Source organism: Lactuca saligna, chromosome 4, assembly GCF_052625555.1.
Source record: "Lactuca saligna cultivar CGN05327 chromosome 4, ASM5262555v1, whole genome shotgun sequence".
Classification (NCBI taxonomy): domain Eukaryota; kingdom Viridiplantae; phylum Streptophyta; class Magnoliopsida; order Asterales; family Asteraceae; genus Lactuca; species Lactuca saligna.
In genome coordinates, this window is record NC_136420.1 from 150,497,274 (window position 1) to 150,569,362 (window position 72,089).

At 37.9% G+C, this 72,089-nt stretch overlaps 1 protein-coding gene across 1 annotated transcript; it reads left to right on the forward strand.

Annotated features, from left to right (window-relative positions):
* The first annotated feature begins 24,515 nt into the window (after nt 1-24,515).
* On the forward strand, nt 24,516-26,478 carry LOC145042937 (uncharacterized). Its single transcript, XM_078991460.1, has 2 exons — nt 24,516-24,567; nt 24,717-26,478. The coding sequence occupies exons 1-2, from the start codon at nt 24,516-24,518 to the stop codon at nt 26,369-26,371; spliced, it is 1,707 nt and encodes a 568-aa protein (XP_078847586.1). The 3' UTR covers nt 26,372-26,478.
* Nucleotides 26,479-72,089: the final 45,611 nt, after the last annotated feature.

Below are 72,089 nucleotides of genomic sequence, written 5' to 3' on the forward strand. Positions count from 1 at the left end.
TCTGGGGAACTCACTAAGCTTCGTGTTTACATGTTTCTTTATGGTTTCAGGTATCATCGATCCGGAAAGGAAAGGCTCAGCTTGATTGCAGTGCACACACCTATGATTTGTGCAATGAATGGTTTTGGGACGATCTCTAATAATTATTTTACTTAATGATGATTTGGTATGTTTGAAATAAATTGTATCAATGTTCTAGCCATATTAAAAATGAAAATTTTACCCTTGATTTTTGGGTCGTTAGATTGTATGAGATCAAATAGTTCACATTTAGGTTTAGTTAGCAAAGTTAGATCTTCATAACATATAATGGCAAACCAACTATGAACAATTCATATCGTTTTTGTGATAGATAACTCACATTGTTATTTTTTATGGATATTTGAGGTTGTGTACTTCATAACTTGTATCCTATGTTAAAAGGATATTTGAGGTTGTGTACTTCATAACTTGTATCCTATGTTAGCAAAATTTTACCCTTGAATTAGGCACGCATCTTGATTACGCAACATTCCAACTCTGACGTGAACATCAAAGTCATTTTTAATATTACAATTTGATTTGATTTTTTCTTTTATCCACTTTTTTTACAAATATAAATTGATTGTTTCTAGTAACATAAACACTAAAAAAACTTGCATCGGGTTTAGTGAAGCCAGTTTTTACACCTTTGAAGGTTGTGGAGGAATAAGATGGATTTTGGTTCAATCCACATTACCCTTGGAGTTGATAAACGCAAAATTTGTAGACTCCTGATTCACAAAGGAAACATTGACATTTAGTGTCTTTATACAAAATTTATAATTTATATGTTTGAATTTTGATATTAGCCTATGTCATATTGTGTGTTTTGTTAGTACAGCAAAAATTATGATCACATTTGATGTTGAGATGTCTCAACTAGAAGCACTCGTTGTATGTGGCTTTAAAAGATATTTATAATTATCCATATAACCATATTAGGTGTTCATGTAATTCAAGATTTCATGATAACTTCCGTGGATCATTGAGTTGACAAAACTGTAGACTAATTTATGTGATGGTAGATGGAGCATAACAATGATGGATAATTCAATATATATATATATATATATATATATATATATATATATATATATATATATATATATTAAATGTGTATTTTTTTTGCTTTTGTTGCAACCAATGTTCATTGTTAAGTTGGCTATCCCCTTTCCTTTTCCTTTTTTAAGGAGCTTTTGAAGGGCAAATGGATCATAAAGATGAACAATGTGAAAAAAAAAAAAAAAAAAAAAAAAAAAAAAAAAAAAAAAAAAAAATTGAATACAATTTGTATAGCTGTCCATTTGTTTGTAGAGAGATTTGGTGCCACTGTGCCGGTCACCTAAAGTTACATATTTTTTGTTTCCAAATTCTATAAGAAGTTAAGGAGTCTTAATGTTAATATTTTAGTAAGTTCCAAAAGAAATTCAAAAATAATTTGTTTAATAGATCAAACATTTTTTTTTGAAGGATCTAAATTTTATTAAAACTAGGAGATGAATTTTTTTTGTTGTCGAAATTAAAAATTCTTTTAAAGGATTTTTTCTTCTATATGTCTTATATTATGAATTTTTTAGAAAGAAAATCTAAAAAATAAGGTGGTTTACATATCGCAATTTATTAGACAAGATTGTAAGATTTTTTAAAAAATAATATTGTGATTGTTATGCTAAAAAGTGTGATTATTTTGAAAATTTATGATCCAATTTTTTATGATTCGTAATTTGTTACGATCAAAATATTATGATTTCAATATTTACGATCCAAAACTTGATAAAACAAAAGTTTATTTTTGGTTGAAAAATTATAGCATCCAAGTTATTTATGATGCAAAATGATATAATTCAAAATATTATGATGAAAATAAAATGATTCAAAATATTATGATCTAAAATATTATGATGCAAAATGTTATGATCTAAATTAATATGATTCAAAAAAAATTATGAAACAAATTCTTTATAGAAAAAAAATTACGAACAAACCCGGCACGACAAAGATTTGGTCCAACTCTATTCACAATTTTGACAATTTTACACTTAATGAACGAGTGGATGAGATTTTGTTCTTGCGGTCATCACTATTATATATATATATATATATATATATATATATATATATATATATATATATATATATATATATATATATATATATATATATATATACTACCTTATAAAAAAATCTTATTATTTCTATAAATAGAATCAATATAATAATAATATTTTTTTAAGACGTTCAACTCTTAAAGCTTAAAGTACAACCAACTATTAATATAATAATATTATAATATATATCTTACAAATGATAATGCTAGGGACAAGTATTAAAAACACATTTAAATTAATATTTCCTTATTTTTAGAGATTGAATTAGTATGTTCATCAATTTTGACCAAACTTGTACTCCTAAAATATCTCTTCTTTGTTATCTGGTGCATTCGAAATCTGAAACACTTGTTTTCGACAAATCGTTTGAAATTTAAAAGCTCATTCAAATTGGAGTTCCCTAATTTTTTTGCATAAAATATAGTTAACTGGAGACTAATTCAAATCTTCATCTCCTTTTCCTCCAATGAATCCACCAGCACAATTATTTTGGTTTTGGTATTGCACTTTTTATTTTTGTGAAACCAATCGATAATGGTGCAAGTATTCTTAGAAAATAACATGTCTCCGAATGGAACTAATTGCTTGAAAGAAAATATTCGTCGCCGCTGCTTTGCGCGGGCAAACAACTAGTGTGTGTGTGTGTGTGTGTATATATATATATATATATATATATATATATTGTAACACTGTAAAATTTAAAACAAATTTTTCGCACTTTAAACACACTTTTCCAAACACATTTATTGACAAAACCCCATTGTATCATACTTTGTTTCACAAATATTTCCCAAAATCAAAATACATAAAAACCCATGCGTGTGTATGAATCATGTTGGCACCTTTTTGCGGTCATCACTGGTACCTGAAACACATAACACACAACACTGTAAGCATAAAGCTTAATGAGTTCCCCAAAATACCATACATACACATACTAGCCACTCGAGACCATAGCTCTATCGGCCCGTGGGCCCTAACTCTATGGACCCTCTAGTCCTAAATCTGTGAACCTTCCGGTTCTAAATCTGATATACTCTGATATACACATGACATAAACCACATAGAAATAATACAATACAACACATCACATAATAGCATACGATAACTCTGTCATATAACTCTAATTAGCATTCAAGGTAAAGTATAGTGAGAAGACTCACCTCAAATGTCCCGATAAATCACTGACTCGATAGAAATAAGATCTAGCCTTTGCCTAAACACATAAAATAATACTATGATAAATATAACTCTCAGAATTAGACTCAACCCTCTCTAGGCACCCTCAGAAGGGAAAAAGACCATTTTACCCCTCCATTGGCTCAAACGCCCTCATTGGTAACCAAACCCTAAAAGTCAACCAAAGTCAACGGTCAAACCTTGACCCGACTCGTCGAGTGCAGTTGGGCAACTCGGCGAGTCCACATGTGTCCACTAACTCTTTAGTCTCGTTTAACACGTTGAGTCCCTCCCTTTACTCAACGAGTCCCCAGGTATGAATCGCGGGGCCACCCCGACTCAACTCGCCGAGTCTCAAGAGCAACTCGGCGAGTACATGCCATGCACAAACTCCATTGACCACCCGAGGTCAGATCTATTCCTCTAATCCATAGATCTGGCCTTCCAAAGCATAATAATCACGTAAAGTCCAGACCTTGATGCTGATATATCATCTAGATGGTCTCATTTGATGATTTAACCCCAAAAATGACATTCTAAGCTCATAACTCCCAAGATAACTCATAAAGCTCCAAGGGTTAAGGTCTTTGGACCTCTTTGAGTCCATATCCAAAGCATAAACTCGAGAAAGGACCAATTGCTCCACATAACCATCCTCAAAAGAGGTTAGAAAACCCTAACTCTAAGAATCAATACCAAAACTGAAGAAGGTTCGAATAAATACCTCAAGTTGAAGTCTCTGGACTCTGAAACCACTAGAATCACACCTCCTTCAGTCTCCTCTTGCTCTTTATCACCTTCTTCTTGCTAAACCAAAGATAGAAAGATCAATTATAGCTTCTCCTTCCTCCCAAACGATTTAGCTCACTTAGGGTTCTCTCAAGGGACTGGTAGCCGCAATGGGGGACTATGAGTGCCCTTAAATAGGCTCCAACCCCGGGGGATTAGGGTTTCCTTAAACAGCATGGACTCGCCGATTCCAGTCGCGAACCCGGATAATAATCTGCGACCCTACTCGGCGAGTTTAAGCATCAACTCGCCGAGTTCCTTCACAAATTCCAAAAATAAAAATATTAGAATAATATACCTGGGAATCTGGATGTTACAATTCTCCCCCACTAGAATCAGACTTCGTCCTTGAAGTCTCATTCTGCAAACAACTCTGGATGCTGCTCACGCATCTCACGCTCCGGCTCCCAAGTTAGCTCTAACCCTTTCTTATGTTGCCACTGCACCTGCACCAGAGGCACTTCCTTCTTCTTCAGAACCTTGACCTTCCGATCTCTAATTGGCACCAGTCTCTCGACATAGTTCATGCCCACATCCACCTGAATATCCCCTAACGGTACCACTGCTGACTCGTCGGCTATACACTTTCTCAACTACGACACGTGAAAAGTGTCGTGAATCTGACCCAACTCCGCGGGTAGCTCCAAACGGTAGGCTACCCTGCCTACTCTCACGATCACCCTGAAAGATACAATATATCGAGGCCCCAACTTTCCCCTCTTCCTGAATCAGATCACTCCTTTCCAAGGAGAGACCTTCAAGAGCACAAAGTCACCGACCTGAAACTCGAGCTCAGACCAACGCCTGTCCGCATAACTCTTCGGACGATTCTAAGCGGTCAACAACCTATGTCTAACCTGTTGTATCTGCTCAGTCGTCTGAAGCACAATCTCCGTACTACCCATCACACGTTGCCTTACCTCTCCCCAGCAAATGGGGGTCCGACACCTCCTCCCATACAACAGCTCCAAGGGTGGCATACTAATGCTCGAATGATGGTTGTTGTTGTAGGAAAACTCTACCAAAGGCAAATATGTGTCCCAACTCCCATCGAAATCCAACACACACACTCGGAGCATGTCCTCGAGCGTCTGGATCGTCCGCTCACTCTTCCTGTCAGCCTGTGGGTGGTATGCAGCACTAAAGTGCAGCCTCGTACCCAACTCTTCATGAAATTTCTACCAGAATCTGGAAGTGAAATGCACATCTCGGTCTGAGACAATCGAGATCGGCATTCCATGCTGCGATACCACCTCCCTCACATACATTTCTGCTAATTTCTTTGTGGAAGAGCTCTTATTGATAGCAAGGAAATGAGCGCTCTTCGTCAACCGGTCTACAATCACCTAAATTGCATCGACGCCCCTCGCAGTCGTTGGCAATTTGGTGATAAAGTCCATAGTGATCTGTTCCCACATCTACTCAGGAACCTCTAACAGCTGCAACTTACCATGCGGTCTCTGGTGTTCTGTCATAACCCGACGACAGGTTAGGCACCTCTCAACGAACCACGCAACATCCCTCTTCATACAGGGCCACCAATACTCCCTCTTTAGGTCCAAATACATCTTAGTGGCCCCGGGGTGGATCGAAAATTTCTATCGATATGATTCTTCCATCAAAATGGTACGCGTCCCGCCCACAAACGGTACCCAAATCTGACCCTGAAATGTCATAAGTCCCCAACTATCGGTAACGAACTCCGATACCTGCCCGATAACTTGTTCACTCTTTTGGTTTTTAGGTCTCATAGCCTCAGCCTGGGCCCCTCGAATGGTGTCGAACACCGGAGTCATCACTGTCAATCTCATACAAACGTCTCGCATCGGGACGATCTCCGTCCTATGGCTCAGGGCATTGGCTACCACATTATCCTTACCCGGGTGGTACAGGATCTCACAATCATAATCCTTTACCACATCCAACCATTTCCTCTACCGCATGTTCAAGCTGGGCTGATCCATCAAGTACTTCAGGCTCTTGTGATCCGTGTATATGGTACACCGGACCCCATACAGATAGTGACGCCAGATATTGAGGGCGAACACCACTGCCCCAACTCTAAATCGTGGGTGGGATACCTTGCCTCATGAGGCTTCAGCTGCCTCGATGCATATGCTCCCAACCCTGATATCGACGCATCACAATATACCACGAAGTCCTCCATTCCCTCCGGAAGGGCTAACATCGGGGCTTCGCATAACCTGTGACGAAGTGTCTCAAAGGAGGCCTGCTGCTCTAGGCCCCATGAGAAAGCAACGCCCTTCCGGGTCAACTTGGTGAGTGGCACGACGATCTTGGAGAAATCCCTGATAAATCTCTGATAATAGCCTACCAATCCTAGGAAACTCCTGATCTCTGTATGTGACCTCAGCACCTCCCAACTCATCACCACCTCAATCTTGGCTGGATTGACCAATATCCCTTTCTGGTTAACGAGATGCCCTAGGAACTGGACCTCTCGTAACCAAAAATCACACTTGGAGAATTTGGCGTAAACCCTCTCCGATCTCAAAACTACGAGGATCTCTCTCAGATGTTCCTCATGCTGCTCTCTGGATCTCGAATACACCAATATGTCTTCAATGAACACAATCACCGAGCGATCCAACATCAGCCTACATACTCTGTTCATGAGGTCCATGAACACCGTCGGCGCATTGGTGATCCCGAAAGGCATCACCACGAACTCGTAATGCACGTAAAGATTCTTGAACGTTGTCTTCTGGATGTCCGCATCTCGTACCCTCACCTGATGATATCCCGACCTCAAATCGATCTTGGAGAACCAAGATGCTCCCTGCAACTGATCGAACAAATCATCGATCCTCAGCAACGGGTAACGATTCTTGACCTTCAGCTTTTTCAATTCCCTGTAATTAATGCACATTCGATGTGAGCCATCCTTCTTCTTAACAAAAAGGATAGGCGCTCCAGATGGTGAACTGCTCGGCTGAATAAACCCCTTCCCCAGCAGCTCCTGAAGCTACGAGGATAACTCTTGCATCTCTGGAGGCGCAAGGAGATAAGGTGCCTTGGCGATAGGTGCAGCTCCCGGAACAAAATCGATGCTGAACTCAACCCGCCTCTCGGGAGGCACATCTGGTAACTCTTTTGGAAATACGTCCGGGAACTCACGAACTATCGGAACCTTATCAACTGAACTCGGTCTCTCTGAACCAACCCTCGTATTCATCACATATGCTATAAATCCCTTACAGCCCTGCTGTAGACTCTGCCTCGCTCTAGCAGCTGAACAAAATGCCGACCCAGAACGCGTACCCTCGCCGTATACGGTAAGAACTCCCCCACTAGGGTCTCGTATGGTTACCAGCTGTCTCTCGCAGTCGATAACCGCTCCAAACTTGCTCAACCAGTCCATGCCCATGATGACACGAACATCTCCCATCGCAATAGGAACTAGATCAATCGGGAACTTGATGCCGAAAATCTCGTCAACTACGGAAACTCTCAGAGGTCGACTCATCACCTCTGGACTAATACTGATGTGCTGTCTAAAAGCCAAATATACAAAAGACTGACTCGCACCCGAGTCAAATAACACCAAGGCATGTATAGAATTCACAAGAAAAGTACCCACGCATATCATAATATAAGCACAATAACTCAACATAAACGTAAATATATGAAAGAATACATACCAGCCACGACATCAGGCGCTGCACGGACCTCCTCCGCAGTCAACTGGAAGGCTCTCCCTCGCGCCTTCGGTACCTCGGCCTTCACTGGTCGGCTCTCAGTAGCTCTGATATCAGTAGGGGCAGATCCCTGAGGTGCTCCCTGGGTAGTCCCTCGTAATTGTGGACACTCTGCCTTGCGGTGTCCAGTCTGGTTGCAGTGAAAGCATACTGCAAACCCCTTGGGGCAATCCTTGGCTATATGCCCCTCCTTGCAACATTTGTAGCAAGACCCCGCTCTGCACACCCCGTCGTGGCTCTTGACACAAGTGCGGCCCTTTTGACTCCCAGATCGTGAATCAGCGGGCTTCACCCGCTTGGCCGCCGAATGAGACTGTGCCGGTCACCGATTCCTCGCCTGAGACTCAGCCTCCTCCCTAGCCTGGGTCTCAAGCTCTATCTCCCTGTTCCGAGCATTTTCATGAAACTCAGCAAATGTTCGATACGTCGAGTTCGCCACGAACTCCCATATATCCCTCCTCAAAATGCTCAGGTAGCGGCTCATACGTTCCTACTCGGAGGACACGTGCTCTGGGCAAAACATCGCCCTCTCATGGAACTTCCTCGTAATCACCGTAACAGAATCAGTACAGTACCCTGCATGAGGGTCAAAAACTCCTTCGCCAAATGCTCCTTTTCCACCTGGGGAACTGATGTGTGTAAAACTCACTTAGTTTTAATCCTACTTTAATTATCAAATAACACACAAAAGGCAGTGAACCTATCAATTGTGGTATAGCTAAATAAGCAGGGTATCGAACACAGGGAACGGCAAATTAAATTAAAAACTAATTCTATCTAATTTACTTTAGCAAATAAGGGTTTTTCTCTAGTTTTACAAGACTAGAAACTTACCAACTAAAACTAATGCAAGACTAGAAAAGAACAAATTAACTAGATTCAATAATGGGAAAGAAACTTCTGTTTAGTTCAACTCGGTTAACTTTATGGTTGCTTTTAAGGTAATAGTGCAATGGATTAATTCTTTCGTTGGTTACCGATTCAAGTGATTAAGTTGTGTTCACTACCCTAATCCTTAGCAAATAAACTAATTCAAACAGTGGCCAATTGCTTAATTTAATTATATTTACTAGATTAATTATTCGGGTTAAGTTAGACTTGCAATAGCTAATTAATTCGTTATTCTTAATTAACCTCTTGTTCGATAGTCATCTTACAAGCTTGCACATGAATTTACTCAATTTCCTTATTAATCCTAGTTTCATATTCATTAATTCTAGACATATGATATAGTGGTCACATATCATATGAGGTTGATAATCAATAGATGTTCATGCTAATCAATTATCTTCCTATTAACAGAAAATTAATTATCATTCATACACAAGGTTCTTTAGCAAGCTAAAATAACAATTAATCACCAATTTAGAATTAATCCTACCAATCAATCAAACCATATTGTCAACTTTGTATCCCCAAACAGAAGTATAAAGAAATTAGTTCATAACTAAGGTAAATATCAGCAAACAAATAAGTTCAAGTTGCTTAATCATATTGACAAAACAAAAGAATTAAGTAGAATGATGAAATTACGCCTTAATTACTCCCGGAATTGGATTCTAGCTTCTTTGGTCGACTTCTAGGGTTCTTCTGACTTCTTATTCGCAGCTAAGCACTTCTGAAACTTCCCAGAATTCCCCCTTCTCGCATTATAGAGTTATCTTTATATATGCGTTCCGACTCGTCGAGTCATATGGTGACTCGTCGAGTCCCTCTCACATTAATCGTAACCTGATAACTATCTTGACTTCCGAATGCTCATCCTTCTGAATCCGCGACCGGACTCGTCGAGTCAAGAGGCAACTCGACGAGTAGAAGCCTTTTATGGATGTTTTCTTTCTTCTTTCCACTCTTGAGCTCCTAACCGCTTCTCTTGCTTCCTTTCGCTTCCGAGCTTCATCTTTGGACTGAAAAACATAATTTAACACTTTTAAGTACCTTTTGTCCATAATATGCAACAATTTAGCTAATATATGAATAAATACTACACTTAATACACACTAAATATGCACATATCAAAATACCCCACACTTGTCATTTGCTTGCCCTCAAGCAAAACTGAATTTTAACACATTAGAATCACATATAATAACTCCAATCCAACCCAGCCATTATGCCAAGACCGCAACGCATGCATTTGTGTCTAAAATTCCTAAAAACCCCCCATACTTCAAATACTCACAATCCTCATAAACATTCGCCCACTCACCCCGAACTATGCTCATTTTATGCAACCCTCCGAATCCATCCTCAGAAAACCTCTTTACCCTCAAGGTATTTTTAATTGAGCAACCCAAGCATACATAATCTAGAATTACAACTTTTCGATACCACTATGGAGCTCTTTGGAATTCTTCAATTGCTTGATAATTTGATCTTGGATATCTTTGAATTCACCACCTTTGTTGTTTGATTTTTGGTATCTTCAACTTTTTGGATTTCTTCAGAATTTTCGATCTTCATATTTGATATTTAACTTTGATGCTCCAAAAATTCTTCAAACTTTTCTTGTAATTCTCTCTTCTTTTTTTTTTACATGTATACCTCACTTTTTTTCACTCAAATCCCTACATGCTTAAGCAGGGGCGCTCAATCTCAACCTTTATCGGCTAATGATAAAAATCTTCCTGGATACATTTCAGGTTTAGGCTGCTAAACATATTACATCCCTCAGGCTGAGCAAGGTCGTGTTTTTGTCTCATGATTTCACTGAAATAAGGAAGCCACAAATGCACTAGAACGTATATAGGCTCAACTAAACATTTGGGTTGTCATGCAATTATTAACATAATTCTAACATGGAATCCTAATTTTTACCAAAATTTTCTAAATTAGATCCTAAATAATCCTTTTGGTACGCAAAATTTTTTAAAATTGACTATTATGTAACCAACCCCCTACCCCACACTTATGTGATGCAATGCCCTCATTGCATATTATGCATAAAAACATAAAAATAAAGAGGGAATTGGAACAAACTCCCCTGGGATAGCAGTGGATAGGTTGATCATTCTCATTTAAGCTCCATCTTCAATAAACTTCATACATGGGAACAATCTCATCCATGTCTCGTGTGGGCCGCTCTAATATGCGAAAATCGGCGTAAGATCTTCAAGAATGGATATGGAAGTAGAAGGATGCAAGTGGTATACGTATTAGCATCAAATCAGCAGTCATTCGGCTCAAAAAATGATGGACTCGTCGAGTCTGATGATGGACTCGCCGAGTAGCAGCGCGCATTCTCAAAATATCTGGAAATACAAAGCGACTCGTCGAGTCAGCTTAGTGCACTCGACGAGTTGGCACCTGAATGAAAAAACTAGGTATGTGGCAACTGTTTTAGTCTCTCACAACTTCTTTAACCCTTCCTCACAGGCGGACTCAATCGCTCATACCCCTAAGACCGGACTTGACACTTTGACATTAAAAACTCGCTTCCTTGACTTGCTCTCATACGTAAAAACATCCATGCTTTACCTCATCCTAAGCAATCAAAATGCAATCCTGAAAATAACTAAAGCAAACAACTATTAAACAAAATAATATCTCAAAGCATACACACTAAAAACAAAACAAAATAAAAAAAATTGAAATTGTTTGAACACAAAAACACAAAAATCAATCCTCTTCCTCCTCATCATCGTCGTTGGCTCCACTTCCCCCAGCTCCGCTTTGGCGTGCACTAATCCTCTCGTCCCACGATGGAATGTATGGATAATTCCCACCATCACTATGTGGAATATTGAAGTGGTCAAAAAGTCGTATGTGGGATTGATTGCTAAAATTTAGCCCCCTCGCCATTTGGTCTTGCATCCGCCTCATCTCTATATTGTACCAATCCATTGGTACGTCTTCAGTCTCTACCGGAATCACTGGCGGTTCATCCTCCACATCCCTTTCCCTTCGCGATCTCACCCTCCTTCCCGGTGCTTCGGGACCTACAACTAGGTCATCATTTGGGATGGCATAATGGCCACCACCATAGTCTTCAATGATTCGTGCTCTGCGGAAAAGAATGGGATTAAATGGGGTGTCGGGATCAATGTCATGAGGTTCCAGGCACCACGGTTCATCAACCCGAATGAATTAGCCAATCGAGTGACAAACATGCCTCCATTGATACGCGATGTTTTGCGATCTTTGACCGCACCCGCTGAGAGGTATGAAGCAATGCACCACGGGATGTTGCAAAAGACGCCGGGCATGATAATGCTCCAAAGGTAGAACACATCAAGGTTGGAAACCTTGTCATCGTCCTTCCTTTGGTTGATGGTGGAGGAAATAAGGCGGTGAATGAGGCGGTGGGTCGGGGATCAGATGCTCCCTTCCTGCGCAGACTTCGGGATATAAACTTTATTCCCTATAGTGTTCCACTAACCCGTGCTAGTAACCCCATCGGGAAACACCATGTGAGTGGTTGCCAAAAAGGCCCGAAAGAGGTTCGTTGAAACCAAAGGTTGATCATAAATCCCTAGCCGGCAAGCAAGATCCACCACCGAGCATTGATGATACTCGCCCCCAAGACAAAATGTGAAACTTGCCGGATGATATAAATCCACTCCACCGGTAAAAGATACCGTGGAGAAAAACTCCAAGCAAAGCTCCAAATATACCGGCTCTTGTATGCGGAAGACCCGGCTCCACCCATCACATATCATTGACTCGCCGTCATGTTGAAACTCCTTTAAAAGGTATGGAGCTAATTCTTCTTCATATCGCACATTTTGCAACCATTCCCAATCAATTCTGTTCGGGACATAGACCTCCTTCTTTTTAATATCGGCAAGCTTCTTCTTCCACTTCCGCATTGTTGAAGCGGATTCGATTTGCGGGAAATTTAACCATGGAAATTCCCCTTGGCTACCACTTGAAGATTGTCCTCTTCTAAACATGATTCCTGCAAAACATATAAACCATACCCAGAAAACACAGAATGTAAACAAAACGAACTGTTTCTGCAACTCGACTGGACTCGTCGAGTCCATGCCCGACTCAGCGAGTCGCGCGACCTGTACGAGTCAGTCGACGGGTCTCACAAAATTGAACCATGTAACCTTTAAATTCTTGCAAGGGTTTTGTTCAGGGACTTCCTACTAAGTAATAAGGCCACAATAAACGTTCAAAACAACAATATTCATGACAAAATCGAAAACCTAGAATTTAATCACTTTTTTCAAAAACGGGTTTTTTTCATGAAATTGCAAGTGTAGATGACCTTATAATCACATTCTATCTAGAAATCAAGAAGAAAGTTGTTACCTTTTGAGTTTAATTCTTGAAAATTTGGAAGAAAGGTTGAAGAACACTTGAATGCTTGGAGAGAGTTTGTAAAGAAAAGCACCCGGCGAGTGTGGTGTGGAAACTGAACTTTTAGGGTTAAAACCCTATTAGATGTAAAAGTAATTTCGAAAATGTTTATTTTTTTCTGTAAATAAGCTCGACTCGTCGAGTCAGGGTCAGACTTGGCGAGTCCAATCGCGCAGTTAAAATTTTTTCTGAATCAGTATATACTCGTCGAGTCAGGGTCAGACTCGGCGAGTCGCTTGTAAAACATTTCTAATTTTTAAAATTTTGTTATTTATTCAAAATATTTTCACCCCACTCTTAAGCTAGGCGCTCCCTTAAGCAGACAAGTCCGATGATTTGGAAGATTAAAATTGAAACACAAAACAAAAATAAAAATAAAGAGTAAAAGAAAGCAAACTCTAACGACGGGTTGCCTCCCGCCAAGCGCTTCTTTTTGAGGAGTCATTAGCTAGACTCCTTCCCATTTACGTTTTGTCATCTTCAAGCATCGGGAATGTACGCGTCACTTTTTGTGGTTTATACTTAGTCTTGTAGGCGTGAATCTTCTTCTTGTAAGCCCTTTTTAATTCGTCTCTTCTCTTTTTCGCTGTATCATCCTCAGTTGTTTGGGCCTCTCTTTTCCTCTTCTTCTTTTTCAACCCATGTTTTTTCACCAATTTTTGAACCTCCTTTTCTTTAAATTTGATAACTTCATACTTCATAGCGGTCCGCGCTCTAGGTTTAGTTGTGAATTGGTGATCAGCTTCTGCTCTGCTTCTATTTATGTCCTCATCCTCTTTTGTGCTCGACTTTTCTCCAATTGGCATCGTATCAAGGCATGCCACATCGGCGTGTTGGGCCTCCATTCCTTTTACTTCTTCTTGCTTGACCTCTGGATTAGCTTTAAACATCACCGACTCATCACCCACTCTTAATGTCAAAGTGGACTCACATATGTCTATTAGGGCACCTGCGGTGTTTAAGAATGTTCTTCCCAAAACAATTGGTATTTCGGGGTCTTCTTTCATCTCCACCACCACGAAGTCTACTGGAAAAATGAACTTGTCCACCTTGATAAGGAGATTTTCACAAATGCCTTGTGGGTGAATTATCGTTTTATTTGCCAAATGGATTCTCATATTTACCGGCTTTAGTGCTGGTAAATTCAGCTTCTTAAAGAATGAATAGGGCATCAAATTAATGCTTGCCCCTGAATCAGCCAATGCTTGTGTAGAAACTTCATTACCAAATTGGCACGGAATTACTATGTTACCCGGATCACCCTTCTTCTCAGGCAGCTCACTCATCAATATCTCCGCGACTTCAGCAAGATCTTTCCTAGCAGCAAACAGGCCCTTAAGCAAGTTAAAGTATTTAGGAGTTTGGAGCATTGTGTCCACGAATGGCATATTGACTTGTAAAGCCTTGACATGCTCCATGAAGATTCTATAGGCTTGAACTTTTTCTGAAGGAATGGCTCTGGATGGGTATGGCAAAGGAGGATTGTATGGCTTCAGAAAACTGGCTTTTTCTTCATTCCCGACTGGACTCGTCGAGTCCATTTTGGTGACTCGGCGAGTCGGATCGAGTTCTTCTTGTTCTGGTTTTTCTTCTTTTTCTGCCTTCCCCTTGGAAACTCTTGGTGTTTCTGCCAATTCTTCTTCACCGCTGGAGGTTATTACGCTCACGTTCTCGTTTCTTGGATTGGGTTGGGTGTCGCTCGGAAGTTGGCCCGGTCTTCTTTCGTTTACTTGATGTGCAAGTTGGCCCAACTGTTTCTCTATGTTGAGAATAGAAGCTTGCTGATTCCTCAACATGTTTCTGGTTTCTTGCATTGCCACATCATGATCATTATGTCTTTTCTCGGACGCGGCTATGAATTTTGTAAGTATTTCTTCTAAATTCGTCTTCTTGTCCGTCACCGGTTCTTCCTTTTGATAATACCCCCTCTCCCTCTGTTTATATTTTTCTTCCTTAGCCTTTCTGTACTCTTCGTATGGGAGCCATTCCTTCTTCGGTTTCCTCCAGTCTTCATCGTATCTATCGCCGCTGGAGTAAAATACTTGAGCCTTTTTATTACCATTCTCGTCTCGATCACATTCCTTGGTAAGATGGGGACCGCCACAATTTTCACATCCAACTCTAATAGCATGGATCGTTTGATCCATTTTTGTCATTCTTCAGTCTAAGCTATCGAGTTTCGCTATCACCGCCGCCATACCATCGTTTACCGAATTTACTGCTCCGCGACTCACTTCATTCCTCGGGTTGTGATATTCTCTAGAGTGCCTGGAGAATTCTTCAATTAACTCTTTTATTTCCGGAGGTGGCTTTCGGGTGAGTGGGCCTTGTGAATCGAGTAGTTGCCTCGTGGTGATATTCACTCCATCATAAAAGATAGAGACCTCTTGTTGGCTATTGAGATCGTGGTGGGGGCAATTTCGAAGTAGGCTATTGTATCTTTCCCAAGCTTCATAAAGGGATTCACCGGGTTGTTGCTCGAAGTTGGCGATGGCTTTCTTTAGCTTGGCTATCTTGGAAGGTGGGCAGAAGTGATCTATGAACTCTTCTTTCATTTTGGCCCATGTGGTAACTGATCCGGGAGGGAGTGACTTCAACCAATCCTTTGCAGCTCCTTTAAACGTGACAGGAAGCATGCGTAGCAGCTGGACCTCGCGGGGCACATTAGGTACATTGAAGTAATCCGCCACGTCATTTACTTCATCTAAGTGCTTATAGGCGTCTTCATGATCTCTCCCGTGAAATGGTATCTCCTTGAGTTGAGCGAGAATATGGCCCTTTAGTTCAAACGTAACGGTAACGGGGATTGCGGGTTGCACAAGTCCCGGGCCGGTGTCATCACGCATCCTTTTCTTCCATTCCCCCATGGGGATTTCGTCAATATTAGCCATAGCGGTGGCTAAGTCGTCTTCAAACTCGGATGTGTGCTCGCTTTCTTCTTCGGTCTCGTAATCGGTGTCTTTTGGGATTAGATCTTCGGTTGTCAACGATGCACTGGATGCTCCTGCTTTGCTGCTCCTTTTCTTGCTAAAAACGGATTTGAGGTTTCTGAGTGGTGAGTTCTTTGAAGAAGTGGTTTCTCCAACGGTTTTGCCCTTGTTTCTTCTTAATGCGGTTTCCGGATCTTCAAGAGGGGGAACTAGAGGCGTAGCAGATCCTCGGGTCATGAACCAACTGCAACTAAAACAAAACAAGACGCGTAAAAAAGAACAAAAATTAAATCTGATTCAGTGTCAGACTCGCCGAGTCGGGGCGAATGCACTCGGCGAGTTCACGTTAAAATCAGTGTTTTTTTTTTTTTTTTTTTTTTTTTTTACTAAAACTTAAACAAAAAAAATGAAACAGAAATTAACTTTGTGTAAGATGAATCTTACACAAAGGATCGATTGAATTAGAATTTTAATGCTAATTTTAGAACCGTTCCCCGGCAACGGCGCCAAAAACTTGATGTGTGTAAAACTCACTTAGTTTTAATCCTACTTTAATTATCAAATAACACACAAAAGGCAGTGAACCTATCAATTGTGGTATAGCTAAATAAGCAGGGTATCGAACACAGGGAACGGCAAATTAAATTAAAAACTAATTCTATCTAATTTACTTTAGCAAATAAGGGTTTTTCTCTAGTTTTACAAGACTAGAAACTTACCAACTAAAACTAATGCAAGACTAGAAAAGAACAAATTAACTAGATTCAATAATGGGAAAGAAACTTCTGTTTAGTTCAACTCGGTTAACTTTATGGTTGCTTTTAAGGTAATAGTGCAATGGATTAATTCTTTCGTTGGTTACCGATTCAAGTGATTAAGTTGTGTTCACTACCCTAATCCTTAGCAAATAAACTAATTCAAACAGTGGCCAATTGCTTAATTTAATTATATTTACTAGATTAATTATTCGGGTTAAGTTAGACTTGCAATAGCTAATTAATTCGTTATTCTTAATTAACCTCTTGTTCGATAGTCATCTTACAAGCTTGCACATGAATTTACTCAATTTCCTTATTAATCCTAGTTTCATATTCATTAATTCTAGACATATGATATAGTGGTCACATATCATATGAGGTTGATAATCAATAGATGTTCATGCTAATCAATTATCTTCCTATTAACAGAAAATTAATTATCATTCATACACAAGGTTCTTTAGCAAGCTAAAATAACAATTAATCACCAATTTAGAATTAATCCTACCAATCAATCAAACCATATTGTCAACTTTGTATCCCCAAACAGAAGTATAAAGAAATTAGTTCATAACTAAGGTAAATATCAGCAAACAAATAAGTTCAAGTTGCTTAATCATATTGACAAAACAAAAGAATTAAGTAGAATGATGAAATTATGCCTTAATTACTCCCGGAATTGGATTCTAGCTTCTTTGGTCGACTTCTAGGGTTCTTCTGACTTCTTATTCGCAGCTAAGCACTTCTGAAACTTCCCAGAATTCCCCCTTCTCGCATTATAGAGTTATCTTTATATATGCATTCCGACTCGTCGAGTCATATGGTGACTCGTCGAGTCCCTCTCACATTAATCGTAACCTGATAACTATCTTGACTTCCGAATGCTCATCCTTCTGAATCCGCGACCGGACTCGTCGAGTCAAGAGGCAACTCGACGAGTAGAAGCCTTTTATGGATGTTTTCTTTCTTCTTTCCACTCTTGAGCTCCTAACCGCTTCTCTTGCTTCCTTTCGCTTCCGAGCTTCATCTTTGGACTGAAAAACATAATTTAACACTTTTAAGTACCTTTTGTCCATAATATGCAACAATTTAGCTAATATATGAATAAATACTACACTTAATACACACTAAATATGCACATATCAGGAACGTACTTATCTCAGAACATAGCAGTGAACCTCTCCCAAGTCACTGCAGTAAACTCAGCAGGCGAATAATGCATCGTCACAAACTTCCACCAATACTTCGCTCCCAAGCGAAGTTGGTTCAGCGCGAACCGGACCCTCAAATGCATATTTCTGATATCCACCTCATCACCGCAATCGGATCCTGGGTCCCATCAAACTCCGATGGTTTTGTGTTGTTGAACTCCCATAACAGCAACGCATCACCACCCTGCGGTCTAGCCGCAGCTACAGCTGCAGTGGCCGCAACAACAGCTGCCTCAGAAAGAGTAGTGTATCTCGCATCGAATGTCTCGATCAGGGTGGTCTTAATAGACCCAAACATCTCTGGAATCTCGTCGTGGATGGCAGCAGCCACCTCATCATGAATCATTTGGCGGAGCTCCTCATCGCTCACACCCCCTCCACTGGTCCCTGGTCTGTGACGTGTCCCTACCATGACGCCTCTCCGAAATACAACACAAGATATCAGTAATTTGCTCGGACGTACACACACTCGATATCCCAACCCTACTTGATCTCTGGTACCCTAAGGATTCTTTCTTGGGTTGCGAACTGACCCAGTGCCTTCGATAGTACGGGCCCAATACTACCAACCACACCGACTCAGCATTCACACCAAGTCCTCCTCCCAGAGCCCCAAATCCCAAGTACGCTATTCTCTCTAATCATGTGCCACTCACTAGCAAATCTCTCATAAGCTCCTTGCTGCTGTTTTAACACTCTCAAGCATTCCTAATAACAAAATCCCTGGACTAAGGCATCATATATCAGGCCACTCTAGTCCTAATAAGAATACCTAGTCTTACTCTAGCATGCATAATATAATTCATCATATAGCATAGCATAACATTTCTTTTACAACTTATTGTAAGGGTATTTTGGGAAATCAGCGTTCGGGCGCTGGTTGATCGTACACACGGCTCTGCTCTGTTTGTTTCAAAACTCTTTTTACACCTTTTAAAAAAAATTACTTTATTATCAACTTCTTCCCTCAAATCCTCAATTTGAGTTCAGATACGCCCGAAGATGCATACGAATCCCTCAAACCAAGCCTTTGATACCAAATTGTAACACCGTAAAATTTAAAACAAAATTTTCTCATTTTAAACACACTTTTCCAAACACATTTATTGACAAAACCCCATTTTATCATACTTTGTTTCACAAATATTTCCCAAGACCAAAATACATAAAAACCCATGCGTGTGCACGAATCATGCTGACGCCTTCCTGCGATCATCACTGGTACCTGAAACACATAACACTGTAAGCATAAAGCTTAATGAGTTCCCCAAAATACCATACATACACATACTAGCCACTCGAGGCCATAACTCTGTGGGCCCGTGGGCCCTAACTCTATGGACCCTCTGGTCCTAAATTGGTGAACCTTCCGGTTCTAACTCTGATATACTATGATATACACTTGCCATAAACCACATAGAAATAATGCAGTACAACACATCACATAATAGCATACGATAACTCTATCAAATACCTCTAATTGCCACTCAATGTAAAGTATAATGAGAAGACTCACCTCAGATGTCCCGGTAAATCATTGACTCGGTAGAAATACGATCTAGCCTTCGCCTAAACACATAAAGTGATACTCTCATAAATATAACTCTCAGAACTAGACTCAACCCTCTCTAGGCACCCTCAGAAGGGAAAAGACCATTTTACCCCTCCTTTGGCTCAAAGGTCCTCATTGGTGACCAGAACCTAAAAGTCAACCAAAGTCAACGGTCAAACCTTGACCCGACTCGTCGAGTGCACTTGGGAAACTCGGCGAGTCCACATGTGTCCACTAACCGTTTAACACGTCGAGTCCCTCCCTTTACTCGACGAGTCCCCAGGTATGAATTGCGGGGCCACCCCGACTCAACTCGCCGAGTCTCAAGAACAACTCGGCGAGTACATGCCATGCACAAACTCTATTGACCTCATGAGGTCAGATCTGTTCCTCTAATGCATAAATCTGGCCTTCCCAAACATAATAATCACGTAAAGTCCAGATCTTGATGCTCATATATCATCTAGATGGTCTCATTTGATGATTTAGCTCCAAAAATGACATTCTAAGCTCATAACTCCCAAGATAACTCATAAAGCTCCAATGGTTAAGGTCTCTGGACCTCTTTGAGTCCAGATCCAAAGCATAAACTCGAGAAGGGACCAATTGCTCCACATAACCATCCTCAAAAGAGGTTAGAAAACCCTAACTCTAAGAATCAATACAAAAACTGAAGAAGGTCCGAATAAATACCTCAAGTTGAAGTCGCTGGACTCTGAAACCACTAGAATCACACCTCCTTCAGTCTCCTCTTGCTCTTGATCACCTTCTTCTTGCTAAACCAAAGTTAGAAAGATTAATTATAGCTTCTCTTCCTCCCAAACGATTGAGCTCACTTAGGGTTCTCTCAAGGGACTGGTAGACCCAATGGGGGACTATGAGTGCCCTTAAATAGGCTCCAACCCCGGGGGATTAGGGTTTTATTAAACAGCATGGACTCGCCGAGTCTAGTCGCGAACCCGGATGATAATCCGCGACCCTACTCGGCGAGTCTAAGCATCAACTCGCCGAGTTCCTTCACAAATTCCAAAAATAAAAATATTAGAATGATATACTTGGGAATGCGGATGTTATATATATATATATATATATATATATATATATATATATATATATATATATATATAATCGGAGAACTCATTTTAAAGAGAGGACTCGTGAGGACACCTTAAAAAAAATGAAAAAAAAAATCTAAAAAAAAAACAAATCATAAAATCGAACATAGATCTATATACGGAAGAAAAAAAATTGGAAAAAAAAAGTTTGTATGATTAAAATTGAATTATAAATCACAATGATGTAAAATTAAAAATTGAAATTGAATAATGGATAATTTTAATGATGCAAAAAAAAATTTCCTATTTTTTTCACCCGAATAGAGATCTATGCTCGATTTTTATGATTTGTAATTTTTTTAGATTTTTTTTTTTTTAAAGTGTCCTCACTAATCTTCATTTTAAAGTGAGTTATCACGGGAATCAGACCCTATATATAAAGATAGGTAAAACTGTAAAATTGGTCCCTGAGGTATTTGAAAAACTATGGATATGGTCCAAAAAGTTTCCAACTTGCATGAATGGTCCAAAATCAAGGTTTTCCTTTGGTTTTGGTCATAAAATAGTTGAAAGGACTATTTTGCCCTTATTATTTAATTTTTACATTTTATTTATTTCTTTTATATTTTAATAATTTAAAAAAAAAAATCACTTACCCCACACCCTTCATCCGCACCTTTCCCTTATTTCTCCCTCTATCTCTTTGATTTTCTTTATCTATCTTTTACTATTTCTTCTTTTCTCTAATGAGTTCGTTCAAGCTATCCTGAAGCAGAGCTCTAGGTCCGACACTCCGACACTGAAGAGGGTGGGATGAAGTTTGGTTTGATTCTTTGATGAGGTCGTTCAAGTGCTTCCCATGTTTGCTCTTTCTCGTCGTGTGTCTATTGAACCTAGATGGCCAATCAAGTGGATTTATGAACCATAACGTTTGAACCTCATAACATTCATCAAATTCTTCATTTGAGTTCGATTCTTGTGGAAATTTGCTTCAATTCTTATATAGATTTACAAATCTTGAAAATCTGATTTAGTGTGTATGTGTGTGTTTTGAGTTGCAGGTGTGTATGTGTGTGTGTTTTGAGTTGAAGACACTCCGTTTTTGATTTGTATAAGTTGAACAGAAAGCAAGGCAAGACTGAGGTTGAGTGGAGAAGCAAATTGCTTTCTATGCAGGTTGAGAAATGACGGACCACTTCGTTGTTGTAATTCAAACAAAGAATTGTGAGCGACATGGCTGGGGTTTGTAGAGAGCTTGAAAACGCAAAAGAGGGATTTTTGCAGTAAAATCCTTGAGGTTTATGTGTTTAATAGAAGTAAGGAGATTAGAGCAGATGAGTTTCTTTAAGAAGAAAGCAAGACCAGCTACAGGTAATAGAAAACATGAACAGAAGACCATTTCCATTCTATCAATTAACGTGACTTTTCTAGGTTAAACACAAAAAAATAAAACAAGAACCTCAAAATTTGGTGTGTTCCTTGATGGAAATCACAGAAGACAAAGAAAATGGAGACAAGGGGTGAGATGAAGGTTTATTTGGATATTGGTGTGGATGAACACGATTTTGAAGATGGAACATATATGTATTTTTTTTTGACAAAACTGCAAATTTGGTCCTTGTGGTTTGCATAAATCTTTGGATGGGGTCCAAAAAATTTTCAGCTTGCACAGAAGGTCCAAAATCAAGGTTTTTCTAGGGTTTTAGTCCAAAAAAACTTGAAAAGATGATTATACCCTTTTATTTATTTATTTTTAGTTTTTTTTACAATTATTATAATACCATTTGAACTTAAAAATAAAAAGAAAAAGAAAAGAAATGTATTATCCCCACGGTACACAATCTCTCTCTCTCTCTCTCTCTCTCTCTCTCTCTCTCTCACTCTCTTTGAATCCTTCTCTCTGTTGTCTCTTTCTTTTTCCATCTTCTTCCTCATTTATGGAATTCGGAAAAAAACCTAAATTTTTGCTACTTGGCTACAAGATTATACAGACTGGTTTGTTAGAATCTCGATTAACGACATGAATGAAATCATCGTAATTTGTAAGAAATCTGAATGTTGATCTTCAATGCCCTTGCTGCTACAAGAAGGTCAAGAAAGTCCTCTGTAAATTCCCTCGTGAGTTAATTCCACCTTACATCTCCTTAAGTATAAACAACATCTTGTTTGATTACTTCTTATATTTTTATGTCTCATAAGATTTTCTATGCCAAAGATGATGTTTATAATCTTGTTTGATTACAAGTTGGGTTATCTTTACTATAAAGATGAGAACTGACTTTTTTTCCCTTGTTTTGGGATGGTAGAAATAAGATATCAACTGTTTGATCAGGACAAAAATAAGGTTAGGATCACAGCCGTATGCTACGATGCTGAGAAGATCAGATATAAGCTCTGCTGCAAAGGTGGGAAGGCAATCCAAAGCATTGAGATCGTTGAGAACAAACCGGAAACACCGAAAAAACTAAAGCCCGTTGATAAACCGAAACCCCCAGAACCTGAGAAGCCTACGGTGATTGAGAAAAAACCAGAACCCAAGCCCCCTCCAGTTGTAGTTCTGGTGTCGGCGCCGACACCGGTTGGAAAGCCTAAATTGGATCCTCCCAAACCGGATCGCCCAAAAGCCGATCCACCAAAACCCGATCCACCAAAACAGGATCCACCGAGAAAAACAAGATCCAGTTCCAGCTTCGATGCCACCTGTTGTTGTCCCCACAGTCGGAGCTGGTGAAGATGCCCGAGTCGATGTATGGATACCCGCAGCCCTTCTGTTAACCGTAGTTTCCTCTTTTAGTGTGTTGTCAGGAGTGCTATGAAGGTCGCGGCTGTTCTAGCAAGAACGGTGGCGTCTCCTCATGGTTGACCGGTGATGGTTATGGTGGTACTTTATTTTTCTGAAATATGAAAGAGGAATATGTTTAATATAGCAGTCTAATAGGGGAGAGAGAGAGAGATAGAGATAGATAGAGAGAGAGAGAGAGAGTACGGATGGGTGGGGATAATACATTTCTTTTCTTTTTATTGTTAAGTTAAAATGAAATTATAATAATTGTAAAAAATTTAAAATAAAAAAATAAAAAAGGTATAATCATCTATTCAAGTTATTTGGACTAAAAACTCAGAAAAACTTTGATTTTGGACCTTCTGTGCATGCTGGAAACTTTTTCGACCTCATCCAAAGATTTTTGCAAACCACAAGGACCAAATTTGCAATTTTGTCATTTTTTTTTGTAAATCTAGGTTTTATTGATTTCTTGAAAATCCAGATCAATTTTATTTTGTAAATCTATAGTTGGGTGAAGCAAACAACTGGAGGTTGGGGAGTTCATTGGAGAAGATGAAATGGTTGGTGTTCCGAGAGAGAGAGAGAGAGAGAGAGAGAGAGAGAGAGAGAGAGAGAGAGAGAGAGAGAGAGAGAGAGAGAGAGAGAGTGTTATGGTGTAGGCCTTTTTTATTAATATTTACAAAATAGAAAATGTAAAAATAAAAAAATTAAAAAAATAAATTTAAAGGGCAAAACAGTCAATTCAAGTGCTCCATAGAACAAAACTACAAAAGTTTCTTAATTTAAGGACCAAAACAAAAGAAAAACCTTGATTTTGAACCATCCATACAAGTTGAAAAGATCGTATCCAAAGTTTTTTCAATACTACAGGGACCAATTTTGCAGTTTTATCATAAAGATAAAACAAAAAACAAAAAGATAAAAGTACGGGTAATTTGGTTTAATTTTTTTAAATCAAAAGGATGAATCTAACCAAGCTTTCAAAATTTAGATTTAAAGTTCGATCTAACCAAAGGGTAAGGACCAAAACTGTAACTTACTCGAATCGAAGTTATAAATATCCAGGATTGTGGCTAGGCTAAAATTGTAACCCTAGCTAGGATGATAAAAGTTACAGGTTGCGGCTGTGGTTGCTGTGATTTCTCAGGATCAGGTAGTTCTTCAAGTTGTTGAATCACAAGATTTAAGCTTTGCAGTTCAAAAAAATAAAATAAAATTATAGTAATTAATATTCGTTTGATAATTAATCAAGCGATAGGATGTTGGTTTTTTAATTAGATCGATTATGTGTTGGTATGATAGGTATGAATCTGAAAGGGAAGAGAAGGAGAGTACTAGAAGATGTTCTGGAGTTGATGCACCATGTACAGTCCCGGTTATCGGTAGAGGAAGCTGCCCGCACCAGTGTCTTGTCCAAGTCGTGGTTACACGCTTGGTGCACCATCCCTAACCTCAGGTTTCATCTTCCCAAAGAAGAAGAAGAAGAAAAAATAAAAGAAAGAAAGCACATGACATTGTTGGACGTGGAGCGCACCCTGAAAATTTACCTCGATAACAACATCCCAATCGAAAGCTTCGAGCTGTCGATTTCGATTGAGAACCAGGAGTCGGCTTCTCTCGCTGAAAAATTGATCCGTATGGTGGCCACTAAAACTACTAGTGTTAAAGAGCTTTCCCTCACAATCCGCCCTTATGGCGCCTCGCTGCACTTACCATATGAGATACTCTCCGGCCGAAACCTAACTAAGATTCGAGTTTCAGTTCCTATTGATGGGATCCATTCGGTTTCCATGAAGACTTGTCATTATCATCATCCCCCCAAATGTGTATCCTTACGAGAACTACACTTAGTGGGTATGCACATAAGCGAGGATGTCCTCCATGACATATTGCTGTCTTGTAGTTTGCTTGAGAAGATAAAGCTTTTATATTGTTCCAAGGGCCTCAACAGCATCAAAGTTAAAAACCTTGTCTGTCTTGAGGAATTACAAATAGTTACAATGGATACAGGGTCTACCGGTTTTGAAATCAGTCATGTCCCAAATCTCCATGTCATGGGCTGCAACGTGCATATGAATGGAATGTCTAGACGATTTGGACCATTGATGAATGAGCATTCAATATCATTAGGAAGCAGCGTCACAGAGTTAAGTTTAGGCGGGGGTATGATCAGGGACAACGCATCTCTGGACATGATCATCAAATTGGGATTACCTTTTCTTGAAAATTTGACCCTTGATATGGACTGTTGGATGTTGGGAAGCTTTCATTTCACATGTAGTGATTCCATCAAGAGATTTTCGTTACTGTCGTGCCCATGCACGCTTGTAGACGTGGTACATGTTACTGCTCCAAAATTACTTTTCTTCTCCTTCTATGGTCAGACAATGCCTACTCTCTTGTTTCCAGACTCTACTCTGGAGCAAATCGAATTTTGTCTGGGACTCAACGTTGATCGTGTCGATGCTTCTTTTTTCCTTAAGATGAGGGAAGCACTCATGTTATCACGCGAGTGTAGCAGACTTCATATAAAAACCATCAACCATGACCTGCCATTACCATTGGAGATTGACATCGATGATCTAAGAAGAAGGCTACCATTTCCTCCGGCTACCAACTTGCAAAAACTTTCGTTTAAAACTACCGGCGATGAATGTCTGTGGGAGTGCTCCCCGTTTTTCCAAGCGTTTTTTGAGATTTGTCGCCCTCAACAAGTAACTGCATGGCCCGACACCATGTTGAAAGATAAGAATCACTTTTGCAAGCTCATGCTCCAGGTATTAATGGAGAAGAAAAACAATAGTAACACATATTGGCCTCGTTACCTTAAAGATGTTCAAATAGAACGACCTGATCATAATCCAAAATGGGAAACTCTATCTCATTCCCACACAAGCTTTCTACAAGGACCGAATCCTGAGCATCTGCCCTTCAAATTCATACTAAACTGGTGTTGACGCTCTTATCATCTTATTATCATATATTATATTATATAGCTCATGTTTTACTAGTTAACTATTTAAAGTTTTAACGATTTAAGACCATTATTAAGCTTTTTGCTTCTGCCCCATTTATATATTTATTGGGGTTTTCTAATAATCCCATTTATATATTTATTGGGGTTTTCTAATAATCCCTTATTTATTTAAAAAAAATTGTTTTAACTTTTATTTCTAAGTGTGGCCAAGAATAATTAACACTCAACTTTATCTATTAACAAAAAAAAGTTATAAAGTAATACTATGTCGTTTACATATCAAAAAACCCCACACGATCACTCCTTTCTCATTTGTGTAGACCCAATTCGAACTCATTTTCTTTCATCCCTTTCTTTCTCATTTGTGTAGACCCCAATTCGAACTCATTTTCTTTCATCCTGCCCAATTTTAAACATACATAGGGCCAAAAATGAATGGGCTTTCGTAGCACAAACAATTGAAGACACAAATATCTCATCAAATTAGATGTTTGATTTGTCAACGCTGGTTCTTGAACCATGGTCATAACGAAAAACGGGCTAGATGAAATCAAACGGCCATTTATTCATGATCCTCCGCTTAGTCATTTGAATTATTAGAAGAACCAACTGTCGGAATTGATTTATTTTGTAGAAATTAGTGTAAGTGATGTTGTGAAATATGACTATGATGTTTTGGGTTGAAAATAAAAGGGTTAATAATTGAATTAGAAAGTCCGGGGTCGAATTTGTAATTTTTCAAAAATCATTTTGGGAAGAGAAATGTGGTCTGGGGTAGGACTGGTCAGAAAATCAAACATCAGGGGACGAAACTTGCCTTTTCCGGAAACTGCTGTCTGTTTTCTCTTCACCGTCGCAGGAAGACGCATTGTCTTCTTCCTCTTTTTAGACCTGCAACTCATGATCTTTTTGAAAGAAATTTGATTCTAAACCCTTGCTAGACTCATACTTGTCCGTTAAAAGCCAACATCTCTCCTCTCTAGCTCTAAATATCGATAGAAACAGTAGAGAGAAGAGGAGACCCTGTTTAGGGTTTTCACATTAAAGTGCACTTTAGCTCCATATCTCCAATGCCATACTAAACTAAAATGAAACTATGATGTTGTAATTGCTAGATTTCAAATACGTTAATTTATAATGATCTAAAATGAATGTGAGATGATGTAAATGGTAGATTTTTAAAGTACGGTGCTCTAAATGACATAAAATCAAAGTAGGGTGTTGTAATTGGAGAAGGATCGGTGAACCATAAAAATGAGCTGTTTTAAGTATCCAAAAAAAAAAAAAAAAATCAAAGTTAAATAAATAAATCCTCTTTTCATATCATTGAATCCAAAATTCCACAATCAAAATAAAAGGATGACGATGGTTCTGTTATTACTGCAATCAAACACACTAATTAAACCAAAACTTTTATGTAATTCTTTTAAGAATAGAATGATACCCTCGTTTTTTCATTCCAATCAAGAGTCGATTCTCTCTCTCTTGCTATGCACAACAATCTATTATCCTGTTAATACAACTATACAAACAAAGAATAAGAAAATGTGTCTTACAAGATATATTAATGAAAAAAATGTTTTTTTAGAAGACACTAGATGAAAAAATGTCTCTTAGAATATAATTTTTAGAAACAAAGAAAAATCCAAAGACCATCTTGTTTTTCATTCTAATCAAAAGTACATTACTTTACTTTGTAGTTTATCCGGTTGATTTTCTTTCCATTTCCCAAGTAAGACATCATTCTTTTCAAATATTTTTTAAACATTTTTGTACATAAATCAATTTATTCAAATAGTACATAAAAACTACATGTTTTTAACTGTTACGTTGCATAACAGTCGTAGCTTTTTCAAAATTGGGATATGAAAGCGTGATCCTTTCTGCATAATTATGACCATGTGGTAAGCGTGCACTCATCCGGGCAATGAGATAATAAGAAAATGATTTGAATTATCCACGAATTAACATCTTCAAAATTTAACCAAAAAAGTATAACTATTCAAAATAAACCATACATTTTAAGGTTCATATACAAAGTGAAGTAGTTTGATGAGATAAAGAAATAAGAACACCATTGTATTTTCTTAATTCGGTAATCCATTTTTTATGAAAATTGGATAAAAAAAAAAAAGATGCATCCATTTTTCTTTAGAAATAATTGACAAATAATTGATGATTAAGTACCTTTTTTTTTTCTTATGGTTTGAATGATGTTTTCTTTTCAATTGTGTGACAGGGCATCAAATTTCAACTGAATTGTAATTAAATGAATATGTAATCACAAAAATAAATAAATAAATAAAAGTCAATGACAACAATTTGCTAACTCTATAAACTCGGCATCTTTTTTCTATGATTTATGATTACAACTAACTAAATTGTGAGTTCTTTGAATTAATAATTATAAAAACCTAAAGTTTGTAAACAAAAACCATATATATATATATATATATATATATATATATATATATATATATATATATATATATATATATATATATATATATATATATATATATATATATATATATATATATATATATATATATATATATATATATATATATATATATATATATCATAACACTTGGCAAGTTGTGATATATAGACAAACCAAATAAAATGGAGGTAGCACGATTCTCATATCTTATACAACTTTTCTTTGTTAATAGTGATGATGGTACTCAAGTAAAAAATTAATTTTACAAAATAATATAGTATTAATGATTTTAATTTGGTTTTAAATACATCATGTGAAGTAAATAAGGGATAACTTGATTCAAGCTTGTAGGCAAGCCACCGATTAAGAAAAAAGAAATAAAAATGGCTGATCTCAACAGACAGTCTCCGGATATTCAATTAAAATAAAAGAAACAATTAGTAATACCGTGAGGCAAAATGTTATTCACTTCTCAACACATTATCTTCTTCAATCATAACAAAATAACTTCCTAGATGATGTAGCAAACTGTTATTCCCTTCTATATCCAATCCTATTGTCTAATATCATCAAATATTTCATCAAACACGTTATATGCATTTAAATAAAACTTACCATCTTCTCAAAAAACTACTAACCCATTTAAAACATATATGCAAAACAATCAACATGATTTTGGAGGAGATTTCTTTTACACAAATTCACAAGTTAAAAACAGATTTGGTTTTAAAATACCAAAAACGATGATATCAGTTTGGATCATAGCCGTAAGGAAAGCTAGAAAGAAGAGTGGATGGGGATGCATAGAACAATAAAAAGAATTGATTGTATCAGATTACGTTATAAGTCTGTGTAACTACTTGTTGAAAACATACCTTCAGTAAGTATTTTTTTGAAGATAATGACGCTAGAAATCGTTTGCCATTAATCTCAAAACTTTGCAAGAAAAACATTCAAAAAGAAATTTCAATTGAAGCATCAGGTTTCTATAAAAGTACCAAACCAAGAAGGAGAAAAAGAGAAGGGCATAGAGGAATTAAAGCAAAGCACGCAAACCACGAATGCTCCAAGAATTTTATCATTTTATGGAAGCAGTGTCCCATTGTTATGCTCTAAGGACACAAAACACGAATTAAAGGATTTGTGAAGTTATGGTTTTCTAGAGAAAATTAGAGATAAGGAAGAGACACTACAAGGAAAAAGGTCATTACCGGCGACAAAAGTCGTCGGTAAAAGTCCAAAATGTTGTCGGTAATACTAATAGCGGCGACGCGTCGCCGCACTGAGTCGCCGCTACTGCTTCATCGCTATTGATCACTTTGTCGCCACTAATGATTCGTGTCGCCGCTAATAACTATGTCGCCGGTAACGAGTCTTGTCGCCGGTAATAGTGTTGCCGGTAATAACAGTTTTCATTTTTTTAATTTTTTTTAAATTAATGATTTTGGTTGCCGGTAATAATGTCGTCGGTAATTTCATAACAATATTCAATTAAATATCAAAAATAATAGTGTCGATATTAATTACGAAACAAACATCCGATTAAATATAAAAAATAATAGTGTCAACGCTAATTACAAAACAAACATCCGATTACAATTAAATATCAAAAGTCATAATATCCGATTAAATATAAAAAGTAATAATGTCGCCCGGTAATTACAAAAAACAACCAATGTTTTACAAAATACCAAGATAGCAATTATAGCGTGACAACATATGCAAATAAAACGCATCCTTACATACCATCATCTTTGTTCCCATCGTTTCCTTGATTATTTTGGGATTAAAAACGAATAAAGTTCATTCCTACATGCTGGGTCGCTGAGCATGGCACAAAAATTTTCTAACTACATAATTAATAACAACATATATAAACTTATAAGTTAGATTGTCAAACATAAACAAAAACTATCAAAATACATTGCTATTTTTAAACAAAGATAGAAAATCAAAGTACATTGCTATTTTTTGCACTTGGGATAAAAACCCAATTACCAAACTGTTTAACAAATAATCACCACAAAACCAAAATTACCAAATCAACATGCATTTTACGATGCTAAAGTAGATTGCTATTTTTAAACAAAGATAGAACACCAAAGTACATTGCTATTTCTTGCACTTGGGATAAAAACCCGATTACCAAACCTTTTAGCAAATAATCACCACAAAACCAAAATTACTAAATCAACATGCATTTTACAATGCTAAAGTAGATTGTTATTTTTAAACAAAGATAGAAAACCAAAGTACATTGCTATTTCTTGCACTTGGGAGAAAAACCAAAGTAGATTGTTTTACCTGTGATGGTTGTGATGATTGTTGTGATAGTTGTGAAGGCTATGGAATCAGCAGGAGAGCAGAAGGTTTATGGCTAATGTCTCTAATATGGCCACGTCGCTCTCCTAATACTTTCTCGAAGGCAGCTCTTTCTTGAGCGGGTATTAAATCACTTTCACCTTGAGTTTGTTCTAACAGCTCTTCAACTAACCGATTCTGTAACTCCCAAAAAGTGAGTAACAATTAAGTATAAATAAACATTTAACTATATGATAAAATTATAATTATATACTTACATATTGTTGTTCCGCCTCAGTATTAAAAAGTACACAATTCTTATCAGTATGAGTTTTGCGAAACGTTTCCACTCTCTTAAGGTTCTATTTAACTTTAAAAATTAGATTATATTTTAAATAAATAATTACATATATCGTACGGTACCTTCTTATAGCAAGTACTTGTAAGGTCAAACCTTGAAATATGATTATGTTTAAAACAGACTCAGCGTCAGCACATGTCTCAGCATCAGCACCAGCGTGTAACTGCTCAGTTTGTATTAGTTTAGTTTATTCAGTGCATTGTAACAAATCATGTATTTATTCTGTTTCCTTAGTTATCTTGATTTATTAGCTAGTGTATCCCTGAATTGTAGGGATTGTCTAGAATAACAGTATATATTATCTTGTATAGGTTTGTGAATCGCTACGCCTTTCATAAACCCTAATCGTCGCTTTGTGCACACGATAATCTCTTTGTGAGATTATCTTTCTTAGTGAAAGTTTTTCTTCGTGAATTTCTCTTGTTCCTATTTATTGTCTTTGTTTGATATATCGATTGATCTAAAGGCCTCTTCAATTGGTATCAGAGCAGGTTTCTTTTATAAAACAAATGGCTTCATCTTCTTCTTCATCAAACTCATCAAATCATCCTTCTGCTAAAATCCCTCCTTTCGATGAAACGAACTTTGCTATGTGGAAAATAAAGGCTCTATATGCCTTAGAGTCTGTTGATGAAGACATGCTGGACATCGTTGAAAAAGGTCCTTATGTTCCGATGTATCAGCCTCTTAAAAATAATGTTCCTGATGGTACTATGAAGAAAACTCCCAAAGAAAACTGGACGGCAGATGACAAGAGAAAACATGGTCTAGATGTTCGTGCTCGTGCCGCAATCAGCTACTCTCTGCCATACAACATCTTTGGGCTGGTTCAAAATTGCATCTCAGCAAAAGAGATGATGGATACTCTGACTGTATCTTTTGAAGGAACTGAAGAAGTCAAGGCTACTCAAATAAATGATCTTAATCGAAGGTATGAACATTTTTTTTGCTAAGAAAGGTGAAACCTTGACTCAAACTTTTAACAGATTCAATACTCTTGTTAATGATCTTCGGAGACTAGATCAGTTGAAGCATAGAACTGTTCTAGTGCAAAAGTTTTTGGATTCTCTGGGTGCAGGTTGGGAGAATCATGCTGATGTGCTGAAAAACAGTGAGAAGATCAACTCTATGGACTTACAAAGTCTCTATGGAAATCTTCGATACTATGAAGAATCCAAGCTTCAAAGAAAGGAACTGATGAAAGATTCTCAGCGTGAATCCTCTGTAGCCTTGTTCTCCAAAAAAAGCTGGTGTTAGATTCAGATACTAAAAGTGATTCAGATACTGATTCATCTAAAACTGACACTGATGATCTTGAAAAGGTTGTGGCAAGTTCAACCTTGATTGTGAAGACCTTTGAAAAATCAGGTCGAAACTTCTCAAAGTTTCAAAAGAAGATGGGTGGAAAGTTCTCAAAAGGGTCAGGAGCTGATAAAAGGCATGGTGCTGATAAGAAAGAGAAGGCTCAGTGCTTTAACTATGGGAGCACTGATCATTTTGCAAAGGATTGTAAACAAAAGAAACAAGGCTCAGATGAATACTGGAAGCAGAAGTACAACAAGCTGATTGAGAAGCTGAAAGCTGAAAACTTGGAACATAAAGTGCTTGTAGCTGAAGAAGAAAAATGGAAAACTGATGAAGAGTCATCAGATGATGAAGTCAAGTGTCTAATGGTCAAAATGGAGGACCCGACTATTTCTGATAAAGACAAAAGTACTTTTGACATTGATATGTCTGATGCTGAAAATTCCAGGAAGCACAACATTGACTCTTCTTCAATGTACCAGGTTAAAAACTTTGTTTCCTATTCAATGAATGAAAAAATCAAAATGTTTGAGTATTTGGGTGTCATTAATTCTAAGAAGAATCAAACCATAAGAAATTTGCAAAATCAAATTGATCTTCTTGAAACTGATATATCCATGAAAAATAGTATTATTGAGTCCACTCAGGAAAATCTTAGAATTACTAGTTTGTCAAATTCATCTTTGTCTGCTGAAATTGATGATGTTAAAAATCTTTTGATCAAAGAACAAACTGTGCTTCACACTTGGGCAAAATCTCATAAGAATGCTAATTATATTATTTCAGCTCAAATTCCACATTCTTGTGAGAAAATTCTTGGGGGTAATTTTGCAGAAGCTGAAAAAGTTTTTAAATCACAAGAAAAGGAATCTAAGGTCTATTCCATGAATATGATGAAAAACAATTTCAAAAATAAGTTTGTCAGTAACTCTTTTATTAATCAAAGTTTAACTGATGAATATTGCATTACTAATTCTGATGGTATCACTGAGTGTAATGTTGAAATTACCGGAATTGATCCTACCTCTTATCCTGCACATCTTGTTAGACCAATCCCTCTAACTGAGAATATTATTGCTTTTCCTATCTCAAATGGAGTGTTTCATGCTGTTCATGAACAACTCAAGCACTTCCCTGATTGCAATCCATCTGTGAATGAGTGAAAATCAGATACTGATAGTTTATCACCTAACACTGATCAAACTCCTCCTAATACTGAATTCAGTCGTGACTCAATGATAATCAAAATGACTCAAAGCTCTCTTGGTGAATCTTACATGTCAAAATGTGTTAAATCAAAAAATTTGCTCACCAAGAAGAACTTTGGTACTAGAGTTTGTTACAGATGTGGTAATTCCTCTCACAAGATCAGTGAATGTTCTTTTGATAAATCATCCTCAAGTGCTGAAAATATTAAAGTTAGAAATGAAAAATGGACTCTTAAGTTAAACTCTTTAAACTGTCTTCCTAAGGAGTGTTATAATCTATTATCAAATAACTTTGTGAATGACCCATCTTTGAATGGGTCAGTGTGTTGTAACTAGTTTCTCAGTACTGCAGGGTCAGGAGCATCTTTGGTATTTAGATAGTGGTTGCTCAAGGCATATGATGGGATCAAAGTCTCTCTTGGAAGATTATGTTAAGAAAACTGGTCCTGCAGTTACTTATGGAGACAATGGAAAGGGGTTCACTAAGGGATATGGAAACATCAAATGCAATAACGTGGTTTTTCAAAACGTTTCATATGTAAAGGGTCTCAAACACAACGTCATTTCTATCAGTCAGTTGTGTGATGCTGACTATGAAGTTCACTTTACAAAGAAGGAAGGAAGAGTTGTAAACACTGACAAGAACATCGTACTCTCAGCAAGTAGAAAAGATGATATATATGTTCTTGACATGTTCTCAAGTGACAAGGCACTGATGCAATGTTTCCTTACAAAGTCTCAGACGAATCTTAGCTGGATTTGGCACAAAAGGTTTTCTCATCTGAACTTCAAGAATTTATCCAAGATATCCAATCAAGACCTAGTTAGAGGGCTCCCAAAATTCAGCGTTGTGAAAGACAAGATGTGCTCAGCTTGTGAACAAGGAAAGCAAACCAAGTCCTCTTTCAAACCCAAGTCATGTTCCAGTATATCAGTCCCTCTTTATCTACTCCACATGAACCTGTTTGGACCTATTCATGTTCGTTCACTAGGTGGAAATAAGTATACTCTGGTGGTCATTGATGAGTTCACTCGATTTACTTGGGTAGTTTTCTTGAAGAAGAAAAGTCATGCTACACAGGAAATTATCTCACTGATTCGTAAAAATGAGACACTGACAGGTCTTAAAGTTAAGAAACTAAGAAGTGATCATGGTACTGAGTTCCGAAACTCAACTCTTGAAGAATTTTGTGACAATAAAGGAATTGGACAAAAATTCTCAGCTCCTCGTACTCCTCAGCAAAATGGTGTTGCTGAACGAAGGAATACAACACTGATTGAGGCAGGAAGAACCTTGATGATCCATGCTGGTCTTCCTATGTCGTTTTGGGCTGAAGCTGTCAATACAGCGTGTTTTACTCAGAATCGATCTCTATTTCACAGGATTGACAAGAAGACTCCATATGAAATGCTGAAAGATCGAAAACCAGATGTATCCTTTTTTCATGTGTTCGAATGCATTTGTTATATTCTAAATCAGCGTGACCCAAGATCCAAGTTTGAACCTAAGGCTGATAAAGGTATTTTTGTTGGGTACTCATCTATTTCAAAGGCTTTTCGTGTTTTTCATGTGAATAGGCAATGTGTTGAAGAATCCATTCATGTGAAGTTTGATGAGGAATCATACACTGATGAAAAAGTCACTCATTCTCCTTCTATCTTTCAAGAGCTTCTCTCTTGTCCATTCGATGAAGCACCTTCTGCTGAAGATAAGACTGATTCCTCTGATCCTATCATTCCAGTTCCATGTTCCTTGAATCAAGATATTGCAGCCACATCAGCAGATAATTCATTAAGTGCTAATGAAACCCTTGAAGCTAAAGATTCTCCTGAAACTGATAATGTGTCAGTGTCTATCTCTCCGGAATCAGCATCAATCATTGAACATCGAGATCATCCTGTTGATCGAATTATAGGGAATATTCATGATGGTGTCCGAACCAGATCTAGTGCACTTAATAACTTTTGCATGTATGTTAACTTTGTGTCAATGATCTTACTTGATAAAGTACACACAGCTCTTCAAGATGCTGATTGGATCAAAGCCATGCAAGAAGAACTGAATGAGTTTGAAAGGCACAAAGTTTGACTCTTGTCCCAAGACCATCCAGGAAAACTATCACTGGAACTCGCTGGGTCTATCGTAACAAGGTTGATAAAGATGGAATCATCACTCGCAACAAGGCAAGGCTTGTAGCTCAAGGGTTTACTCAAATTGAATCCATCGACTACGGGGAAACTTTTGCTCCAGTTGCTCGCATTGAAGCTATCAGACTGTTTCTCGCATACGCATCCTACATGAACTTCATTGTCTATCAGATGGATGTGAAAACATCATTCCTTCATGGTGTGTTAGAAGAAGAAGTATTCCTAAATTAGCCCCCAGGCTTTGTGGACAAAGATCATCCTGATTACGTGTACCGGTTAGACAAAGCTGTTTATGGACTGAAACAAGCTCCCAGGGCTTGGTATGAGACGCTGACATCGTATCTGCTTGAAAATGGATACAGACGAGGAGCAATCAACAATACTCTCTTCATCAAAAACAAAGGCTCAGACATGGTTCTTGTTCAAATTTATGTCGATGACATCATTTTTGGCTCTCCAAATGAGACACTGAGCAAGGAATTTGCAGAGATCATGTCTTAAAGGTTCGAAATGAGCATGATGGGGAAGATGAACTTTTTCTTAGGTCTTGAAGTTCAGCAACAAAAGACAGGTATTTCCATTTGTCAAAGTAAATATATATCTGACCTGCTTGTTAAGTATTCTCTCAGTGACTGCAAACCAGCCTCTACTCCAGTGTCTAAGACTGATAAGATACACGCTGATCCAACTGGAACTGATGTCAATCACTCTCTGTATCGAGGAATGATTGGATCCCTCTTATATCTCACAGCAAGTCGTCCTGATATTATGTTTGGAACCATTCTCTATGCTCGATTCCAAGCTAATCCAAAAGAATCTCACCTCATGGCTGTCAAACGTATTTTTCGATACTTGAAGGGAACTCAAAACCTTGCTCTGTGGTATCCTCGTGACTCGGCATTTGAACTTTATGGATACACTGACTCAGATTATGCTGGATGCAATTTAGACAAAAAGAGTACATCTGGTGGATGTCACTTCCTTGGCAATCGTCTCATCAGCTGGTCTAGCAAGAAACAAACATCAGTAGCCATGTCAATTGCAGAAGCTGAGTATGTTGCCGCTGGGAGATGTTGTGCTCAGCTCTTATGGATTCAAAATCAGCTTCTCGACTATGGGTTCAAGTTCTCAAAGACTCCCATATATTGTGACAACACCAGTGCCATTCAGATCACACAAAATCCTGTTCAGCACTCAAAGACAAAGCATATTGAAATCAGACATCACTTCATCAGAGATAATGTTGAAAAAGGAAAAGTTGTTCTTGAACATGTCAAGACTTCGGAGCAACTTGCTGATATCTTCACAAAGGCACTGGATTCTCAATCAACTGCTTACATTATCGGAGAACTGGGAATGATTTCCTTGTAATTAATTTTGATGTTTAATTGTGCTAATGTTTGATATTGTCTTATAAGCTGATGTACATTGTGCTGATGATGACATACTGATGATATTTGCTACTGAGCACTTTGGTTTGATTTCTTATCTTTATCTCTTCTTCAAGTCTTCTAAACAAAAGTTGAATGATTCACTGTATTAAACAAAAGTTAAACGATACACTGATAACGACTTGAAACTATTTGCCGATGGTTAGATTAAAACACCAAGATTTATCACATGCAACTACCCCTTCTCACCAATCTTACACTGATTCTGTGATTCAGTGTGTCAAAACACACACTGATGAGAATCTAAAATCTTTGCCGATGGTTAGATCAAAACACCAAGATCTATCACACGCAACTACCCCTTCTTACCAATCTTACACTGATTCTGTGATTCAGTGTGCCAAAACACACGCTGATGAGAGTCTAAAAATCTTTGCCGATGGTTAGACCAAAACACCAAGGTTTATCACACGCAACAATCCATTCTTTACCCTCCTCTTATTCAGTGTCTAATGATTCAGTAAGATAAACCACTCACTGATGAAGTCACAACAATCTGTGCCGATGGTTAGATAATGTAACTAGTATCTATCACACGCACCAATCTCCTTGCTAGCCCCGATTAAGCAAGTTGTACCTTGAATTGACGAAGAAATATTCTCAGCACGTAACTTTTGTGACACTGAGCTCAGTGCTTCCGCAAACACTGATTGACGTTTCACCTTCAGTCAACGACTCTTTTATCCAACGGCTATTTTCTACTCTGACAGGTTGTTACGATGCGCCGTTATTCTTAATGAAGATAATCATCACCTTTTTAATGAAGATACTTATTACCTTTTTAAAAACCCCCTTTTCATTCCATATTTAAACCTCTTTCTCCCTTGGTTTAATTTTTCCTTCCAAAACCTTGAACTTTTCTCAAAAACCCTAGAATTCTCAAATACTCTCCAATGGCGGCATCTCTGTTCACATACTCCTCAACCTCTCGAAGAGTCGTTCCTGCCCCAAACTCTCCTCCACTTCCAATTCACATCAAGGCAACCAATGTCATCTTCAACCCTGGCATTCCAGAGGTTCATCGAGGTCTTGGACTCGATGATTTCATCAATTTCTTGGCTTCTTGCCGCCTTCGATATGCAATCAGTGATGTACCGTCCGAGTTCTTCCCTAAACAAGTATGTGAGTTTTACTATACTGCAACAGTTAATGAAGGAAACAATGCCATCACCGGAACCAATGGTCATGGCAAACACTCTGTCTTCATCACCGCAGAACTACTCAGTGCTGCTTTAAGGTTACCAATTTTCGAACCCTTTTCTGAACCTCCAACTATTGAAAGATGTAAACGAATATTTGATCAACTGGGCTATGATCATTCAAAGGCTGGTACTCGATCAGCTCTTATTTTGCGTCAGTGCATGACCCCAGGCTGGAAGTTTTTCACTGGTGCTTTATGCAAGTGTGTGGGTCACAAGTCTCGCAGTGGTGATCAATTGAGCAATTATGAGCAACAAGTCGTCTACTCCCTTCTTCTCAACAAAAGATTAGATTATGGGGCACTATTCTTTGATCAGCTTGTTCAGCTTCTACGTGCAAATGTGCGTGCTGATCATGTTCCCTTTCCACGCTGGATTGCCCTGGTGTTCGACAAATTCTTCGCTGCTGACTACTTTTCTCACTCTGGGAATCCAATCCAATGCCCTCGAATGTTCGTTCGTATGTATCAGGATGATCCTTTGGATACTGACATTGGAATCTCCGATAGGATGAGAGAATGGATTGCCAATCCATACACTATGCCTTCTCTCACCGCTGACACTGATGAAGGAGGTGCTGATGGTAATCGTATGGATCGTGCTGATCAAGAGGTGGAACATCATGATGGCGGCCATTTCTCCCCTCAACTTTCTCATCACCTCATCTCGGCCACTGGCAAAGCCTCCTCAGCACCACAGGATTCCATGCCTCTGGGGGGGGGGGGGGGCAACCATCACAGGGGGAGCATCAATCTCAGGGGGAGCATCTATCACTAGCAGCTCACCACTTCTCTCCAAGGATGCAACCTAGCTCTCCAGTTTCCCCAGGTACCTCAATGGTTCAAATTCCCGCTTCAGCATTTTCTGAATTGATGTCACTAACTCGGGACATGAGTCAGCGTCTACTTCGTATTGAGGCTGATGTTCAACAAATCAAGGAGGTTCTCTTACTTACTCCTCCCTCTAGTCCCAAATCTAATGATGCTCAAAAAAGGGGAGATACTGATGATGATGCTGATGCTGATGGTGAACCAAATGCTCATGCTAATGGTGAACCAAATGAGAAAGACAAAGAACCTGCTGACAACACTATCTTTCAGCATGAATCACCCAACCCCATTCCTGAATCTGATTCTACGGGGCATAATAGTCCAGCGGCTACTGAAAAATTGTTTGAAGACAGTGAGCATGATGAAGAGCATGATGAACCTGATGATGAATGTCAAATTCTTGACATGAACTTCATTGATCCTCTCATTCTAGTTCAGCAAGAAAGCTTAGATGACCTTGAAGAATCTCATCCGATATTAGCCGATCCTATTGCTGATCCCATCATTCCAGTCCAAGGAGAGGATTCGGACATTGCTAGTGAAGAATCTCATCCGCTGTCTCGAAAGCGGAAGGTAGCAGATACTGACTTGGATCATTCTCAAACTGATACTTCTTCAACTGTGAAGAAACCCAAGTCCATTGTCAGTATTTCAAACCTTTCCACTGAATGGAACATGTCCCCTGATCAAGTCAAGAAAATTCTTGATGAAGCCAATCGAGCTCAGCTTCTAAAGAGCATTGCTCAAGCTGATGAATCTCTTATTCAGCACAAACTTCAGGCCAAGGGATCTTTTGAAGCTCAGATGTAGAAGTTCCTGGAATTTCAGTCCAAGGCTCAGTCTTCTCAACCTCCTCCTAGCTCTAGCAAGCCTAAGACTAACAGTGTTCTTGACCGGATTGATCGAAAGAGATTTGAAGATGTTTTTAATCGGAGAATGTGTGGAGATAAGATCATCAAAGTCAAAGCTTCTAAACCTCGAAACGAGAAAATCCTTACGTTGCTGATCACTCGTCAAGGTCCTCAGCACTTATATACTAAAGTTGTCAAGAGGGATGAGCTGATTAGATATGGGTATTCGGAATGGATGGAACTGCTCGATCTTGCATCCAAGCAAATCTCAGCTCACTCTTCAGAACTGACTTGTGCTCTTCATCTGCTGATCAAGAAAGTTCAGCATTTAGATCTTGTTCCTAAAGAACGACCTCAACATCAAGGCCAAAGGTCGTCAGTTCCTAGATCTCGAAGAACCAAGTTTCATGTTGATGGTGAAGATGTATTGGTTCTAGACTTTGGTGCTGGTGTAATTAACAATTCACTTCCTCTAGGTGTTGATCCAGTTCAGTATCAATTCATCTCAGCTCCTGAACACGGGATGTTCTATCTAGAAAAAAACAGGAGGATGTGCTTTCAACGAACTACTGAGATCCCAAAGGCTCCAACCACTCACCTTGTTGGCTTAAGGCAAATGTTCATGAGTCATCAAGATCTATCCGGAGAATTTCACATTCTTATTGCCATGGAGCTGTTGAACAGAAGACAGGAATTGCTGGACAGTCCTTACTGGCCAGTTAAAATTGAAGCTGAAGCTGAGTATGAAGAATTTCTTTCCAGAGGTGTCTTTATTTAGTTTGTTTTGAACATCATCATATTGGGGGAGATTGTAAGGTCAAACCTTGAAATATGATTATGTTTAAAACAGACTCAGCATCAGCACATGTCTCAGCACCAGCACCAGCGTGTAACTGCTCAGTTTATATTAGTTTAGTTTATTCAGTGCATTGTAACAAATCATGTATTTATTTTGTTTCCTTAGTTATCTTGATTTATTAGCTAGCATATCCCTGAATTGTAGGGATTGTCTAGAGTAACAGTATATATTATCTTGTACAGGTTTGTGAATCGCTACGCCTTTCACAAACCCTAATCGTCGCTTTGTGCACACGATAATCTCTTTGTGAGATTATCTTTCTTAGTGAAAGTTTTTCTTCGTGAATTTCTCTTGTTCTTATTTATTGTCTTTGTTTGGTATATCGATTGATATAAAGGCCTCTTCAGTACTGCTATACGAGCTCGAACCCCCATGATTCACATTTGTTTGCATTTCACAGAATTTTTTGTTCCTTTCTGAAGCAATTATGTGTTCGTCCGTTTGGAAATACTCAATTGTCTTCACCCAGTTATCAACTAGCATACCCTCCAGAGGATTGGCTAATGCTCTCGGGATATCGTCATACCCTCCAACTAACATAAAAATATTCTTTTGCGTCAGTTTTACGTTCTCGATAACCTTTTAACAAAGTTGTTTGAAAACCCTCTATCAACAGATTAGCTTGTACATCCTGGTGCATCTGATCCAAATCAAACTTTGTCTACAAAAAAAAAAGTTAACCAAGTAAAAAACAATTATAGTTAACCATATAAAATATATTTAAATAAATAATTACCGCTAAATGTTGTAATACGGTGTCCCGTGTTGAAGGGGAAACTCTTTTCCAAGTCCATTTGTCAAAAGGGACCATCTGCCACACTGTTTTTCCAACTTCTCCGGAAAAAATGTCTTTCAGCTCTCCTACGGGATCAAATGTGATATCACTATCATATTGCATGCTAATTGGTTTCCCCTGGTTCCGTAAGATTGCTTTTTCAAGTTTTATATTTTTCGCTTTGCCTCGAACTTTCCTTCGGACACGTTCCTCAACTACAAATATAATTAAAAATTATTAGAAACGATATTTAATTTATAATAATTAAACAAAAATATTAAATAAAAATTCATAATAAGAATTATCATCTTGCTCGTGATGACCAACACCTCTACCACCTAGGATAGGTGGGTCCTCAGCTCCGTCTCCCCCGTGTCCACGACCCATGACAACAGTCATGGTATACATAAATAAAAGCCATATTCTCATCATTTCCTGAAAAATTATAAGATATACAAATATAATTTTTATTACAGATACACATTACATAGAAATAAACATTTCTATTTAAACTAGAAATCCAAATAAAGTTCATATTACAAACACAAATTACAAATACACATTACATAAGAACTATTCTAATCAGAATCTTTCTCATATCCTTCAGTGTCTTCTTTGGTATCAGAATCAGAATAGGTCTCATCGTAATCAGTCTCGCAATCAGAAACATCATTGACTCTACCAGTTGGCGGAGGAACTTCAGTTTCACTTTCTACATCAACAATGACTCTAGGAATGTTTTGAAAGTACATGCTGAAATCGATAAAAAGTGGAGCATCGGATGAAGAGATATTTTGAAGTACATCGACATTGTCTACATTTTCGTGTGAGACATTGTCAACATTTTGAACAAGGTCATCATTCGATGGTAGATCCCGAATACTTCGATGATTAAAATGCACGACAACACGCCGATGGTTATTGTTTGGCTCTCTGATGTAGAACACTTGTTTGGCTTGTGAAGCATATATGACTTGATAATCTTTGTATGCTTCGCGTCGTGTGTCGATACTGGTGAAATTATTACTAGAAATAACTCCTGTTCGAGTATCAAACCACTTGAAACGAAATAGTACAGTTGAATAATCATGTGTATACCTTAGCTCTATAATCTCTTCTAACTGGCCATAATATTTCTCGCCTTTCTCACCCACCACTAAAACCCCAGAGTTTTGTGTTGTACGTTGTGTGTCACGACTAAGTATCATAAACCTAACACAATTGACTATGCATGCGGTGTAAGAATAAGCATTCATTTGCGGACCCATTGCAAGAGCCGACAACTCTTTGTGGAATTTTGGAGAGTTTTCTACTTTCATTTGATGAAGCTAGCAGTTATGAATTAATATGTATTATGTATTCATTATATCAATGAAACAAATTTGTTTATTAATTTATATTACCTTTTCACGAAACCAATTACGAAATTCTCTCTTTTCATGCTCATATTTGAATTTCCTATGTTGATGACCAAAAGATATAGATTTGAAAAGAAAAAAAATTAAGGATGAAAGTTAGAGATAAGATTAATTACTTGATATAATGTCTAACTTATTCACAGCTATTCAATACAAACCATTCCATGTTATGTATTTCCGTTAAATTAAGAGTTTTGATTTGAGTTGTGCTAGTCGATCGACATTTAGACTCAAACATCCAAAACTTTGTTTTTTCAATGATAACATCTTCATTTCTTTCCGGACGATACTTTACATCTCGATGGTATATCGAACAAAATGATATAGCTTCTTCAGCAACATAACCCTCAGTTATAGAACCTTCCAGCTTTGCCTTGTTTCTGACATAGTTTTTTTAGTCTTTTCATATACATTTCGAAGGGATACATCCATCTCATACATACCGGGCCTCCAAAAATCGCTTCATCAGGTAAATGCAAAAGTAAATGAACCATAATGTCAAAAAACGCTGGAGGATAAATCAATTCTAACTTGCACAGGATTGCAATAATGTCTACTTTTGCTTTCCTCATATCCTCCACCTTCAATGTTCTGGAACAAAGTTGCTTGAAAAACGTACAAAGGTGTACAATAGTTGTATACGTATCTTTGTCTAACAACCCTCTTACTCAAATCGGTATCAAACGTTGCATTAGAATGTGGTGGTCATGCGATTTCAACCCGAAAATGTTAGTATTGGTATCGTTCACTCTTACTTATGTTAGAACCAAACGCATCCGACAGTTTAACCTTTTTTTTTATAAATTGACAAAAGAGTTGTCCACTAGATTTCGTGAAAGAGTATCTTGCTTGGGGTCTATGACTTGTCACCATTTTTTTGCAACCATTCATTTTTCCACATTTTAGAATTCTCAAGTCCTCTTGTGCATTTGATGTGTCTTTGCTTTTATCGTTCATTAGAACAGTACCTAAAAAACTCTCATCCACATTTTTATGGACATGCATGAGATCTATGTTGTGTTTCAATTGTAGAGAAGACCAATACTCGAGTTCGTAGAAAATGCTTCGTTTCGACCAGTTCAACTCGTAATCTTATCGCTTTGGCTCCCCGCCTCCATGCTCAGGATGTTTACCCGATTTACGAGTTAGTAGGCGACCTAGTTGCTCTTGTATGTCATCATTACTAAAGTGTCTCGGAGCATGCCTTGTTTCTTCCATCCCGTTAAAGTCCAACCTCTTTCTTAACGGATCATTAGCATCTAGGAAACGACGATGACCGATATATACAACTTTTTTTGTTGCACAGTACGAAGGAGTGTCTTCATTGTAAGTAGCACATGCTCTATACCCTTGCCCACTCTAAACTGATAGATTACTAAGAGCTGGCCAATCGTTTATTGTCCACAACAACATAGCTCTCATCGTGAAGAATGTGTTTGTCGCCGCATCTTTAATACGTACGCGTGAGTTCCACAAATATTTAAGCTCTTCCACCAACGATTTAAGGAAAACATCCATATCCTTGCCAGGAGCTTTCGGGCCTAGAATCAACAAAGTCAACATGAATGATGACTCTTTCATACAAAGCCAGGGTGACAGATTGTATGTGGTGAGTATGAGCAGCCATGTGCTATGTGGACTACACATGTTTCCAAATGGATTGAAACCGTCAGCTGAAAGACCTAGGCGTACATTATGGGGTTCACTCGAGAAGTCGGGGCATTTTTTATCAAAATCTTGCCAATGTTCCCCATCAACAGGATGAAGCATCACACCATCTTTTGAATGTCTGGTACATGCCAAATCATATTTTTGGTAGTGTTCCTCGAACAATATAAACGTCGTAATCTAGGGGTCACAGGAAAGTACCATAACACCTTATGAGGCACTTTCTTACCCTTGGTGTTTTTATCGATCCTCGGCTCTCTTTACAAACGGGACAGACTTGCAATGAATCATGTTCTTTCCAAAAGACACAACAATCGTGTTTGCACACATGTATCGACTCATACCCCAGGCCAATATACTTTAGTTTCTTTTTGGTTTGATAATGTGAAAGGGTAACCTTATTGCCTTTGGGAAATGCTAATTGCAATAACTCAAAGAGTTGATTAAATGAACTATTAGTCTATTTTTTGTTCACCTTGATATGCATTAACTTTGCTAGAAACTCAATGGAAGAAAAGATGCAACCAGGATACAATTTAGTTTCCATTTCTTCCAACAACTGTGCAAAATCATCATCCACACTGCTACCCCTCGTATTCGAGGTTCCTTCATCAAGGTTGGTATCATTCTCTCTCGACTCCCACATCACATCATCGATTAAATCGGCCATTTCATTACTTGGTAAGACGACATTACTTGGTAAGACGACTGGAGGAATAAAAGATTCACCATGATAGATCCAAATTTTTTACGATTTACTAAAACCATTTATAAATATATGGCATTCAACTGCAGTCAGGTACTTGAAGTAACGGTTATCACATATTTCACATGCACATCTGATTTTACCATTACTCTCAAGGTGTGACTTGGACTTCTCGATAAAAGCTTTGAGTCCTGCTTGGAACTCGAGATAGTTTCGATATGGATTAGTAGTCCAACTTTTATCAATAGATATGATGTTGCTGAAACATAATTTTGGGTTTAGAGTTTAGTATATAAAATTAGCATTGTTTTTTTTTTTCCAATCCACATTTTTTTTACAATTAAAAGAATAAAAAAATTAACTTAAATTTTTTTTATTTATGTGCTTTTTTAATTAATTTCAATTACAATTACTTGTAATTTATATAGGCAAAAGTTGTAAGTATTAAATATAAATATGAAACTATAGAAATATAACATTATAAGTTAATTTGAAGATTATAAGTTAACTATATAACTTATTGGTTAATTTGGGGTTAGCTTGGGTAAAAACTAGAAATATATATTTTTAATTTACCGTTGAGATTAAAAAAATATATATATATATTTTTTATTTATAACATTATAAATATGTTGTTCTTTCTAGTATTTGTAATTTACCATCGAGATTATCATTGAGATTAATATATATATACACACACACACACATTATTTCGGGGTTGGATGATTTTGGAAAAGTTAATCACTAAAAGAGTTTGTAGCAATAATTTTTGGTTTTAGAGTGATGATTTATTTTTGTCAATTATAATAATCTTATTTTGTAAAGCTTTTACTAATGTTATTTGCAATTTTTTAGTCTCATTGTTTTTCTAGTATTAAACGTATTAATAATAAGAAATATGACTTAAAAGTATTTAAAACACGTTTGATAAGTAATTTTTATCATTTTCCTAAAGATCATATTTGTTTTGGTGCGTATTGACAATTTGGTTTTTAAATAATCATTTTAATTTTATTATATTCACATTTATTCAAACATTAAAATGTGATTCTTAACACTTTTGCCACAATAATCAAAATAACACGATTTAAAAAAGGGATAAATATTCAAAGTTGAAACCCCCCAAAAAACTATCCAATACACACATGATTATGTGTATAGGACCCTAACAATTTTATAACATTTGTTGTGTTTTTTGTTTTTTTTTTTTTTTAGCAATTGTAACAATAATTTTTTTTTCCAATTATATCATCCTACTTATACCAAAATCACATAGTTTTACATAATACATAAGAATATAAAATTCACATACTTTTACATACATATACCACATATACATCAAGTACAAATACATTCACATATACATAAAATAGCATCCTACTTAAACCAAAGACACATAATTTCACATATATAGATAATAACATCCTATTTATACCAAATACAAAAATTTCACAATAATATACCACATTTACAACAAACATACATACATTCACATACACACAATAACATCCTACTTATAACAAATACATATAATTTCACATATTATATATATATATATAGTTCTACCAAATACTCATATACCACATAAATCAAATATCAAATATACACACAATTTTCACATACAAATATCAAATATGCACACAATTTTCACATATGGCAATTTTGACATACAAATACCAAAGTCACAAAAAAATGAAATAATAGAACTTGTAGTGGCAGAAATCAACGTATATGTAGTCGGAAAACTGCTATTCACCCGATGAAGCTACAAATCAACAATAAAGATGATGTTTCCTTGCTTGTAAGGTCAAATGTCCTCCAACAAAACCTGGGAGCCATCCAAGATATCACAAATCTCTTCAACAATATTTGCAAGGGTAACATACAAATTAAATTACTAAATCTTAGAAATTTAATCAACACTTTTTCAGTATTAGCATATAAATTAACAAGGAAATTATCAAATCATATTACATTTCTTTAAGAAATAGAGTTAGAAATCGGTCCCAAATCACACCTTCATCCTTAATATCCTTAATATGACACAATGTGGGGGAGAAATCAGGATGGAACAAGCAAATTGAAGAAGAACTCGGAAGAAGTTGGAAGGGGCGAAGGGTAGGGAAGGTAAACAGAAAGGAAGAATGAAGTCTACTGTGTGCGTTTTTTTTTATCTGCGACAGGCTTTAGCGGCGACAAATAGGGTTTAACCGGCGACACTTATCAATAGCGGCGACAATCTGAAGGAAAGGGTACCGTATCATTTTTTAGTGAACTATTAGCAGCGACAATTTCAACCTTTAGCGGCGACACATATGTCGCCGGTATTAGATTAGTTCGGATAAGGGTCCTCAACCGTTGGATTGGATATTTGATCGAACGGCTTAGATGTAACGGAAGGGGAAAGCGCGGATTCGGGTGATCACCCTTTAGCGGTGACATGGGCTTTTAGCAGCGACAATCACTAGAGTCGCCGCTAAAGGCTTCCGTCGCCGGTAATAACATCGCCGTTAAAGGTTGATTTTCTTGTAGTGAGAATCATAGCCATTGATATAGATGAAAAAAAGGATAATGGTTTAAGCATAACTAAGAGCATCTCCGACCCTCTCCACTTTTTCCCTGTAAATGGAGTAAAAAATAGGGTAAATAGTGTTTCATCTCCAACCTTACTCCATTTGCTACCCCAAAACGTATATTCCTAGAATATTCTATTTTTATAACTTATATATATATATATATATATATATATATATATATATATATATATATATATATATATATATATATATATATTCAAATACACTCCTCTACTAATTAGATTTTAACAAATATATATATTATATTTTTTCATTACCAAAATATTTCAGATTATATTATAATAAATAAAATGTTTATATATAACAAGTTTAAATTAATTATTAATTTATTATAAATAATTATTAAATAAACAAGATTGTATTTATAATAAATATATCAAGATCATTATCATATTTGTTTACTATATTTTATAAATTATGTTACTGTGTTTTAAGTCTTTAATATATATTTCATTTTTTTATATGAATTCAATAAATGAATATTAAGATCTATATTTAGGATTAATTAATATAAATTAGTATATAATATGATCTTATAAATACTAAATATTGCATTTAAATTATAATTAATAGATAAAATAAACTATAAATATATAAAATAAAAATGAGAGGGACTAAATATAACAACCAAACTTTAACTCCATTTTTGGAGATATGAATAGTATTCCCCCATATATATATGGGGGAATACTATTTATATCTCCAAAAATGGAGGTGTAAATGAGGTAGGGTTGGAGAAGAATGGGGGAAGAAATGGGGAAAAATGGAGTTTGGGGGAGGATTGGAGATGCCCTAAGACAGACATTGGATGAGCTAGCTTTAAAGATCTACAAGCAACAAATCAACATGATTTGTGACATGAGAACCAACCATAATGTAAATATGGCTAATTTTAAGGGATTTTAGATCAATTTCTTTATGATTAATTGACAATATACATGGAAATGCCGAAAATGGGGGATAAATGCGAGACCAAATCAAAGATGGGCGGGAAAAACAATTAGCAAGAAACTAAATAGCGACACATGGCATAACGGACTCTAGAAAACTGGCAAGTGGCAACATTAGGATTCTTTTATTGGTAGAGGTAGATAATGCTTAGATGAATTAACATTTTCAGTTTCCTTGCAATGTTCTTTGTTTTTGTTTAGGTGAAAGAGGGCTGCTTAATTTTATGCCTCATCAATGTTACTAATAGAGAAGTAAATTTACTATTTTAACCTTTCAATTTGGTAAACTGTGAATAATTCTTAATTATTGGTGTTAAAAAAATTTATTTTTGGAATAATTCCTTGCTTGTAAGGTCAAATGGTTCTTTCTGCAAAGATGGATCCAAATAATAGAGCTCCTTTCATCTTTTACCACAACAAGGATTCACAGAAAAGAAAAGGGTGGGAACACATCAGGAATGGATGGAATCGGATCTGCTCTTATGTTTTCTTAGACTAATCAGAAAGATAGTAAGATAAAAAATGCTTATCATGATGAAAAGACAACAAACTGATAATGTCTAAAATGAGAATCTTATCATAATATATAATCAAAGAAAAAGTAAAAGAGTCACCAAGATGTGCTTGTATTATATATATATATATATATATATATATATATATATATATATATATATATATATAGTATTTGGCACCTAGCAAAGACATAGATGAAACTACAACCCACTTCTGAAACATGAAATCAAGGTTGGTCATCATATAAACAAAGAAAAAGAAAAAAGAAATTAAAGACATGAAAAGATACTAATACTATGCAAGTGTCAACCATGTGTTGTTCTTTCTGAAAAAAGTGCCATGAAGAAATCTGAACAATATCAAGTCATCCAAACTAGATCATTGAAGAAATTAAAAAAAAAAACTAAAAATCCTATGGGCCTAATAAATCTCCTTCTATCAAAAGGTCTCATGTGAAAGAGAAATTGGTACGAGGCTTCTACTTACCTTTTACCACACAATTTTTTTTGTACTAAAACAATTCATGGAAAATCCAGAAACAACAACAAACCAGGAAGGACAAAGATCAATCCATGCAAGAGCATTTTTAGAATGTAGAGCACAAACCTTCAATCAAATCAAGCCTCAGGAGCAAAAGAAGAAAGAAGAACAAAAAACCAAGCTGAGGTTGTGTGGCTCTGAACTTATGTGCTCCTTCAACAACCATTTGTCAAACCACCTTCTGTAATAAAAAAAAATACGACATGTTTAATTTGAGTAACAATAGACATGGTCTACTAACAAAACCTGCAAATAAAAAAAATCAAACCTAGTATAGATTGCAGATAAGTGCAAAATAAGAGTTGAGGTGTCAAGTTGATACAGGAGAAGAAGACGTCGACTTAGTCAAGCCATTTATAGTGTTTCCTATTCATTCCCTAACCTAATTCACCCTAAATTTCAAAGAAATTGATCAAATTCTAGCATAACTATTAACCCAATCGGGCACATGAATTGGTGGATAAAGGAGAAACCGAAGATTGAGAATTATAAATCTCAAACTAAGATCAAAATCATATGGAAAAAATCTGAAATCATAAAATCATATGGGAAGAAATATGTGAAAAAGAATTCTGAAGAAAGAGAAACCGAATATAAACATTACCAGAATCAAAAGAGAAACCAGAGGAAGCGAAAAATTCTCTCAATCCCTCCTCCGATTTCTTAAACCCGTGCTTCATGTATCGCCACTGAAGATAGAGACTGTCACACCCCCAAACCAGAATGGCGGAAACATTCGGGGGTGAATGACTTCACGTAGTATCACAACAATTGAATATTGTAAAGAAAGTAACACAACCAACATATATATATATATATATATATATATATATATATATATATATATATATATATATATATATAATGAAAACGTATATTGTTGCGTTATACATGTTATCAAAAGAATATTACAATATGATGATAAATGTTCAATAATAAAAACATCCTTTGTGCTCCTTCTCCCAAAAGCTGGTAGTTACCTGTATCACTGATTCCCTGAGAAATACAAGTGGTTTCGAAAAAGTGTCAACAATTAAGTTGGTGAGTTCATGAGTGTCTCGAGTTGAAAAGTATATCCTTTTTGGTAGGAGATTGGTAAACGAGGTTTTCAGAAAATCCAATATTTTCTTGTAAGTGATTCAAAAAGTTCCCAAAGTGGGGATGTGTTGGTATCTTTTGTACGTGAATGATAAAAAGATCTTTGTATGAAATATAATATAGAAAACTGCAATGCACATATGAATCCCGTAAATCAATCTTGTTTTATACTTTTTATGTGAGATTTATAACCATGCTATTGACACAGACGGCCTGTAACAACATTCTTCAGGTGTTGCAGTGTTATGACATTTGTCACCCCAGACCTGCCGGTCTAACTATAGCTAGTAGTTTAGGTGCAGGATTGTCAATCCCGTATAGATCTATACACAAGTATCACGCTCTCCTTCCAAGAGATTATGGTATATAATACAGGACTTGAAATGCATACAAAAATGTACGTTGAAGTTTGAATATCTCACATTGCCTAGTATAAGTAGATTTACAACGAAATGACCTTACTTCTTTTGAAAGTGTTTCGTTTTTCAAGATGTATATGTAAAATGTAGGACTGACTTGTTAACTATACCCATTATAGTTTTTCAGATAGTATGTCCCATTTAGTAGAAATAACTTAGTTACATAATAGCTCTTGTATACATAAGATGTTTGTATCGATATTCGAAGATAGAAATTTCATTTATGTTTATAAAACGATACTTTAACGTGTAATGTACTTGTATTCCCCCCCTAAAACATGAAAATGAATTGAAAAGTAGGGGTATAAACTCACCTGTTAAGTTTGAAGAGAGAGGCTAGAGTTGAGCAGAGTTTCGATCGCGGAAAGTTGCGTCTTCGGGTTCTCGGGAATCTTTGCAGTGTAGATCCTTCATCGGGGGCTCGAGTGCGGAAACCAAGGTAAGGAAATGGTCTCTGGAACTGGGAGAATGGCTGAGGAATTGTGAAGGTGTGCCAAAACTCGAAGCTCATGCCATCTATTTATAGTGCTGGAAGAGTGAGTACGCGGGGCGTAATTTTGGGGTACGCGGGGCGTAATCACGTATGCAGCGCGTACCTCGTTACGCTGGGCGTAAAAATGCGTCATGGATTATGACTCCTGGCTAGCTAAGCGTAGCTTGGGCGGGCCGATGGGACTCGACTCTGGGTCTAGTACACGGGGCGTACTCCCAGAGAACGCGGGGCGTAATCCGGCCTGTCCTCTTCTAAATTCCGTAACTTTCGCGTACAATCTCCGTTTTTCGTGTTCTTTATATCCACGCGTAGGTGAGATTATGCTCTACAACTTTCATTTAGACTCCGTCAGCTAGTTTTTTCTTTATTTTTAATGATATATTTTTATTAGGCCGGGCCTCCTAAAGTTCGTTAAAAACTCATAGGTTCTTTATTCGACGTCGGTTTTCGTTTGTCTTCTCATCAATTTGTTCCTATTGCGGAGATCTTCAACTCTAATTTGGATTGCGTTAGCTAATTTACACTCGATCTTAAGTTCGAGTTTTTAGCCCTCTACTACTGTTACGAAACTTCGAAAATTCGTAAGTTCTTCATACGAGGTCCAATTTGGGCGATCTTTTTATGCACGCTCACCTTTTAATGAGATCTTCGATTTTTGTTTAGATACTTAAGGATAAAATGCACATTATTGAGATTTTACTTTTTACGTCAAATAATGTTTTAACGGCGTGTCGTAATTATACGAGTGATTATAATTTCTTCAATATAACCCGATTTTGAGCGTTCTTTATGTTTTTGGAAACCTTGACACGTTATCTAGTATTTGATGCATCCCAACTTAGATATTTGAATACTTTATTTTCAAGGTTAACTTAGTTGTATTTGACTTTTGAGCGTTACAATGCTTTTGAAAAATATAGGGTTGTCACATCATCCCCCTGTTAAGGGAATTTCGTCCCGAAATTTAATCTATGATAGAGTTTACAGATTAGGAAAAAGATGCGGGTACTTTTGTTTCATTTGATCCTCGCTTGGCGTTCCACCGGACCTTTACGATAGGTATGCGACTTTGTTTAGTTCTTTTGACTTCTCGATCCATAATCTCTACTGGTTCCTCTACAAAATGGAGGTTTTCATTTATTGTAATTTCGTCTAGAGGGACGACAAGGGTCTCATCGGATAAGCACTTCTTTAGCTTTCATACGTGAAAGGTAGGGTGTACGTTGTGGAGTTCCTGAGGTAGTCTAAGTTTGTAAGCCACTGGACCGATCCTGGCAAGGATCTCGAATGGTCCGATGTATCTGGGGTTCAGTTTCCCACGTTTTCCGAAGCGTATTAATCCTTTCCAAGGCGAGACTTTTAGTAGGACACGGTCTCCAACTTGGAATTCCAAGGGTTTTCGTCTCTTATCTGCATAACTCTTTTGTCTATCCCTTGATGCCTTTAGACGTTCTCGGATTTGAACAATCTTCTCCGTAGTTTCCCTTATGATTTCTGGCCCAGTAAGTGTGTTGTCAGTTGCTTGTCCTTTTGCTAGTTATGTGTCCCCCACTTCGGCCCAGCATAAAGGTGACCTACACTTGCGGCCATAGAGGGCTTCGAACGGGGCAGCTTTGATACTGGTGTGGTAGCTATTGTTGTACGAGAACTCGACCAAGGGTAGATGTGTGTCCCATGCTTTGCCAAAATCGATTACGCAAGCTCTCAGTATGTCTTCTAGGGTTTGTATGGTTCTCTCGCTCTGGCCGTCGGTTTGAGGGTGATAAGCGGTACTCATGTCTAGTCTTGTCCCCAAAGCTTTTTGTAGCGACTGCCAGAACCTTGAGGTGAATCTACTATCTCGGTCCGAGATAATGGATACGGGAACACCATGCAGTCGTACAATTTCTCTGAGGTATGTCCTTGTTAACTTCTCCAATTTATCCGTCTCTTTGATCGGTAGGAAATGTGCTGATTTAGTTAACCTGTCGACAATTACCCAAATGGTGTCGAGTCCGCTTGTCGTTTTGGGTAACTTGGTTATGAAATCCATGGTTATCCGCTCCCACTTCCATTCGGGTATTTCTGGTTGTTGTAATAAACCCGAAGGCTTTTGGTATTCTATTTTGACCTTAGCGCACGTCAGACATTTACTCACGTAGGTAGCAATTTCGGCTTTCATGTTCGGCCACCAGTACAACTTCTTGAGGTCGAGATACATCTTCTCGGAGCCAGGATGTATGGAGTATCGTGTTTTATGGGCTTCGTCCATGACGATTTCTCTGAATCCACCAAAATTTGGTGTCCATATTCGATCCATGAAATAACGAACTCCGTCGTTCTTGGTTTCAAGGTTCTTATCCATTCCTCTTAGGGCTTCTCCTGCCACATTTTCGGATTTCAAGGCTTCTATTTGGGCTTCCTTGATTTACGTGGATAGGTGTGAATGGATCGTCATAGTTAGGGACTTCACTCGGCGACCTGAGTATTCCTTCCGACTGAGTGCATCAGCCACTATATTAGCCTTTCCGGGGTGATATCGAATTTCGCATTCGTAATCACTTAGTAGTTCTACCCACCGTCTTTGTCTCATGTTGAGTTCTTTCTGGTTGAGGATATGTTGAAGGCTTTTATGGTCAGTGAAGATCGTACATTTCGTGCCGTAGAGGTAGTGTCTCCATATTTTAGAGCGAAGATGACTGCTCCTAGCTCAAGATCGTGTGTTGTGTAGCTCACTTCATGCGTCTTTAGTTGTCTTGAGGCATAGGCGATGGCCTTCCCTCGTTGCATCAGGACACACCCGAGTCCTTGGTTTGATGCATCACAATAGACCACGAAGTCCTCCGTCCCTTCTGGCAGGGTTAGGATGGGCGCACTACATAATGCTCGTTTTAGCGTTTGAAACGCGGCATCTTGTTTTTCTCCCCAGTCGAAGGTCACATTCTTCTGAGTTAGTGTGGTGAGTGGCTTGGCAATCTTGGAGAAATTTTGTATGAACCTTCGGTAATACCCGGCGAGTCCCAAAAATTGCCGGATCTCTGTAGGGGTTCTTGGAATCGTCCAATTCTCTATTGCCTTGATCTTCGAGGGATCCACGTGTATTCCCTCCTTGTGTACTACGTGTCCTAGGAAATCCACCTCTCGAATCCAAAATTCGCACTTGGAAAATTTTGCGTAAAGTTTATCTGCCCTTAATGTTTCCAGAACCTGGCGGAGATGTTGGCTGTGTTCTTCCTGGTTTCTAGAATAGATGAGTATGTCATCTATGAACACGATCACGAATTTGTCCAGGAAGGGACGACATACTCGGTTCATCAAATCCATGAACACTGCTGGAGCGTTTGTCAATCCAAAGGGCATTACTACAAACTCGTAGTGACCATATCGTGTTCGGAAAGCTGTTTTGGGGATGTCTCCTTCCAGTACTCGTAGTTGGTGATAACCAGATCTTAGGTCGATCTTTGAGAAGTAGCTCGCTCCTTGTAGTTGGTCGAACAGATCGTCTATACGTGGAAGGGGATATCGGTTCTTGATTGTCAGTTTGTTCAGTTCTCGATAATCGATGCACATGCGAAAAGACCCGTCCTTCTTTTTCACGAATAGGACTGGTGCTCCCCATGGTGAGAAGCTTGCTCTGATGAATCCCTTTCTCAACAGCTCGTTCAATTGACTGGACAGTTCTTGCATCTCAGCTGGAGCTAAACAGTAAGGTGACTTTGCTACTGGGGTTGCTCCGGGGATTAAGTCGATTATGAATTCGACTTGACGTTCCGGTGGGATTCCTGGGAGATCTTCTGGGAAAATGTCTGGGAAGTTGCAGACTTCCGGAATGTGTTTAATGTTTTTTGGTTCTTGCTTCTGGTCTACTACATGGGCTAGAAAGGCATGGTATTCCTTGCGAAGATATTTTTGTGCTTTAATACAGGAGATGATTTTCAAATTTGAACTAGGTTTATCTCCATATATGATAAGATTTTCACCATTGGGCAGATTGAGACGAACGGCCTTTTCATGGCAAAGAATGTCGGCATGGTGAAGACTCAACCAGTCCATACCGATGATTACATCAAAACTTCTTATCGAAATGAGCATAAGGTCGATTTGAAATAAGTGTTCGTTTAAATTTAATGTGCACCCAACGTACATATCACTTGTGCTTTCTGTTTTTCCATTAGCCATTTCTACAGTGAATATTTTATTAAGTGGTTGGGGTCTTTGGTTAAGTAGATATTTGAATTTATGACTCACAAAACGTCTCTCTGCACCGCAGTCAAAGAGTATGCATGCGTAAATGTTGTCGAGGAGAAACGTACCCGTAACTACTGTTCGATCAGTTATTGCTTCATTTTGACCTATCGCCAGCACTCTCCCAATACCACTCACATTACTTATCTTGGGGCAGTCCCTCTTGAAATGCCCGGTTTCTCCACATCCATAACATGCTTGGCTTACCCCAGTACCAGGAACTTGAGTGACTAGCCGCGCTGGCGCTTTACAGAAACGGGCAGTGTGCCCTTTCCTGTCACAGTTCTTACAGTACATCTTGTGGAAATTACCGTGGTGATGGTAGTTGCATTTGCTGCACTTTGGCAAGTTCCCTGCATATTTTTTTGTTGGCGTCGGGGTTGTAGGAGTTGTGGCGGGAGCAGTAGCAGCATGAACCGCCACCATTTGTTTCTTTGGAGGTTCTTGCGAGGTTTGCCCCTTTCTCTTGTTCCAGAATTTCTTCTTGCTGTTGTTGTTGGCATTGTTATTGTTGTCGTTGTTCCCTTTGGTTGGTTCAGCTACGATAGTCGTGACTCCTTGGCAGACGCCATGATCAACGAGAGGTTGCGCCAGTTCCTTGGCACTGTCGAAGGTCATGGGCTTGGAAGCTAGCACACTTCCTCGCAGTTGGGGTGATAATCCCCAGATGTACCTCTCCACTTTTTGGCTTTCTAGAATCAACATCCCAGGACAAAGTGTTATCAAATCGCTGAACCTGTTGGTGTAGCCTGCGATGTCCGAGCCTACCATCGAAAGGTTCCACAATTCTTGTTCAAGCTTCTGAATCTCGCCTCTTGGGCAGTATTCCCGAAGGAGCATTCGCTTCAAGTTTTCCCAACCCATGGAGTTCACCACTGTAACGCCTGTGTTTCTGGGCTTGCCATTTTTAGCAATTTAATAGTCTAGGTTAACCTTTGTAACTCAACTTGAAATAATAAGAATGTATTATTTGTGAATTATGTGATTTATGTGTTTATTTTCTTGATTTTTATAATTTAATGAATTAAGATTGAAATACGCGTCAAAATTAAAGTGTGAGATACGCCCGATATCTTTGCATAAAGTTTTAGTGGTTGAAACAAGGATTCCGGAGATATAAGGAATGCCAAAATCCGAGTTATAACGAAGAAGTTATGACCTGTCGAAGTTTCGAAACAGAACCGGCACGACGCCGAGTGACGTAAAATATGAATTTAAGATAGAGCAATAATTAGCCAATGGAGCCTAAATGAAAGTTGTAGAGTATGGTCTGACCTTCGCGTGGATATAAAGAACGTCGAAAACGGAGCTCGTATGCAAAAGTTACGCAAGTTTGAAGTTTGCTTAATAGCGTACGCCCCGCGTAATTTGGGGTACGCCCAGCGTACTCGTGAACCGCCTCAGCTACGCATGCAATGACGTCACTCGAACACATACGCATGCAATGACGTTGAGTACGCCCCGCGTAATCCCAAACCCAACAGCCTATAAATAGAACTCGAATTCAGCCATTTTTTCTTGTTCAAACCCTTCCCTCTCTCTAAGTTTTGCCTCGATTTGCGTGCCAATCATACCCCGAAGCCCCGGTAATATTCCCGAGTCCCGAAGCGAGTCCCGAGATCCCGAAGATCCCGAGAAGTGCGGTTTCCGAGCCGAAGCTCTGCTCGCGAGAAGTTCGATTTTCGTAGAGATCTTCCAGATCTGTTGAGGATTACGACTTCTGCAAGCCGTAGTGCTGTCCGATCATCTTCTGATCAAGTGAGTGTATACTACCTTTCATAAACGCAATAATAATACAAGTATGGTTCGAGGGTATTAAGTTTATTGTCGTTTATACGTGTGAATGCGTTGTTACTTTCTCATAACGTATAACTATGAAGTATTTTATACGAGATACGTGTTATGTGTATATTTTGTTGTTATGTGTGTGAATGTATATTCACTTTCTTCTATCTTATAGATATGATTATTTCTATATGAAATACGTGTTATGTGTGTGTGCCTCATCTGTTATATGGAAAATGTTTTGATCAAGCATGCTATACAGGTTTTGAAAATATGTATAAAATGTATGTTTTTTTTTTATCTACTAATATGTTGGGTAGAACATGGGTAGATAGTTGGTGTGTAATAAACAGATGAGAGGCCTCGTTGTTGCTTGATCCAGTCATCTAGCGGAATTTAGATGACGACCACGGACTTTTCTAGATAGTCATGTGGAACGCTAGCAGGCTCATAACTTGTAGGTGTTAATGAACTTGGGTGTTCATTCGCTGTATTCCATCCCCCTCATGGTTGCCTTATTTGACTTATATTGCTGAGGAAACCCCGCAGCATGTGTTGTCACCCCGATGAGAATATTCTTAGATTAGGTCCCTTGTGTTAGTTATTTTAGGGACGTAAAGTGAGAATAACGGGAATGGGTAACTGGGTTATTGTTGGTTGATAATAATTAATTTAATTATTTATTGTGGGTTGAAAACCCTATATGCTCACCAGGCTCCCAAGCCTGACCCACTCAGTTTTATTTGTATTACAGGAAGTGGCGGAAGGGCATGAGATGCACAAACCATCAAGTTGTTTTGTTTACAAGTCTGCATATGTTTATATTTGTTATATGACTTGTAATGTATTCGTTTATGCTTATTGGTTTGTATCGGAACATGACACCCCGAGTTTTGATTATAATGAAAATACATTTCTTTTATGAAATGCTTTGGTAAACATTGTTTTATCATGTTTTGTTTTTGGGAACAAATTCCGCAACTCTTTCAAATCAAAAGGATTTACTCTGAAAATATTTAAAAGCATAAATGAAAATCGGTCTTTTCTGGCCGAGATTTTGGGGATGTCACAGTTGGTATCAGAGCATTAGTTTAAGCGAATTAGGAATTTGTAGGATTTCTAAACTTAAACTTAGGATGCTAAGTGGAGATTGCGAGGTGTGTGTCTGTTGGGTTTTAGACACAAGCACTAGTTTATTTTAGGAATGTTGCCTAAAATGCTTTTATGTGCTAAATGTTATATGTTGCCATATATGATATTATTTGTTCGGATCTACGGTTTATTGCCAACCGGATCTGAAGGTTTATGTGTTTAGGATTCTAAGCGTATATGTACGATATTAGAAATAGCATGTAATCGTTTGGAGTAATAAGGTGAAATTATTCGGTGTGTAGATCAAAAATGGTGAGAACAAGAAGTGGAGTTGGAAATGCTGATGAAAACAGGAATCAACCACCAGTGATTGAATAAAGACCTGTTGTAGCAGCAGCACATGAGCCAATAACCATGGCTGGTGTGCAATTGATGATTCAGACGATGTTGGATCGTCAGATGGAGGAAACTAGACGGTTGCTTCAACAAAATTGTGAAGAACTGTCGATTCGTGTGGAAGAGCCTGAATTAAATGAAGGGCACTCGGAAGGTGGAAACTTCAGTGGATCAGTTGGTCAAGCCAACCCACCGATAGTTAGGCAAGATAACCGCGATGGAAGGAATGATGGAATGGGATGCAAGTACAAGGACTTTTTGACTTGCAAACCATCGACCTTCAATGGAAAGGAGGATCCGATTGGGGTTATGGATTGGATCTCCGAAATGGAGCTAGCCTTCATGACGTGTGGCTGCAGAGGTAAGTTGCAAACCATCTATGCTGTGTGTCAATTCCGAGGTGGAGCCGTTCGTTGGTGGAACACTCTAGGGAAAACTTTGAGCCCAAATGAGCCACTGCAATTGTCATGGGCAGAATTCTTGGTGTAGTTTAAGCGCAAGTTCTGCTCGGCTCAAAATCTCTAGAGGCAGCTATCCGGGCTGCCAAGTCTGTTGAGAACATGATCAAGGGGAGAACCACCAACAAGGTTGAGGTTGGTGAGAAGAGGAAGTTTGAGGGAACATCTGGTTCCGGTAAGAAAAGTAAATTTTCGAAATCTGATTTGAAAAGGTTTGGTGGGGGAAAAGGGGGAGAAGCGAAGTGGTGTGAAAAGTGTAAGAAAAAGCATTTCGGGAAATGTAGCGAGGATGTAACTTGCTACAAGTGTGGAAAGGTTGGACATTTTGCCAATGAATGTCCGAACAACAAAAGGATGTGTTTTGGTTGTAATGAAGAGGGGCATATTTTGAAAGACTGTCCGAAGAAGAAGGAGGCAGCTAAGCCCAACATTCCACCAAAGCCGAAGGCGAGAGCATTCCAGATGACACTGGAAGCTGCTAAGGATGAAGCTGATGTCGCTTCAGGTACCTTTCTCATTAACAATTTGCCTGCCCAAATTTTATTTGATTATGGAGCCAACTACTCCTTTATATCGCATGAATTTGGTAGAAAACTAGCTTTGCCTGTTGATAGACTAGATGATGCTTTATTAGTCGAAGTTGCTAGTGGCAAGTTTGTACCTGTTAGCCATCGTATGAAAAACATCTTAATTGACTTGAATGGGAATAAGTTCTGCAAGGAATTATTGCCTATCGAACTTAACGGTTTCGACATCGTGTTGGGAATGGATTAGCTCAGCGCCAATGATGCCGAAATTTTATGCAAGAAGAAGATAGTTAATGTAAACCCGCCTGGAAAGGAATCATTTATGGTGTATGGGGATAAACGCCAAGTGAATTCTGGAATCATTTCCATAATGAAAGCCAGAAAGTGTTTGACCAAGGGATGTACATCATATTTAGCATTCGTAATTGATGCTAAGAAGGAGAAGAAGGTGATGCAGAGTATTCCTGTGGTGTGTGATTATCCGGAAGTATTTCCCAAAGATCTTCCTGGATTACCACCTGATAGACAAGTAGAGTTCAGAATAGACTTGCTACCAGGAACCACGCCAATAGCAAAAGCACCTTATCGATTAGCACCAACGGAGATGGAGGAGCTGATGATGCAACTTCAAGAGTTGTTGGACAAAGGTTTCATTAGACCTAGTTCATCGCCCTGGGGAGCTCCGGTGTTATTCGTGAAGAAGAAAGATGGAAGTATGAGAATGTGCATTGATTACAGAGAGCTGAACAAGGCAACAATAAAGAATAGATATCCGTTGCCAAGGATTGATGACCTATTTGATCAATTGCAAGGTTCGAGCTATTTCTCGAAGATCGCTCTTAGGTCAGGATATCATCAGCTGAAAGTAAGAGAGCAGGATATAGAGAAGACTGCGTTCAGAACTAGATATGGACACTACGAGTTCTTGGTTATGTCGTTTGGACTAACCAATGCTCCGGCAACATTCATGGATTTAATGAATAGGGTTTGTAATCCGTTCCTTGATAAATTTGTGATAGTGTTCATAGACGACATTCTGATTTACTCAAAAAGCCAGGAGGAGCATGGCAGACACTTGCGAGAAGTGTTAGAAGTTTTGAAGAAGGAGAAGCTGTATGCTAAGTTCTCCAAATGTGATTTTTGGATTCGTGAAGTCCAATTCTTGGGTCACGTGGTCAACCAGGAAGGGATAATGGTTGATCCAGCAAAGATTGAAGCTGTAATGAAGTGGGAACAACCGAAAAGTCCCACAGAGATCCGAAGCTTTTTTGGATTATCCGGATATTACCAAAGGTTTATCCAAGGCTTTTCTTCGATTGCTACTCCATTGACAGCTTTAACCCACAAAGGAGCTGCTTATGCTTGGAGTGAGAAGCATAAAGAAGCATTCGAGAAGCTAAAGAAGAAACTATGCGAGGCACCGATACTTTCTCTACCTGATGGAGTTGAAGACTTCGCTGTTTATAGCGATGCGTCTGGGGTTGGATTGGGTTGTGTTTTAACCCAAAGAGAAAAGGTGATAGCATATGCGTCTCGACAACTGAAAGAGCATGAAAAGAACTACCCGACTCATGATTTGGAGTTGGCAGCGGTAGTTTTCGCTCTGAAGATATGGAGGCATTACCTCTATGGCACTAAGTGCAAACTTTTCACTGATCATAAGAGTCTCCAATATCTCTTTAATCAGAAGGAATTGAATATGAGGCAACGACGCTGGCTGGAATTACTCAAGGACTACGACTGCGAGATACTTTACCACCCCGGTAAGGCTAATGTTGTTGCTGATGCTCTCAGTCGGAAAGTCAATCTTGAAAGGAAAAGGCCAAGAGCGTTGAGAATTGAAGTTGTCTCAACCATTGTGGAAAGTATAAAGAAAGCTCAAGAGGAAGCTTCTGAGAAAAATGACCGAAAGGAGGAACGTTTGGGTAAAACATTGGTGTTTGGTACAAACGGTCATGGACTGAAGGTATTCCAAGATCGTATTTGGGTACCTAAGTCAGGAGGAATTAGAGATCTTCTGATGGAAGAAGCTCACAAGACCATGTATTCGATTCATCCCGGTAGCACTAAAATGTATAGGGACCTGAAACCCTACTACTGGTGGCCGACGATGAAGCTTGATGTTGCAAAGTATGTGGCCGAGTGTGTGACTTGTGCGAGAGTCAAGACACAACATCAAAAACCATACGGGAGTTTAGAACCTTTACCTGTGCCTATGGGTAAGTGGGAAGACATTGCCATGGATTTTGTCACTAAACTGCCCAGAACAAAGAATGGTCACGACATGATTTGGGTGGTCGTTGATCAATTCACTAAGAGTGCGCATTTCATAGCAGCTAGGGAGAAATGGTCTATGGAAAAGCTTGCGAATTCTTATGTAAAGGAAATTGTGAGACTTCACGGTGTTCCGCTAACAATTGTGTCGGATCGTGATAGTCGTTTCACCTCAAGGTTTTGGAAAAGTCTACAAGAGGAAATGGGTACCAAGTTATGTTTAAGTATAGCTTACCATCCGCAGACTGATGGTCAGAGTGAAAGAACGATACAAACACTTGAAGATATGCTGAGAGCATGTACCTTGGAATTCCTAGGTAATTGGGATGAACATTTACCGTTGGTAGAATTTTCCAATAACAATACTTTTCACTCGAGCATTAAGATGGCACCTTACCAAGCTTTGTATGGACAAAAGTGTCGTACGCCGTCTTGTTGGCTTGAGGCTGGGGAAAAGCAGTTTATGGGACCGGAGATGGTTCATCAGACTGCTGAAAAGTTGAAAATGATTAGGGAAAGAATGTTAGCAGCTCAAGATTGTCAAAAGAGTTATGCTGACAAAAAGCGAAGACCGATGACTTTTGAAGTTGGGGATTCGGTTTTGCTTAAAGTCTCGCCGTGGAAGGGACTTATAAGATTTGGTAAAAGGGGAAAGTTGAGTCCAAGGTTTATTGGACCGTTTAAAGTTCTTCAGAGGATTGGGAACCAAGCTTACAAGCTCGAACTACCAGAAGAACTGAGTGGAATTCATAACACTTTTCATGTGTGTTATTTACGAAAGTTCACGGGGGAAGTTCCCGACATGATTCCACTTTCGGAGTTGAGAATCGATGAGAACAAAAGGTTGATTGAAGAACCAGAGGCAATTGTTGACCGAAAGACTAAGAAATTGCGACGTAAGATGGTGGAGTTAGTGCTTGTCCGATGGAAACACACGAATGGGCCAAATCTCACCTGGGAGACGGAGAGTGACATGAGGAGTCGCTATCCGCATTTGTTTGTTGATGTGTGATTCCGGGGACGGAATCATTCTAAGGTGGAGAGAATTGTAACGCCTGTGTTTCTGGGCTTGCCATTTTTAGCAATTTAATAGTCTAGGTTAACCTTTGTAACTCAACTTGAAATAATAAGAATGTATTATTTGTGAATTATGTGAATTATGTGATTTATGTGTTTATTTTCTTGATTTTTATAATTTAATGAATTAAGAATGAAATAAGTGTCAAAATTAAAGTGTGAGATACGCCCGATATCTTTGCATAAAGTTGTAGTGGTTGAAACAAGGATTCCGGAGATATAAGGAATGCCAAAATCCGAGTTATAACGAAGAAGTTATGACCTGTCGAAGTTTCGAGACAGAACCGGCACGACGCCGAGTGACGTAAAATATGAATTTAAGATAGAGCAATAATTAGCCAATGGAGCCTAAATGAAAGTTGTAGATTATGGTCTGACCTTCGTGTGGATATAAAGAACGTCGAAAATGGAGCTCGTATGCAAAAGTTACGCAAGTTTGAAGTTTGCTTAATAGCGTACGCCCCGCGTAATTTGGGGTACGCCCAGCGTACTCGTGAACCGCCTCAGCTATGCATGCAATGACGTCACTCGAACACATACGCATGCAATGACGTTGAGTACGCCCCGCGTAACCCGAGTACGCCCCGCGTAATCCCAAACCCAACAGCCTATAAATAGAACTCGAATTCAGCCATTTTTTCTTGTTCAAACCCTTCCCTCTCTCTAAGTTTTGCCTCGATTTGCGTGCCAATCATACCCCGAAGCCCCGATAATATTCCCGAGTCCCGAAGCGAGTCCCGAGATCCCGAAGATCCCGAGAAGTGCGGTTTCCGAGCCGAAGCTCTGCCCGCGAGAAGTTCGATTTTCGTAGAGATCTTCCAGATCTGCTGAGGATTACGACTTCTGCAAGCCGTAGTGCTGTCCGATCATCTTCTGATCAAGTGAGTGTATACTACCTTTCATAAACGCAATAATAATACAAGTATGGTTCGAGGGTATTAAGTTTATTGTCGTTTATACGTGTGAATGCGTTGTTACTTTCTCATAACGTATAACTATGAAGTATTTTATACGAGATACGTGTTATGTGTATATTTTGTTGTTATGTGTGTGAATGTATATTCACTTTCTTCTATCTTACAGATATGATTATTTCTATATGAAATACGTGTTATGTGTGTGTGCCTCATCTGTTATATGGAAAATGTTTTGATCAAGCATGCTATACAGATTTTGAAAATATGTATAAAATGTATGTTTTTTTTATCTACTAATATGTTGGGTAGAACATGGGTAGATAGTTGGTTTGTAATAAATAGATGAGAGGCCTCGTTGTTGTTTGATCCAGTCATCTAGCGGAATTTAGATGACGACCACGGACTTTTCTAGATAGTCATGTGGAACGCTAGCAGGCTCATAACCTGTAGGTGTTAATGAACTTGGGTGTTCATTCGCTGTATTCCATCCCCCTCATGGTTACCTTATTTGACTTATATTACTGAGGAAACCCCGCAGCATGTGTTGTCACCCCGATGAGAATATTCTTAGATTAGGTCCCTTGTGTTAGTTATTTTAGGGACGTAAAGTGAGAATAACGGGAATGGGTAACTGGGTTATTGTTGGTTGATAATAATTAATTTAATTATTTATTGTGGGTTGAAAACCCTATATGCTCGCCAGGCTCCCAAGCCTGACCCACTCAGTTTTATTTGTATTACAGGAAGTGGCGGAAGGGCATGAGATGGACAAACCATCAAGTTGTTTTGTTTACAAGTCTGCATATGTTTATATTTGTTATATGACTTGTAATGTATTCGTTTATGCTTATTGGTCTGTATCGGAACCTGACACCCCGAGTTTTGATTATAATGAAAATACATTTCTTTTATGAAATGCTTTGGTAAACATTGTTTTATCATGTTTTGTTTTTGGGAACAAATTCCGCAACTCTTTCAAATCAAAAGGATTTACTCTAAAAATATTTAAAAGCATAAATGAAAATCGGTCTTTTCTGGCCGAGATTTTGGGGATGTCACAGCCACCACTAGGGTTAGTGTCTTGACGTGGCCGTTCCACCATGTCAAGGCGCGTTCAGAGAATGTACAGGCAGCAAATTTTACTTTGCTTTCTTCAGGGCATGCGCAAATTTCAAATACGGCTTCCGTTTTCTCTATCCATTGGGACAGAGCCAATACTCCCCCAGTCCCATAAAAGGGAATAAGTTTTCCATTGGTGAAGTGTTTGTAAGTGCAGACTCTGGAACGACCTTGGCTTGGGCCATTTGTAAAGCTATTTATTCCTCCTCCTGACCCATTGTTGCTCATTTGAGCCATCGCCGCGGTTACAGCGGCTGTTACAACAGTTTGGAACATAGCTGCATCCATAGTTGGAGGGGGTGGTGGAGATGGTGTTGGAGTTGAGTTTCTGCGTGTTGATCTACGAGGAGGCATGTTCTGGTAGAGAAAATAAGAACGAATACTATAAGTTTCTAATGTTTTGACAATCGTGTAGTTGAGGGTTAGTCGTATCTTGTAATTTGTTTTGACTTTAGTTTTTGGTTTCAAATTAAATACAACAATTTAGTTAATTTCATAGGTTTCGAGAGGTATATAAAGAAGTACTGCATATTTATATATATGTCACACCTAAGGTGTGTTACATTATGCTTCTAGTTTTAGGAAAATTTGACCTATCTAGAGGTCTCCGTTTACAGATACAAAAGAAAATAAGAGAAAAACTTTATCCGAGGTCCTAGTCTATATCAAAATTGTTGGAGCTTGAACAAACTCTACTTGTGGCGTTTGGAGCTGGATTCGGCATCTGACCGTTTGACTCCCATCAGTCGCCTCTCGAAATCTGCTTGTTGTTCTTTCATCTCTCTTATTTCATCTAGAGCTGTTATCATTTGGTTCTGAAGTGTCCCCGTGTAGATTTGGGTATTCTCATGTAGTCCTTCCAAACGGCGGATGTCAGCGGCATTACCTTGGGTAGCAGCATTAATCTCGCGAACTCTGGCTGCTTGTTGGTCTGCCTGGTAGTTCTGGTTAGCTATAGAGTTCACGACAACAGGAAGTGCTCGATCAGCTGAGCCTCCCCCATTGACGTTGTAAAAATCCCGACACATGCTGAATGGAGGGCGTACACCTTGCTGACGGCTCCAGTAGTAGAGGTGGCTTCCCCAGATGGGAATGGGTCCCGGTTGATATGGTCTGATTACGGGAGGATGGGGGATGGAAGGGTTGATTACTTCCGGTTCGGAGTCTGTTCCACTAGAAATTTCCACGATCTCCTCGTCGACTTCGTATTCTTCTCCGACTTCGATTTCGAATTACTCTTCGACTCCTTCCTCGAACTCTTCTTCGACCTCCTCTTTGATTTCCTCTGGGTCCTCCTCCGGGTCTTCTTCTATCCAACCGCCGTTACCCTGGTTTAGGTAGTAGGGGTCTCCCGGTAAAGGAAATCCGGCCATTTGTCTGTACTGGGATAGAGGTATGAGATTTTTATAAGAAAAGAAATTTCTATTTAACAGCTTCCTATGCCTATATATATATATATATATATATATATATATATATATATATATATATATATATATATATATATATATATATATATATATATATATATATATATATATATATATTTACGGAGTGCAAATATTTTATTGTTCAATTATTTTTAACAATAGACTTATAGTATTTCAATTTAGCGAATCTAGATTTTTTTTTTTGGCTTGTTGACTACTACGACCGTTCCTCGACGTACATTGGTCAAATCCAGGATAAATATAGTTGATCAGACTATATTTATTCTTGATTTGATTACATACCCCAAGGCTGAATCGTGGTATCGCAACTTGCCATACTACTTTTTAGAAAAACTTGTCGGGATACGAGACTGATACATGCGGTTAAATATGTATATATTTAAAGAAAATATATTTCTATAAAAATATTTTGTCAAAGGGTTTTTGGTCCCCGTTGTATTTATAGTTTGTATATCTTATGTGGTTTGATATACACTATAAACAAATCTCCGATACCAATCTGTCACACCCCCAAACCAGAATGGCGGAAACATTCGGGGGTGAATGACTTCACGTAGTTTCACAACAATTGAATATTGTAAAGAAAGTAACACAACCAACATATATATATATATATATATATATATATATATATATATATATATATATATATATATATATATATATATATATATATATATATATATATATATATAATGAAAACGTATATTGTTGCGTTATACATGTTATCAAAAGAATATTACAATATGATGATAAATGTTCAATAATAAAAACATCATTTCTGTTCCTTCTCCCAAAAGCTGGTAGTTACCTGTATCACTGATTCCCTGAGAAATACAAGTGGTTTTGAAAAAGTGTCAACAATTAAGTTGGTGAGTTCATGAGTGTCTCGAGTTGAAAAGTATATCCTTTTTGGTAGGAGATTGGTAAACGAGGTTTTCAGAAAATCCAATATTTTCTTGTAAGTGATTCAAAAAGTTCCCAAAGTGGGGATGTGTTGGTATATTTTGTACGTGAATGATAAAAAGGTCTTTGTATGAAATATAATATACAAAACTGCAATGCACATATGAATCCCGTAAATCAATCTTGTTTTATACTTTTTATGTGAGATTTATAACCATGCTATTGACACAGACGGCCTGTAACAACATTCTTCAGGTGTTGCAGTGTTATGACATTTGTCACCCCAGACCTGCCGGTCTAACTATAGCTAGTAGTTTAGGTGCGGGATTGTCAATCCCGTATAGATCTATACACAAGTATCACGCTCTCCTTCCAAGAGATTATGATATATAATACAAGACTTGAAATGCATACAAAAATGTACATTGAAGTTTGAATATCTCACATTGCCTAGTATAAGTAGATTTACAATGAAATGACCTTACTTATTTTGAAAGTGTTTTGCTTTTCAAGATGTATATGTAAAATGTAGGACTGACTTGTTAACTATACCCATTATAGTTTTTCAGATAGTATGTCCCATTTAGTAGAAATAACTTAGTGACATAATAGCTCTTGTATACATAAGATGTTTGTATCGATATTCGAAGATAGAAATTTCATTTATGTTTATAAAACGATACTTTAACGTGTAATGTACTTGTATTCCCCCCCTAAAACATGAAAAAGAATTGAAAAGTAGGGGTATGAACTCACCCGTTATGTTTGAAGAGAGAGGCTAGAGTTGAGCAGAGTTTCGACCGCGGAAAGTTGCGTTTTCGGGTTCTCAGGAATCTCTGCAGTGTAGATCCTTCGTCGGGGGCTCGAGTGCAGAAACCAAGGTAAGGAAATGGTCTCTGGAACTGGGAGAATGGCTGAGGAATTGTGAAGGTGTACCAAAACTCGAAGCTCATGCCATCTATTTATAGTGCTGGAAGAGTGAGTACGCGGGGCGTAATTTTGGGGTATGCGGGGCGTACTCACGTACGCAACGCGTACCTCGTTACGCTGGGCGTAAAAATGCGTCATGGCTTACGACTCCTGGCTAGCTAAGCGTAGCTTGGGCGGGCCGATGGGACTCGACTCTGGGTCTAGTACGCGGGGCGTACTCCCAGAGAACGCGGGGCGTAATCCGACCTGTCCTCTTCTAAATTCCGTAACTTTCGCGTATGATCTTCGTTTTTCGTGTTCTTTATATCCACGCGTAGGTGAGATTATGCTCTACAACTTTCATTTAGACTCCGTTGGCTAGTTTTGTCTTTATTTTTAATGATATATTTTTAATAGGCCGGGCCTCCTAAAGTTCGTTAAAAACTCATAGGTTCTTTATTCGACGTCGGTTTTCGTTTGTCTTCTCATCAATTTGTTCCTATTGCGGAGATCTTCAACTCTCATTTGGATTGCGTTAGCTAATTTACACTGGATCTTAAGTTCGAGTTTTTAGCCCTCTACTACTGTTACGAAACTTCGAAAATTCGTAACTTCTTCATACGAGGTCCAATTTGGGCGATCTTTTTATGCACACTCACCTTTTAACGAGATCTACGATTTTTGTTTAGATACTTAAGGCTAAAATGCACATTATTGAGATTTTACTTTTTACGTCAAATAATGTTTTAACGGCGTGTCGTAAATATACGAGTGGTTATAATTTCTTCAATATAACCCGATTTTGAGCGTTCTTTATGTTTTTGGAAACCTTGACACGTTATCTAGTATTTGATGCATCCCAACTTAGATATTTGAATACTTTATTTTCAAGGTTAATTTAGTTGTATTTGACGTTTGAGCGTTACAATGTTTTTGGAAAATATAGGGTTGTCACAGAGACATAGAGGTAAAAGAGGCGTTGTTTTCTACCTACCAACTTATTCCAACTCATAAGTAGCCTACGCCGACCATGAATGCGATATTGCAGTTGTCTGTTAGAGATAGACAGAAAGGAGGGATATGGATGAGGGAAAAGGGTGGCCTGGTGGTTCTAGGGTTTTTATACCAATGGCGGTGTTAGTAACCAACGATGTTGGTGCGAAATAGGGGTGGTGATCTTGTGGTATGTTTTGTCGGTGGTATATTGGGGCTTTATTGAAGACGTTGGTGAACCAGAGAGAAGACGAAGGGTAGTGGGTGGTTGTCGAGCAGTAAAGAGAGAGAGAGAGAGAGAGAGAGAGAGAGAGAGAGAGAGAGAAAGAGAGAGAGAGTAAATCTGGAGAAGTTAAGCTTAAAATAAATAAAACCCTAGCACGTCCTAGATAGAAAGAAGATGGCGATGCTTAGGGTTGCAGAGTGAATAGAAGGAAAGAATGGAAGGTGATCAAGAGGGTAGAGTAGAGAAGCGGGCACTTGAAACTTTTAGAAATTTAGAGATTTCATTTTCCCTCCCTAAAAACGCGCGTCTAATAAAAAAATTATAAAGCAACATTTCTAGATGATACACATTTAACATAAGCGCCCTCCATCTTTGTAGTTTTTTTTTGTTGGACATTAATTTTACGCCACGCCAAAATGCATGTTTTCTATCCTTCAAATTTTGCAAATCTAACATTATTTTTTAGGGCACGTACAAATGCGCCTCCTCTGTCAACGCGTGTCATTGTTTGCGCGTCATTAAAGGGATGTTTTCTAGTAGTGTCTAGATATAGTATATGTAGAGATATGTAGTGTTATATATATATTTTTGAAATAATCAAGTAGTTTAATTTCATATATTTTATATATTATGTTATTACATGTCTCATATTCTTGTTAATGTTTAATTTTCTGAAATCAAGTATAATATTCCAACATGATTATGTAATATATCGAAATTATGCATTAAGGTTTAATATTTTGATATTGTTATTTAATAACAATCGTCAATTTCTAATATACTTATATCAATATGTATTAAATTATTTTATTATTATAAAAAGATCGATAAGTTTAAAAGAAAACAAATGTTTAATGTCTTATGCTAAGTATTCTATATATTATGGTTTTATCAACCATTGTATATTATTCTTATTATTTCATATTTTTAATATTGTGTTTGGAATATAATTTGTAAATCAATATAAAATGATAAATATTAATTAAATATTTCTTTTCGTATCACTAATTAATGATGTCGAATAAGAATATCATTCAAACATTAAATTCATTTTAGCTAATGGTTATTCATTTTGAGGATTCTAGATATTCAACGTGCATAGATATAAAGTGTTATATTTTAGTTTAATTTTTTTCGAAAGAATCAAGTAGTTTGATTCAATATATGTTATATATTATGTGGTACATGTCTAATATTGTGATATACCA

Bases quoted from the DNA above. Each gene is read 5' to 3' on its own strand.
- LOC145042937 (XM_078991460.1), top strand. From the start codon at position 24,516: ATGATAAAAGTTACAGGTTGCGGCTGTGGTTGCTGTGATTTCTCAGGA. The intron at 24,568-24,716 runs GTAGTTCTTCAA...TTGGTATGATAG, and splicing joins CTGTGATTTCTCAGGATCAG to GTATGAATCTGAAAGGGAAG.